Consider the following 63,574-nt stretch of genomic DNA (forward strand, 5'->3'; position numbering starts at 1 on the left):
GCGTTTTTCAATGTTTTGATTTCATGTGAAGTTTATTCTATATCCCAATATATTTGTACTTTAAAAAAATAATTTACGTTTATTGGATATTGCCTAATTATCCATCTATCTATCAATCCGACGGATGGATCGATTGTTTGCGTTGGTTGTTGGGAAATGTGGTTCTTTGCAGGAACATTTTAGATTCTAAAATGGCCGACGGTCAACTACATTTCCCAGGAATCAACGCGGTATGACATTGCGTCTGGTGTCGTCAGCCGAGTGCCGGCGGCGTGTGTTCCCCTTGTCAGAGCCAGACACTCTGCTGTTTCTTGAGACTGCAAACGACATTTATTCATTTAAATCCTCATTTTGCACCAACATGACGGTAGGTGGGCGATATGAACAGTGTCGACTAACCGGCAATTCAGGATCGCCACTGTTGATTCACTAAACTTGTAAAATGTGGAGTTGTGTTACATTAACTAACTAACTAGCTAGCTAACTAAGCCAGCATAGAAAATACACCCAAGTGACCTAAAAGAAACCGAAACTATCAATTTTATTGTAATTCGCAGTTAACTAGTCACAGGGAGTTTACTCGAAGTGTGTGATTTGTGTATGTTTTTTAAAATCCAGTTCAGCCCTCAGTTAACCATGCTCTAGACTAGACCAGTGGTTCCCAACGTGGGGATCGGTCCACAAGGGTCCCTTCATGATCGTTACATTTTAGTTGACGGTTAATTGTCATGCAAATAATTGCGATTGATAAGAAGATGTTTTTTTTTTTATTCGTCACACAGCACACACACACCACAACACATGCACTCATGTGGCGACGGCGACCAACACACACACACACACACACACACGCTACAAATGGTAGCCGGTGAAACTTGTTCTCTGCTTTTAACTCATCCCGGCTTGTCCTTCCTCGAGGGGGCAGCCAGGAGCAGTAGGCAGCATACAGTGACACGCCTGGGAAACAATTCCAAAGGTCCATGACTGGTCAGACGACGGTCTTTTGCGTCATTTTGATGGGGGTCCACATCAACGTTATATGGAGGAAACCCCATGTGAGCACGGGGATAACATGCAAACTCCACGCCGGGAGATAGACGGGAATGACACCCAGGACCTTCTTGCTGTGAAGCAGCAGTGCAAGCACTGTGCCTCCGTGCTTATATACCGTAACAATATATTTTTTTTCATCTCACACCAGCTATCATAGTATACGATTATAAGATGTTAATTTATACAGCCCTTAATCACAGTACAATAATAAATGGCTACCTATTGAAGAAAAGCCATTCATTGACATTGGACATCATGATAATTCAGATAGAAGTTTAATTTGTGCAACCAAATTGATGAGAACACATGGAACAACATTTGTTGTCGCAACATTTCTAACATTTGTTTAAAATGACTCCTACATTTGGATAAAAACATGATGTGGAATTTGACATGACCAAAATGATGATGATTAGCTCATAATTGCTATTAGGTGATTATGTAATAATTGTGACAGCTCTATTTTCAAGAAGTTAGCACCATTAGAGATTGTATATTTGCATGTTGTGTATGAAAGATGCAAATAAATCTTATTACATATCTAACAATAAAATTCTGGGGTTGGTTACCTAATGTGTTTCAAATTAAGGGTCCTTGGTATGAGAAATGTATGAAAACTATTCTAGGTTAGGTTTGCTATTAAAGCTTTTTTGTTTCTATTTTGTTTTGTCGTATTCAAGGAACGAAAAGGGACAGCAAAGTTGGACTATCTGAGGAAGATTGAGCAAGAAATCCAGCAGAAATGGGAAAAGGAGAGGGCCTTTGACTGTGATGCGCCAACGACAATTGGGGAAAGCACCAAGTAAGTGGCTGTCACTCTCGCCTTCATTTGTTATGATATAGACTTGACTGAAGTCATATCTTAACAATCCCATTCAATCTTTCTGGCCTGAAATTCCCTGGGGGGCAGGGGGATAGAGTTTTCTGTCTTATTTTCTCTCTGAGTCGCTCTCTCTCACTTTCATATTTATTTATGAAAGCATCGGTGCAGGCATTTAACATCAGTCCTCACAGCCGGCTGTCCAGTGTGTCCATGTGGCTCTAGGCCCGTATTTATCAAGCATCTCAGAGAAGGAAATCTGAACTAACTGGCCAAAATCTTTAGTGATGCAAATTTGGTCTTACTTTTAGGCGTAGGAGTGAAGTATTTTAGTATGAGGTGTAGTAGAAGTAAAAGTACTTTCCCAGCTAAGAAAACTACTCCTCTCTCCACAAGGATTTAGGAGAGCTTGACAGCTGTCCTTAACCTGTTAGAAGTTTCCAGGAGATGGCTTTCAAGCACAGTCACACACATACATTCTGGGCTAGGAGAGATGTGTTGGGAAGTGATGACACCATCTTCAATAAGATTCCTTTCTGAAGAGACAAAAGTTTGTGTAACTTTGCCAAAAATAGTTTACCAGGGATGGCCCTTTTTAAGGTCCTCCATTGGGTCTAGTTATATAGAAGGTGTATAACAGAAGGAAAAAAAAAAACCCTTGGGCGTCTCACATTCTATGCATTGTTCATTTTCTGTTCCAGCAAAAACAAGTACTTTGTCACCTTCCCCTACCCTTACATGAATGGAAGATTGCACCTTGGCCACACATTCAGTCTGTCAAAATGTGAGGTAAGGTTGCAAAGTCTACTTAACTTCACAACCACAATGAGCTGCCATGTAGACCAGAAAAATATGACAAACCTTGTCGACACAGTAAACAGCCATTCATGATTTAAGTTTAATCTCAGCGTTCCACACATACATAGACACACCAAAACCAGACAAAACAGAAATAACTACCCATATAGATACAAAAATTGTAATTATGTAAAAACTATCTACAGTATACTTTTTATTTGTTTGTTTTTAAATGTCAACTGTTTATACATTTACACTTTATTCTTTTACAGTTTGCTGTCGGGTACCAGCGGTTGAAGGGAAAGCAATGTCTTTTCCCATTTGGACTGCACTGCACAGGAATGCCCATCAAGGTGAGCCCTCATAGGGGTGTGATGTAAGCAATGTATGTTAAATTATGAAATGGTTAACTTCTAAGCAATCTATAGTATTTGCCATCCTTGCAGTAAATGTATAAAGTAAATTGAATCATTTATTTGCCATTCCTAACAAGATTACTTTATCAAATTAAAATGTCAAAATAATCCTAAAGGTACCAAATAATACATATTAATTATGAATGTGGAAATATGTATCATGAATATAAGATCAGAAGTCCTTTGATCAAACAGTTCATTGCTATCTGTTGGATATAATTGTATGTCAGTCAAACACATTTGAATCGTGTGAATTTCTTTTCAAAACAGGCGTGTGCAGACAAGTTGAAGAGAGAGATGGAGCTTTATGGGAATCCTCCGCAGTTCCCGGATGAAGAGGAGGAGGAAGAGGAGGAGAAGTCCAAAGTGTTGGATGAATTCATCATCAAGGACAAAGCAAAGGGCAAGAAGGTCAGACTCTGAGCAAAGAAGCTGATTGCTTGTGTGCGTGTTTGAGATAAAGGCTGAAAGTATACGGACACAGTACCTGAGAGCTGGGTTTGAATCCCAGCTCAGCTCCTTTGTGGAGGTTGCATCTTCTCTGTGAAGGTTTGCTCCAAAAGGTCACAGTGATTTAGCCCCCTTGACTTTCAGGCAGTCTGTGTATGTGTATGTGTGTGTGTCACCTGATCCAGTGGTTGAATATGCTTCTCAGCTCTAACATGTTTAGCCTTTGTGCATTTCACTTCTCAAAATTCTACCCTTGTCCACCTCTAGAGCAAAGCAGCAGCAAAGTCTGGCACCTCCAAATTCCAGTGGGACATCATGAGGTCTTTGGGTCTGAGTGACAGTGAGATTATCCTCTTTGCCAACGCTGAACACTGGCTGGAGTACTTTCCTCCCCTGGCAGTCAAGGACCTCAAGCTGATGGGAGTTAAGGTAAACAGAAAAACAACATTGCAATGGTCAGACTCATGGTAAAATAATCTTTCATTGTTTTGAGATTTTGTTTTATAGACCAGAACTATATATTATCTGTATTTTACACATTTGTTATTTTTGTATGTCGGAGTGATACGGTTAGCCTTAGGGTTTATTCAGGAGAGCCCAGAATTAAGCATTTTTTGGGCCCCTATCAATTAAATGCTACAGTTGTGCTACAGTGTTTTGCTTAATTGTGTCCTTCCTCCCCTCCCACTCAAACCGTGTTCTGCTGATGTATCTTCACAGGTCGATTGGAGGCGTTCATTCATTACAACAGATGTGAATCCCTTCTATGACTCCTTTGTCAAGTGGCAGTTTATCACTCTGAAGGAGAGGAAGAAGATCAAGTTTGGCAAAAGGTGAGGTTGTAACTAACAGGAGGGAAAAGCAATAAAATCTGTCATGTCATAATTGTAATTTCCATCTTTGAATGAAAATAATATTTAAAGATATTTTGTCTGCAAAGGGTATTACTGAACTTATAATCGGTGTTCCTGCTCCTATAAAATTGATTTACTGTAGTTTAGAACATGGCATTGGAGCTGTAGAACTTGTGATTTTAATTACATTATTTGGTAACTATCCTTGGATTGTTGCAGATACACCATCTACTCTCCCAAGGATGGACAGCCTTGCATGGACCACGACAGGCAGACGGGAGAGGTACAGATAGTTTCCTCAAACCTTGTATTCATTCAATGTAATCAGATTGTGTCATTTAACAATGACATAACGACAGCATTGTGTAGTCATTTTTCTCAGATATTGCCTTACCAGACAACTAACTGATATTTCCCCTCATTTCTAGGGAGTTGGACCCCAGGAATACACTCTCGTCAAGATGAAGATTGTGGAACCGTACCCAGCGAAGTTCAAGTCTAAAGTCTTCTATAGCAGGTTAAACATTTTTTTTTATATTGTGGGTAAATTACCAAACCATACCAAATTCAGTCACAACAAAACATGCATCCATATTGTTTTCATATTTTAACTACAACAAAGACCACTGAGTTGTTTTTAATAACATAAACAAAACCCAGGTGTCCTATATTGGTAGAGATCAAAGTCAGTCAATTGAACAAATGCTAACAGTTCAACAACAAACTCTTAAAGTGACTTTTCTGTGTTATCCCTCAGTGCCTTGAAGGGGAAGAACATCTTCCTGGTGGCAGCCACTCTGAGGCCCGAGACCATGTTTGGCCAGACTAACTGCTGGGTGAGACCGGACATGAAGTACATTGCATTCGACACAGCCAGCGGAGACATCTTCATCAGCACCAGGAGATCTGCCAGGAACATGTCTTTCCAGGGCTTTACCAAGGAGAACGGAATTGTACCTGTGGTGATGGAGATAATTGGACAGGTACTGCTTTATTGTGTGTGTTTGTGGGGGTGGAGGTGGGGGGAATACACTTGAGAATTGTGATTCTCTCTTCACCAATACTGATTTCAATATTTAATTTGGGGATGATGAACACAGTTGGGAAAGTTAGTCCTTTGCTTGGTTGTTAGACTAAACATTACTAAGTTTCATGTATCCTTCAGGATCATCATCCGTTAAGACCCATGACAAACTTAACTCAAAAGAAATTATTTGTACGTGTAGGTTTAAATCAGTTTATAGCAGCTCAGTCTTCCTGTAGTGGAAAGTTACTAATTGGATCATTGTCACTTCGTTTTTATTTCACAAGGCAAAGGCTAAATCAAGTTTGGTAATAATTAACAAAATCATCTATAAATGTAATTTTAATGTCCAAATTGGTTAGGGCAAATTAAGATGTACTTTAGAATTTTAGAAGGTGAGAAAGAGGGCTGTGGTGTGGGTAACTAATAATGCTTTCTCTCTCTCTTCCTCTCCTTCTCTTTCTCTCTCTAGGATATTCTAGGCTGTGCCTTGAGCGCCCCACTGACCTCCTACAAGACAATTTATGCTCTGCCCATGCTCACCATTAAGGAGGACAAAGGTACAAGTAAATCGTCTCGAAAAGACACTAAAATAATCGAAAGAAACTATGAGAAATAGTCACATGAAATTTGTTTGGAGTTTCTTTGCACTGTGGATGAGTCAGAACAAGAAGAATTAAAGAAAACTCCAATAATTAGGAAAATACATACTAAATAGTTAAAGACATTTGCAGTGACTTGTCTCCCAACTGAATATTATGTTATGTCTTTTATTTTACATGTTAATATTATTTGTTCAATTATCATGATCATAGTATCAAACTTGTACATTGGGAGCCCTTTTCAAAGTACTAGATCATGGTCTGTGTACAGTTTGAGGCTCAAATCTGAGAAGGACAGATATATCTTCTGATGTTGAACAGAAAGGATATGAACAGCGTGTGTACACGTGCACAGAACATGTTGGACACAACCCGTCTTTGCATCTTGGTCGCCTATCACAAAAAGCCATTTATAAGCCAATATGTTTTTGTTTAGAATTGTGTATTGTCCAAAAATGAGAATGCGTGGTCAAAATAAATCCATAATATATCAAATACATCTGTGCTTCTCATCATGAATGGAAATCTGAAGTTGCATGTTTTATTTTCCCCTCTCTCTTTCTTTGCTCTGCATTCCAGGTACTGGGGTGGTGACCAGTGTACCCTCTGATGCTCCTGATGACATTGCTGCTCTCAGGGACCTCAAGAAGAAACAGGTGAGCTTACTTCAGGGTGTTAAAACGGAAATAATTAAACTTTAAGGAGAAGTAGACAACTTTTCTGCTTTAACTTATCATTATGAACTTAATGTTAATTGCACAGTGTAATGGCTATAGAATAATGACACCATCTGCATTTAGTTTGCTTCTCTATAAGCCTCCATATCACTATCCATTCAGGCTGCCACTGGGTACAATCTCCCAGGAAAATGATCTATTTACGACAGTGCATCACAGGAAGTGTGTCAACCAATGCGCAACCATAAGCAGAAAAGGCAGCCGGTGGAGCAATCTACTCCAGGTATTAGATCATAACCCCTTGAGTATAAAAACGAGTCATTGTAATCAGTTGAGAAATATAAATGCTATCGTGCTTTTTATCCAGATAAATCGCAGCACCCCTGTTTACTTGTATTTGTTTACAGGCCAGTCTTGCCCGTTCCAATATGGCAGCAATGTTGACGTATCGCAGCAACGAGCCGAAGCAGTTATTGTGACATCTATGTATATATGTCTATGATTGCGCAACCAAAATAAATAAAATTAAACTAAAATTGTCCTCTTAGGAGCGCTCTGAGCGATGGTAAAAAGATCCGGTTGTTTTTGCGACAGTGGCGCAAAAGTTGTCTATTGCCCCTTTTAAAATGTATTAATAGTGAAGTAGAATTAAAATGCCCAGACAAATTCAACGTATACTTGACCATTTGTTTACTCAGAAACCTTCAACCTATTTACCTATGCAACATAATGCTCTTTTATTTTTTATTCTGTTTTATTCTGTTATTATTATTTCTGGCGATATTGGCGCCGCCGCTTGCGGTTGCCTACGACGGCGCTCCGGTCGACTTCGCACATTTTATCATTTTTTCAGTTTTTTCATCATAATGTCCGCCAAAAAAGCATCGGCAGTTATCTCTTACGGCAACGATGCACTCGTGGATACAAAAACTTCCCTAAAAGAACAACTTTGGGACTTTTTATCTTTGGAACTAGAGTGGCCGACAGGCGGCATTTGGGTCAGAATGAGGACGCAACCTTACCGTCCACCTCTGCCAAGCATCCTTCTTGCCAACGTCCAGTCTCTGGAGAACAAGATGGATGAACTTCGAGTGAGGATTAAATTCCAACGGGACAACAAGAAACTGTTGCGTCCTCTGCCTGAATGAGACATGGCTGAACCCAGTGGTGTCGTATGAAGCCATTCATCCAGCTGAGTCCTTCTCCGTGTTCCCCAACAACACTTAAGTCTCTCTCCTGCTCGCCGAACCTGGAACAGCTGACAATCTTATGCCGTCCATTTTATCTCCCCCGGGAATTCAGCACGGTCATCATTACAGCCGTTAATATTCCACCGCAAGCGGACACCGACACAGCACTGTCGGACCTGTATGATGTGTTGTGCGGATTTCAAAACAAACATCCCCACGCGGCTGTGGTGGTGACTGGAGACTTTAACAGGGGGAACCTTAAAAAAGTTCTGCCTTATTTCTACCAACACATCACGTGTGCCACCAGGGGAGATAGAACTTTGGACCATTGTTACACACTGACAAGAACGGGCACAAGACCGTCTCGCTCCCTGCTTTCGGGAAATAAGATCACGCCACGATTTAACTGGGTCCCGTTTACAGGCCTCTGATCGCACCAGAATTGGTGGTGACGAGGGAAGTGAAGCGGTGGACGGACCAATCAGGCTGCGCTTCAGGATGCTCTGACTGACGTCGACTGGGACATGTTCCAGTCAAGTTCAAGCGATGTCAGCGAGTTTACTGATGTAGCGGTGAGCTTTGTGGCTATGTTAGCGGACAGCATTGTTCCCACGGTGAAAGTTCGGATATTTGCAAACCAGAAACCGTGGGTCGATAAATCCATCCGCTTCGCTCTGAATGCTCGCACGGCCGCTTACAATGACGGTCTTGTATCCGGAAATATGGACAATTACAAAGAGGCGTCATACAATCTAGGGAGGGCGGTGAAGGACGCTAAATGGACGTACAGAGACTGTGGAGCTACAGATGGAGCAATGGGACACCAGACACTTGTGGCAGGGGCTGCAGACTATAACAAACTACAAGAGCAGCTTCTCCCCAGCCACGAGTGTGGACACCTCCCTCGCCAACGAACTGAACTCCTTTTATGCGTGGTTTGAGTCTGGCAACAGCACCGCTGGCTCGCCGGCTAATTGGAGTTACACCACTGGGGAAAAGCGCACACTCTCAGTGTCCGAGCATGACGTCATGAGGGCTCTGATGCGGGTGAGCACCAGGAAAGCTGCAGGCGCAGATGGCATATCTGGACGAGTACTGAAGACCTGTGCTAACCAGCTAGCCCCGTCTTCACTACAATATTCAACATCCCTCTGGCTGAATCAGTGGTCCCATCCTGCTTCAAGAGGTCCACCGTCATTCCTGTCCCGAAGATCGCCTCTCCAACCTGCCTGAATGACTACCTTCAGGTGAGGTGGCGCTCACCTCGGTGGTCATGAAGTGTTTCGAGAGGCTGATTAAGGATTATATCTGCGCCTCCCTCCCCCACACCTTGGACCCGTTGCAGTTTGCGTACCAGCACAACAGTTCTACGGATGACGTGGTCTCCCAGGTACTGCACACCACGCTCACGCACCTGGTTGGCCAGAAGGGGGCCTATGTGAGATTGCTGTTCATCGATTATAGTTCAGCTTTCAATACCATAGTCCCCTCCAGACTGGCTGTCAAGCTGAAGGAGCTTGGACTGAATACTCCACTGTGTGCCTGGATCCTGGACTTCCTCAGCCCAGCCCCAGGTGGTTAGGGTGGGGATGCACATGTCCAGCTCCCTAACTCTTAACACAGGATCCCCCCAGGGCTGCGTCCTCAGCCCCCTACTTTACTCCCTGTACACACATGACTGTGTGGCCAGGTCCAGCTCCAACACCATCATTAAGTTTGCTGACGACACCGTTGTCGTGGGCCTGATCACCAGCGACTATGAGAAGGCCTGCTGCGAAGAGGTGGCTGAACTGTCACTCTGGTGCCAGGACAACAGCCTACACCTGAAGGTCAGCAAAACTAAGGAGCTGATTATGGACTTTAGGCGTTGTTTACAACCGAGGACGGAGGCACCCTTGGTGATTAATGGGACTTCTGTCGACAGGGTGAGCAGCATCAAGTACCTGGGAGTCCACATCACAGAGGTTTTAACATGGACTTTACAAACAGACACTCTGGTGAGAGAGGCAAGGCAGCGTCTTTACCACCTCAGGCAGCTGAGGAAATTCCGGATCTCGGTGAGGATCCTCAAGTCCTTCTACTGTGGAGCAGTGGAGAGCATCCTGACAGGCAACATCACTGCCTGGTTTGGGAACTGTACTGCTCAGGACAGGCGGGCCCTGCAGAGAGTGGTGCGTTCAGCCGAACGTACTACTGGAACTACACTCCCCTCCCTGCAGGACTTATACACCAGAAGGTGTAGTAGCAGAGACCGCAGGATCATGAAGGATACTCATCACCCCAACAACAGCTGTTCCAGCTTCTGCGGTCAGGCAAGCGCCTCGGCAGTCACACAGCTAGAACAGAGAGACTGAGACTTGAGTTTTTTCCCCGCAAGCCATGAGAACTGTCAATGCTGACCTCACCAGGGGTTCTCACTGGGCCACACACATAGGCTCCACTACCTTACTGTACTCTATGTAGCATACTGTACTACATACTGTGTCAGTGTTCTGGGTTGTCCGGTATTACTGTATTGCTGCGCCGTACTGTTGTCTACTGTGCTGTATATCTCACAAACACTACCTCACTTTATTCACATGCCACTTTAATGCACATATCTGTATATACATAAATAGCCTATCCCATATACATAAGCCTATTCCCTTTATCTATTCTGTACCCCCACCCTGCATGACCCTTGAGTTCTTATTTTATTTTATTTTATTCTATATATTTTTATTTTATTCTATCTCATTCGACTTACTGCATTACGTTTTAGGAATCAGTTAGTTAGTCAAGTAGAAATTATTTTCTAGGTAGCTACTGTGGACATAGGACATTCTGTCAGTCAGGACATATTGTGTGTAAACACCGGGTGCGTTGCATTGACATTTCACTGCATATACATATGAAAGTATGTATCATGTGAAGAATAAACCTCTTGAATCTTATTGTCTTGATCTTGTCTTCAAAAGGCCCTGAGAGAAAAGTATGGAATCCAGGACATGATGGTGCTTCCGTTTGAGCCGGTAAGCTGATATCCTGAAGTTGTCTTGATTTTTAGTCTGGTTTTCAGTCCTGCTTGTGTTAATCCATTGTTTGTTATTTTTGATTTAAAGACACATCTATTTACACTCTTGAAATGCATTGACAAATAAGTTACATATTTGCATTTATTTCAATTTCAATTAACTGTGCAGCCAAACCTATGTTTATTTAAAATCCTTGTTTACTGAACCTGTTTGCTTTACTTCTTGCTCACAAATCATATTCGCTTATGAAAATAGACTTGAATATATGCATTCATCATTTAAAGTCTTCATATATGCAGACATTCATGGCGATCAAATCTGATTCTCATTCTGTCATCCAAAATTTAGATACTCAAGTGGAATTTGGAGCTTCAAACTGCATTGACATGTTTGTGTGTGTTGACGTTTACCCCAGGTTCCCATTATTGATATCCCAGGCTATGGGAACCTCTCTGCTCCACTGGTATGTGATGAGCTGAAAATCAACAGCCAGAACGATAGAGAGAAATTGGCTGAGGCCAAAGAGAAGGTCTACCTGAAGGGGTTCTATGAAGGGGTGAGTCACGACCCCTCCACTGTAGCTATTCTATACAGGGTTTCCCCCACAAAAGTTGTTTGCCCCGGTGGTGGTGGTGATGGTAAGAGAGTGATGCTTAGAGTGTCCCGGTTACGCACGGTACTTTTTTTGTTTTGTTCAATAAAGAAATTCAATAAAATACTTATAAAATAAAAACACCATATTTTATTTGCTTTATTATAGGAATGGGACACTCAAATTGCACATTGCGCCCTGATCGCTCCCTTTGTGTGTCCTCGACAAAGTGCCCAAAACGTACTTGTGTTTTTGATCAATAATATCATATTATTTTCGACGGCTTTAATGCATGATCGAAATGACAGATGAATAGACCGGGGCAATTTTTTTTATTATTCTTTTTATTTAAAAAAATAAAATAAATTTAGATCAGAGCTGTTTTGGAGGGGTTTTTTTTCTTAAGAACTAACCCCATTTGCCCTTCACACACACACACACACACACACACACACACACACACACACACACACACACACACACACACACACACACACACATATCGAACCCAGGAGACTGAGCATTTATACAGTCTTCTTGCAGAGGAGAAGCCGGGGAGCCGCTGGGATGGAGGTCAGCAGATGTCAAGACATCCCTGCATAGATCATGCTGAGATGACAGTTTCATTGATGGGGCAGTTTTCGTTGAGACTGACCATATGTTGATGTTTTCGTACTTTACTATCGAGACATGTTGCCTTCCTCCTCTTTACATTAAGACAAAGAAGTGATTAGTTTCTTTTTTTAAGATATGAACTCTTACTTAGCCTTGAGAAGAAGAACAGAGTACACATATATCGTACAAGAATGTAAGAGAAAAAAACAGCAATAAAATGAACTCTGCTTAGCCTACAGAAAGAGAGCAGAGGACATATACGTAACAAAGTTTTTGTGAAAGGCACAGTAATATATATAGAAATACAAAATTCTTATAACACAACCCAACGGGATTTTTAAAACATCCTGCGCAGGATCATGTTTTGATTCAGGGTGTGCACGGTCAATTTGAGAGAGAGTGAGAATAAATGTACTGTGGGCTTTAATGAAATAAGATTTTAACCATTTAAAAAAGTAAACAAAGTAAAAAATCAATATTTGGCGGTCAATTGTGATATTTTGATTAAAAATACATGAAAAAAAAAAAATATGCTGAGGCCTGGTGGGGGGGTCAACTCAAGCCCGGCGTGCAATACACTGGGGGAAACCCTGCTAGAGATTATTGATTGATTGTGGTTTATTTAACATATTTTGGTGGGGGAAAAAACATTATTAAAATGTTTTTGTTCAATATATAACGTTTGATAGTTTAAAATATGGGTGGAGATGGTCTTTAAAGTTCGCTGTATTAGCAGAGCAGTAAACTTTGAAGAAGGATCAGTGGATAATTAATTTGTGTTGTGTTTAATTTATCTAACAGGGTGGCTTCAGTATTTTGGCTTTAACAACAGTTTTCTTTGTCTTAACTAACCTGAACATTTTGAAGCTGGACTGAGACAACCTGATAAAATAAATCAAGTGGAACACAGATGGCGTGCCACCCATTGATGCTTTGTAGTACACTTCAAAGTCTGCTGTGTTTTGAGTTTGGGTGTCCCGGTTTGTGCAAGCCCTCGGTGCAAACCCATCATCGGTTCACTGACCTGCTGTTTTCAACTCGTCCAAATATCACACAGTTGTCTTATGGGTGATTGGCCTGGTGGCAGAGTTCCACTTTGTTTCCAGGTTAATTTTGTCCCTGTGTCATCATAAATACAGTGTTCATCCACCGGTTATATTTCATTGAATTCTTTCTTCTTTTTAACTATACTGCTGACTTAAGCTGTGCTCTGAACGTGTGTATCCAGATGGCTTATGTGTATATTCAATTTTACTCATTATGTTACTCTCTGTCAGATAATGCTGGTGGACGGCTTCAAAGGGCAAAAGGTCCAGGAGGTGAAGAAACCCATCCAGAAGATGATGGTTGAGAAGGTACACACCCATGCATTCAGTTCTGTTTTTCAAATTCTTTTTGAATAATCATCTTAAGAGTTGTGCTGTCTGCTTGTTACACATCATGTCCAGCTTAACATGATCTAAGTTGACTGTGTGATATATTATGGTTTAGTGAGTGTCGGTCCCTCATACAGGGTGAGGCCATGATCTACATGGAGCCAGAGAAGCAGGTGATGTCCCGCTCAGCCGACGAGTGTGTAGTGGCCCTCTGTGACCAATGGTAAGTGTAGCGTTAATCTCCCTGTGTTTTTGCGATGACGTGCATTTCTACAAATACTTCCAGTTATTTTGTGTGGAGGGTGCTGGTGGTGCTGGAGAGAACAAGCAATTTTTCTTAACATTTTTAGTCTTATTGCCAATCGTGGTCAACCGATACAGGTTTTTCAATGCCGATGTTGATATTTAGAGAACGGGGTGGACAACGGCGAATATATATATATATATATATATATATATATATATATATATATATATATATATATATATATATATATATATATATATATATATATATATATATATATATTTTGCATCTAATAAAATAAAACCTTTTAATAATAATAACAAATGACATCCAAAATTGCTGAACTTAAATGAACATTTATTTAACACTTATGTTATTGTCTTCATTCTCTGCATTGCACTTATTTGAAAAAATAAATAAAAATAAAAATAAATATATATATATATGACCTAAATAAATGTCCACAGGTAATCAAAAAATGAAACTTTGCGAAACAAAAACAAAAAAAAAAAAACTTAGAGAATGAAAAGTAATGAGTTTTTTAACGAGTTAAAAAAAAATAATGTAATGATAATTGATAATAATGATAAACGTCATCTTATTAAAGTCTGGTGGGGAATTGGTCTCCCCGTTACAGAAGTGCAAGATTTATTATTTACAAGTAGTGACAAGTTTATTTACTAGTATTATAGTGGGGTGCAACGGTTCGGATCGTATCACGGTTTTGTGTCACAGATCAGATCATTTTCGGATCAGCAAAAAAAAAAGGGGGGGAGACAAATATAACTTTACTTTCCTTGTATTCTGCAAAACACTTCAAGCAATGAACTTTTGCCCACAGGCTTAAATGAAAACAACATTCAAGAAGTCTTATGTTTAAACAAAATCTTAAAATATATAAAATACTCAATACTAAATTGTTAAATGAAAGTGAAATATGAGGCACGAATGATACCATCTTCCTTTAAACATGGTAGTGAGTGAAAAAGTATCATTAGAATCGCCCCCAGTAACTCAGTCTAATTCCAGTAACCAGTACTGTGGTCAATTTCTCATGTTTATAAAAGTGAACTTACATGAAAATCGATTCAGATTTAAGTGAACTACAGTCGTTGTTGTCGAGAAATCTGCGTCTCTCACTGCACTTTTTGATTTGATTTTTGATTAAAACTGATTTAAATGTATTTTTAATTATATTTTTTTCAGCACTATCTCTGTGTGTAACGCTTTCTTTCGATTTGTAAAGAAAACAGTAGTTACTCAATAAGTTAACTTTGAGTCCAGTAACATTAAATCATTATAAATAATGTTATTTGTTTGTAGTGGAATACATATAAACAAAATATTTCATACAAGAGCCAACTCTTTTCAGTGTGTCGGACGATCCGGCTCACTGAAAAGAGACAAACTTTTCAACACACTACAATAAGTATATTTGCTCCTCTCCCATCCGCGTCCGTGTCCACTCTGTACGTTCTTCTCTAATCTGACTTTTTCTCCTAATTCTATTCATCACAGCAGCAGCATCGAACCTGATTTTGATGTTCGAAATCGACCGCTCATTTCAATCGATTTTTGATTTTTAATCAGAATGGTGACACCCCCATGAACCAATCACTGTGCTTCAGAATAAAACACACAGCAGCATCTGTCTTTTAAATTTTGCAATTGATCAGCAGTTCACATGCGTGCTGAACAATGGGGGGCAACCAAATCCCTTTCGGTCAGAGATCAACTACGATCTGTTACACCACTAGTATTTACACAAAACATCCAGTTTTCACGGAATTAAGTCCCATAGCAACAGGAAGACGGTATGACGTGGAATAGGACACACAGGTTTTTGTTTGTAACGGGATGGAACTGGACAGTCCCTTAACTCAGTTGTATTTATAATTTTATATATATATATATATATATATATATATATACAATTGTTTTATACTATTTAGGAAACAACAAATAAAAAGCAACCAATAAATAGATCTGAAATAAAAACACAGGAAAACGCCATGGGAACGCGACAGCAGCGCTGTCCCACGGACAAAAGAAACTCCACTCCAATTCTCTGAGTTAGGTTTACAATTTGCCTCAAATGCCAAGTATTTCCAAACAGCACCCCTTCTGTTTTCTTTCAGAACCGGTTGCTGAGGCTCTGCCCTTGCCATCTTTAATGAGCAAATGAGATGAGTGGTGACTGCATGAGTGAGTGAGAGGAGGCAGGGCTATGTAGATGCTGCAGCAGTGTGAGTGTCAACTCACTGTCGGAGAAAAATGATAGTGAGGAAGCGTAGCTGCTACTGGTATATCGATAGTGCGGAAAGTTAGTATTGGAACCTTTTAAAATATTCTGAATCGATATGTAGATGCAGATTATCTCAAAGTGCGCAAATATCAGCCCAATTAATCGGTTGATCGATTGATCGGCCGTCCACTAATTGTCAATGTCTTGTTGCTAATAAGTGAGGTAATATGGGAAAAATGTACAGGGTTGAGAGAATAGGAGAGAAAGATTTATATTTTTGTATTTCCTTAAAAAAAAAATATCTTTTATAGTACATGCCTCACATTCACCCATTCACACACACATTCATAAATCGATGGTGGTGGCTGCTGTGCAAGGCACACACCTGCTCATCGAGAGTAGTAAGGGGTTCAGTGTGTTGCTCAAGTACACTTTGACATGCTGCCAGGAGGAGCCGATAAGCAAACGAGGAAACCCTGTGATTACTGGAGGACCCGCTCAACCTCCTGAGCCACCTTCGCCTGCAAAATATATGAGTAGCTTTATACTGCAGTGTAATGTTTGTTGTTAATGCATGCGGGACATCTCGGGGGAGATTTCTGTTGCAGCCTCTTCGATTTATACTTATTCTGCTCATCGATCAGGTATCTGGACTACGGAGATACAGAATGGAAGCGTCAGGCCAATGAAGTCCTCAGATCTTTGGAGACGTAAGACACTGCTACTTACCTCCTTCATCCCAGCCTGCTTTGTGTGTCTTCGTCTGCAGTCGTAAAAAAACTTCATCCAGTGTTATAATGGAGTCTTAAGATGTGATGAGTTGTATGTTGTTTTTTTGACTTGTTGAAGAGTTTCTTGCTACGTTAAACATGCAGTCTCTCTTCAGCATCCATCCTGCAGTGGTGCACCATCATCGTAGCAACACTAACTCATCTAGGGAAATTTTGTAATGAACAGATAACAGCATCATTTACAATACTAGTGCATGGCTGGTCAAAATTGAAGACTTTCTAAGACATTTGAATGGCACAGTTTAACAAAATGTCAATAATTCAGTCCTTTGCATGCCTGTCCAAAATGGAAGACTTTCTAATGCATGCCCTTTCAAAATGTAAGACATTTTAATGGCACAGTTGAACAAAATGTCAATAATTCAGTCCTGTGTTCCACAGTGGAAGATGAAACTGCTGATTTGAGACATACACCGTGGAATGACACTCTTTGTGACTGTCACAGAGCCCTGAAGCTTGCTCGCTGTTCGCTGTTTATTGAAAGTTTATTAATATTACGCGTGTCCAAATTCCACCAAATTCATCATTGTCCATGTTTGGGTCCCCAGCAATATACCCGCTAAGTGTGATGTATATCGGCTAAATGGTTGTTGAGATCATCGAAGGACATACAGACAGATTTCTCCCATTATAGTGGGATTAGATATTGTCATATACAGTGGGGCAAAAAAGTATTTAGTCAGCCACCAATTGTGCAAGTTCTCCCACTTAAAAAGATGAGAGAGGTCTGTTATTTGCATCATAGGTATACCTCAACTATGAGAGACAAAATGAGGAAAAAAATAATCCAGAAAATCACATTGTCTGATTTTTAAAGAATTTATTTGCAAATTATGGTGGTAAATAAGTATTTGGTCAATAACAAAAGTTAATCTCAATACTTTGTTATATACCCTTTGTTTGCAATGACAGAGGTCAAACGTTTTCTGTAAGTCTTCACAAGGTTTTCACACACTGTTGCTGGTATTTTGGCCCATTCCTCCATGCAGATCTCCTCTAGAGCAGTGATGTTTTGGGGCTGTCGCTGGGCAACACAGACTTTCAACTCCCTCCAAAGATTTTCTATGGGGTTGAGATCTGGAGACTGGCTAGGCCACTCCAGGACCTTGAAATGCTTCTTACGAAGCTACTCCTTCGTTGCCCGGGCGGTGTGTTTGGGATCATTGTCATGCTGAAAGACCCAGCCACGTTTCATCATCAATGACCTTGCTGATGGAAGGATGTTTCCACTCAAAATCTCACGATACATGGCCCCATTCGTTCTTTCCTTTACACGGATCAGTCGTCCTGGTCCCTTTGCAGAAAAAAGCATGACGTTTCCACCCCCATGCTTCACAGTAGGTATGGTGTTATTTGGATGCAACTCAGCTTTCTTTCTCCTCCAAACACGACAAGTTGAGTTTTTACCAAAAAGTTCTATTTTGGTTTCATCTGACCATTTGACATTCTCCCAATACTCTTCTGGATCATCCAAATGCTCTCTAGCAAACTTCAGACGGGCCTGGACATGTACTGGCAGCAGGAGGACACGTCTGGCACTGCAGGATTTGAGTCCCTGGCAGCGTAGTGTGTTACTGATGGTAGCCTTTGTTACTTTGGTCCCAGCTCTCTGCAGGTCATTCACTAGGTCCCCCCGTGTGGTTCTGGGATGTTTGCTCACCGTTCTTGTGATCATTTTGACCCCACGGGGTGAGATCTTGCGTGGAGCCCCAGATCGAGGGAGATTATCAGTGGTCTTGTATGTCTTCCATTTTCTAATAATTGCTCCCACAGTTGATTTCTTCACAACAAGCTGCTTACCTATTGCAGATTCAGTCTTTCCAGCCTGGTGCAGGTCTACAATTTTGTTTCTGGTGTCCTTTGACAGCTCTTTGGTCTTGGCCATAGTGGAGTTTGGAGTGTGACTGTTTGAGGTAGTGGACAGGTGTCTTTTATACTGATAACGAGTTCAAACAGGTGCCATTAATACAGGTACCGAGTGGAGGACAGAGGAGCCCCTTAAAGAAAAAGTTACAGGTCTGTGAAAGCCAGAAATCTAGCTTTTTGTAGGTGACCAAATACTTATTTTACCGAGGAATTTACCAATTAATTCATTAAAAATCCTACAATGTGATTTCCTGGATTCTTTCCCCCCATTCTGTCCCTCTCAGTCAAGTGTACCTATGATGAATTACAGGCCTCTCTCATCTTTGTAAGTGGGAGAACTTGCACAATTGGTGGCTGACTAAATACTTTTTTGCCCCACTGTAGCTGTACATTTCCCTTCTTTATTTAACACTGACTATACAGCAAATTGCCCCTCAGGGTTATTCACTACTATACTAGTCCTACACTATAATTAATTATAGTCCAATTTGCAAAGTGTGTGTAACTCTCTGTATGTGCCTGCACTGTGTGTTTGGATTGGATAGATTCTGCGAAGAGACAAGAAAGAACTTTGAAGCGACTCTGGCCTGGCTCCAGGAGCACGCCTGCTCCCGCACCTACGGCCTCGGTGAGTGAGCGCGTCTGATTTGAGCTTTTGAGTAGTAAAGTGCATATTAAGCATGCTCTCATCAGGGTGTGAACATGTGTGTGCATGATCACTTAACGACCCAGGGAAAACAGGTGATGCATGTTTCATGGAGTGAAGTTAGGGAGAGATTGGAGAGAGGTCACGTGGTATATCAATGGAATTCTTTATGTTCTCTTTCAGAGGGTGTTTTGTGTGCATTTTGAGCGAGTGATTTATAGTGTTTTAGTACAATGGAGTTGCTTAATTTAAGACCATTTTATAGTTGTATAGGATAATAGGTTATTTTTCCTGAAAGTAATGAGAGTTCAGTAGATAAAAATGGTTAAAAAATCCCGAGCATAATACAGATATACATAGGTCTGGAACTGCAAACATCCAGATGTTTGCAGTTCCAGACCTTAGAATTAACAATATGTGTGGCATGTTAAGTGCACATCCAGTTCTCCACATGATTGTTGTTCAAATTGTCCACCACCAACAATAAAAACAAATGAATAAATAAAATGTACCCCTTTTCCTCGAACTTGCAATGCAACAATATTGCACAGTCCAGATAATATAGTATACAATTATAATACCAACCAGTATGATTGATATTACCAATTTTGGTCGTAAAGGAAAACTCTTTTCTTTACCGTAGCCTTATTTTACGAATATTGGGAGTCAACCTGAGTAATCAGTCGTTACCATGTTTTTTGGCAAACACAATTGCCCCATTGTACTATATATTGCAGCTCGATAATTTAAAAGATTGTGTTGCCAATCACTAAGGTTGACTTCCAATGATCCAAAAAATAAGGTTTAGGTTTAAAATGAATCTCTGTGGTCTCTGTTTAAACAGAGATTGGTTTCACCACAACAGCATATGAATTGTACATTCAGCTCATTTCATGCTTGTGGTCTGTAGATGGAGACAGAGAACCAGTAATAGATCAGCTTCCAACTGTTTTTCTAAAATCAAATAGAAATAGACAGAAAAGCCTCTCAGGGATGAACATGTTCCCAGGCTGCGCTGAAACTCCATTTTCATTTATCGCAGTATATTTCTGCTGTTTGCTAGTGGCCATGTGAATGTCAAAGACAATAATGTGTAACCCATTGACAGAAAGGTCTGTATAGGCATTAAAACTTTATTGAAGGAAATAATTGGACTTTTTTGTATACAATGTTAGTTTTTATGAAATGTTAAATTCTTTAAAGGAATCCCAAAATACATACGTATAAATAAATTAATAGATAAAGTAAAGTCTCAGTTAGTGGAGTAAAAAAATCGATCCGCTAATTAAACATGCCTAGTTAGGTTTCACTGGCCACGGTGATGTAGCCAACTTGAAGTACAATCGACCCAAAAAAAAGATAAATCCCCTTCTTTAAAGCAGGATGACTAATTTATGTCTTGGTTCATGTTTACATTTTTATCATCTGAGGGTACATGTGTGTTCTATGTGAACCTGTTTGCCTCTCAGATTTTGTGTGTGTGTGCTGGTTGATAATGTTTGTGTTTTCGTGTGTGGCTGTGCCAATCACCGGGATGGTGTGTAAGTGTGCGCTTTTGCTGGTTGCTATAGGAACACGGCTGCCGTGGGACCAGCAGTGGCTGATTGAGTCGCTATCAGACTCTACCATCTACATGGCCTACTACACTGTAGCCCATCTCCTTCAGGGAGGCGTACTGAACGGCCAGGGAGCCTCACCGCTGGGCATCAAGTATGCACACACTCCACAGTCGAGTCACATTTATTTGTACAGGCCTTTATCCCACATTCAGTCTCAAAGGGCTTCACAGGCCTCCACTCAAAAGAACAGATTGACAGCAAAACTCTTAAAAATAAGTGATTAAAAAATAGGGATCCCTCCCCTTCCAGGATCACTAGAGTAATAGCTGGTAAGTCGGCAAATATGCATGTAAAAACTACAGGACATAGGGAGAGCCACCTTGAGTCATGAAATTCTACAAGGCATCTGCTGTTAAACTATTGTGTTGCCTCATAGCTCCCGGCAAAGTCAGAGTGATGATCTAGGAGCATGTGCACATGCTTGTGCACAGGCATAAGCACAAATGCATACACAGCATAGATGGGCATAAGTACAAACAATCATCCCCACCATCAGCACCCCACAGACCCGATGGACACTTGCCCATGGGAGAGAAAAGCTGGGGGGAAAAAAACAACCTATTCTCACAAGAACGTATACAAGACAGTCTCACTCCCTGCTTTCGGAAAATACGATCACGCTGCTATCTCATTGCTTCCTGTTTACAAGCCTAGCATCGTACGTGGAACATTAGTGACAGAGGACGTAAAGCGGTGGTCAGACCAATCAGAGGCCGGGATTCAGTCACTCATGCTCTGAGTGACGTCGACTGGGACATGTTCGAATCCAGTTCCAGTGACGTCAGTGAGTTTATGTAAGTAGTTATGAGCTTCGTAGCTACGTTAGCGGACAGCATCGTACCCACAGTGAAAGTTTGGATATTTCCGAACCAGAAACCGTGGGTCGATAAACCAATCCAGGCGCTCTGAATGCTCGCACGGCCGCTTACAACGAAAGGTCTTCTATCTGGAAATGTGGACAATTACAAAGTGCCGTCGTACAAAGTGCCGTGGTACAAACTGCGGAGGGCGGTGAAGGATACTAAACAAACAGGGACACAGTGGAGCTACAGAAGGAGCAATGGGACACCAGATGCTTGTGACAGGGACTGCCGGCTATGACTAAGTACAAGAGCAGCCCCTCCCCACCCACGAGTGTGGACGCCTCCCTAGCCAACGAACTGAACTATTTTATGCATGGTTTGAGGCTGGCACCAATGCCGCTAGCTCGCCAACTAATCTAAGTTACACTGCTGGAGATGTGCGCACATTCTGTGTCTGAGCATGACGTCAGGAGGGCTCTGATGCCTGTGAATACTAGGAAAGCTGCGGGTCCAGATGGCATATCTGGGCGAGTAATAAAGACCTGTGCTAGCCAGCTAGCCCCTGTGCTTACTAGGATATTCAATGCCTCCCTGGCAGAGTCGGTGGTCCCATCCTGCTTCAAGAGGTCCACCATCATCCCTGTGCCAAAGAACGCCTCTCCAGCCTGCTTGAATTACTACCCTCTGGTGGCCCTCACCTCAGTGGTCATGAAGTGCTTCGAGAGGCTGATTAAGGATAACATCTGCGCGTCCCTCTCCCGCGCCATTGACCCGCTGTAGTTTGTGCACCGGCTGACCAGATCAACAGATGACGCAGTCGCCCAGGTACTGCACACCACGCTCGCGCACCTTGTTGGCCAGAAGGGGGGCTATGTTAGATTGCTCTTCATTGACTACAGTTCAGCTTTCAATACCATACTCCCCACCAGACTGGCTGTCAAGCTGCGGGAGCTAGGACTGAACACTTTGCTGTGTGCCTGGATCCTAGACTTCCTTACAACCAGGGCCTAGGTGTTTAGGGTGGGGATGCACACGTCCAGCACCCTGAACACAGGGCTGTGTCCTCAGCCCCCTACTGTACTCCCATGACTGGCCAGGTCCAGTTCCAACACCATCATCAAGTTTGCTGACGACACTGTCATGGTGGGCCTGATAACAGATGACTACGAGAAGGCCTACCTTGAGGAGGTGGCTGACCTGTCATTCTGTTGCCAGGACAACAGCCTCCTCCTGAACGTCAGCAAAACTAAGGAACTTATTGTGGACTTTAGCAGAGGATTACAGCCAAGGATGCACGTGCCTTTGGTCATTAATGGGACTTCTGTCGACAGGGTGAGCAGCTTCAAGTACCTGGGTTCTAGTATCACGGAGGACTTAATAAGGACTATATATACACTCTAGTGAGAAAGATGAGGCAGCGTCTTTACCACTTCAGGCAGCTAAAGGAATTCAGGGTCCCAGTGAGGATCCTCAAGTCCTTCTACTCCGGAGCAGTGGAGAGCATCCTGACAGGCAACATGGTCTGCGACGTTCTTGGGAGCTGTCTGAATTGCAACTGCTCCCGTGATGATCCGGGTTTCTGCCGGGACATGCAACGCGGGGAATGCTCAAATTTGTGGGTCATTGTGTCCACAAAGGGCCAAAATAGGCCCGACACCTTTACCAGAGCGTTCAGGAGCATGTTTTTCTCCTTCTCAGATATCTGAGACAGGTTCAGCCAGAGGTGGCGCTGCATCACCACCCCATCACGCGCCCTGCATCTTGTGCTGCACCCATGGCAATCGTGAGGCAGAAGTCAGTGGCATTGCACAGTTCCACATACGTATCAGTGGTTATCTTCCCATCAAGCTTCCATAGGAGCCTGGTTTGGTAGCCTTGCAGCAGGCAGACGTTGTTCAGCAAAGCCGCAGCCTGCCGTGCTTCCTTGTAGGACTTCTCCACCAGATTCACCGTCAGCCTACACACCTTGGACGGCAGCTGAGGCTCTTTCAAGGTGAGGGGGTGGCACAGGTGGGCCGCTATCGATTCCTCCAGGGCGGTTAGCCCAATTCCGGCCCAGTGTCCAGCGTCGACCATTGGTTGAACGCCTGGATGGGGGAGCGAGTCTTCTGTGGAGCGCCCCATGACTACCTCACCTCCTTGGTAAAAACCTCCAGCACTAGAAGGGGACTCAGGTGTAGAGGCCAATCCCCAGTCTTGGTAAAGTATGCCCTGGCCAGCATGGAGGGAGCAACGGGTTTGGGATCTGCCCACGGGATCCCCAGCTTCGCCACAGCTCGCTCCAGGAGGCGCAGCAGCTCCTGGTGGAAAGGTCCCTGGGAGGGTTTGTGAGTCTCATATTGTACCTCCTCACCTGGCTACTCCTCACCTACTTCCCCCACCTTGGAGCCCCACTGGGCTGCGTGGAAGTTCCGCCACTCCTGGTGCATGGCCAACCCCTCCTGATCCACCTGGCACAGATGCTGGGGGAGCTCCAGAGAGATGGGGGAACTCCAGAGAGATGGGGGAGCGTGGCCTCGAAACAAGCCAAGCCATATATACATATCTATATATATATATATATATATATATATATATATATATATATATATATATATATATATATATATATATACTGGGGGCGGGCCTTATGATGGTTGCCGGAGTAGCCTTATCACAGCCTGTTAAGGCCAAGATGAGATTTGGTTGGTTTAAAGGGGCTTTCAGCTTTATTCAGTGGAGCTGTCTGGAGACCACTTAAGGCATAGTAACAACTCGAGTTTGACACCAAACCCTATGATCCAAGGTTCACACTATGGTGCTGCATCAAAATTGAACATTCCCGACTGTTTTAATGGAGATCAAGATCATGCTACAAAAGGAAGAAATTGCCCCAGGTCAAAAAGACTATGAAGCAATTCCGCCTAGTATTCTTGAAATTGCGAGAGAAGGTTTCACTTGGTCACTTGGAAAGAACCTGATACATTGGGCTTTGTCCCTAGATTTTGAAGACATGGAGGAACTAGCCCTGTAATATGTGCCAGTGGGTTCTCTGAATATGATCTCCATGTGAATGCTGTAGCATATAGAGCTGTTTGAGAACATATCAGCCAAACCTTGGGCTGCTTTATGGGAGAAAATGTCCCAAATTCCAGAAAATACAAGTACAAGTTCAAGTTCAAGAGATTATTTGTCACATACATACACATACGGCCGTACATATATGCAGTGAAATGTCATGACACCCGGTGATTACGCACAAGCTCTATAAGATCGAAAAATACTCAAATGTGCGTAATCGACATGCGGTGCTCACGCAGGCGGCCGCAAAGGGCGGCGCCACAATCGCGATTCTGGGCTCTATAATAGTATATTATACTATGTATGGGGCGACGGTGGTGCAGGAGCGGGTTGTCCAGTAATCAGAGGGTTCCTGGTTCGATCCCCTGTTCTTCCTGGCAGCACGTCGGAGTGTCCTTGAGCAAGACACTAAACCCTTAAGTGCTCTCGATGAGCTGGTTTGCACCTTGGGCGGTGTATATAGTATAGTATCAATAGTGTATATATATATAGTATATATAATATTTAAAGGGTCATGTGCGATGAAATGCTTGATGCTGAAGCGCACGCCGACTGGTCAAGTTCAAAAGATTATTTGTCAGAGATCTGGTTAAAGCTCTACTTAATCTGATCGAAAGAGTAAAGGTATATTTTTCGGGTATATTGATATTAAAATATTTTTCTGTAATTTTATATATATATATATATATATATATATATATATATATACACACACACACACACACACACACACACACACACACACACACTACTCACAAAACCTTAGGGATATATGAAATTTCAGGATGAACCGAAAATGCCCTATAACCTTTACAGGTGAAGTTAATTTGACCTTTAAACTTTTGAATGCACATGTCCAACTGTTCAATGTTTCAGTACTTTTTGCACAACTTTCTGTTCTCTAACAAGGAGCTGAACAGCAATATTCACAACAGGTGTTTGATCCATGAATCGACCAATACATTTCCTGGTTCAATTAGAATTGGTATTTAAACAGTCCTCTTCATCATGCTGTTCACATTTTGACATCATGAGACCAAGACGACGCCTAACAATTGATCAACAGTACCTCGCCATTGCGAGGCTTCAAACAGGATGTTCTCAGAGGGAAGTGGCCACTGAGCTTAGAGTGTCACAGAGTGTCATCAGCAGGTTGCAACAGAGATACGGAGAGACTGGAAGAGTCACAGAAAGGCATAGAAGTGGACGTCCTTTGGCCACATCCCACACTGATGACCGCTTCATTGTGAACAGTGCTCTGTGGAACCGGATGATGATGCCACTCAACTCCAGGCACATTTAAGGGGGGTGAGGGGCACCCAAGTGTCACGTCAGGCCATTCAAAACCGTTTACATCAGCGTGGTCTGCGTGCTAGGCAACCTGCAAGAGTACCTGACCACACCACCAGGCACAGACATCATTGTCTTGCATGGGCCAGGGAGCATTTACGCCGGACAAGGCACCAGTGGCCTCAGTGCTGTTCTCTGATGGAAGTCGATTCACGTTGAGCAGAAATGATGGCCACCAACGATGTTGGAGATGTCAAGGAGAGCCTTATGAATCAGCCACTGTTGTCACCAGACTAGCCTTTGGTGGTGGTGGTGGTGTTACAGTGTGGGCAGGTGTGTCTAGTCAATGCAGAACTGCCCTACACTTTGTGAATGGTACAGTCACAAGCCCATACTACCTGAATAACATCATTAATCCAGTCATTGTGCCCCTGCATGAACAACACAGGTCTAATTTCATCTTCATTACGACAATGTTCCAGCTCATCGAGGTCGCATTATTAGAGAACGGCAGCTGGAGACTGGGGTACCTCAAATGGAGTGGCCTGCACTTTCTCCAGACCTGAATCCCACAGAAAACTTATGGGATCAGCTGAGTACCAGCCTCTACTCAGCTGAGTAGAGGCTGGTAACTCTGTACCCGAGAACCTCAATGACCTGAGGGCCGCCCTTCAAGAAGAGTGGGGTGCCATGCCTCAGCAGACATAAGTCGACTTGTGAACAGCATGTGACGTCGTTGTCAAGCTGTAATTGATGCTCAAGGCCACATGACAAGTTATTGAGACATTGACATTTTTTGTTGTGGTATACCCACCACTGTTGTTGGCTTTTGTTTCAATAAATTGTTTGAGATGAGGAAATCACCATTGCCTGCTTCTACTTAAATACCCTACTTTCATGATATAATATCACTGTAGCGTGAACTTTTTACATTTTCCATAAATTTCACCCGAAAGCCAAATATCCCTAACTTTGTGTGTGTGTGTGTGTGTGTGTGTGTGTGTGTGTGTGTGTGTGTGTGTGTGTGTGTGTGTGTGTGTGTGTGTGTGTGTGTGTGTGTGTGTGTGTGTGTGTGTGTGTGTGTGTGTGTGTGTGTGATTACAGAAAAATATCTAAATATCAATATACCCAAAAAATATACCTTTACTCTTTCGATCAGATTAAGTAGAGCTTTAACCAGAGCTTCAAGAGCTTTATTTGTCACGTACGTAAACATAGGTTCATACATATGCAGTGAAATCTCTTAATGTCTTGTGTTATATATATATATATACTTTGTTTATTTATAATGTTATATATTGTTTCAAAACATATTTTTTCGATTTTTGCTTTGCTGTATTTATTGTTTTTGTCTTATTGTTTTATTATCAGCACTAATGCTTTGATTCAGATGTAATTTATTTGCACTGGGCTCAAATGCTGTAAAAATAAATAAATAACATTTAAAAAATCCCAAAGCACCGCTACTACAACTAGTCTAGGATTGTCACTTGTGCATGACTAACCTACAAATACCTCATCCTGCAGTTTAGATTCTATCTGAGCTCAAAAGTGTAAAAACTGAAATGGCCCCACTCAGATGAGATTGTGTTGGGTCCTGTAAAAAGTATAACCTTCCCAGGATTATCTCTGGATTCAATTACTTCTATACCCTACCTGTGTAGAGAGTGTCAGCTTACAGGGATTGGCTCTCATGTTCCAATGGAAAAATCTGTAATTTTTTTAAATAATAAGCGTGAGAGTGAGTGAGATCACCAGTTTTCACTGGCAAGAGTAGCCATTATTTTATTATTGTTTTTATTTTCATTCTATTATTATATATGAAATGCCTGAAGCCTCAACTCACCAAACTCTCCTCCTCTTTGTTTACCTTTTTGTTTGAGGCTCACCAGGAATTTCCTTAAGCGATATAGGAAATACCTACCCTAGCCAAAGTAAATTTGACAGTCAAATACTGATAGCAGCACCATTTCATGCAGGAGCTTATCAGTATTTTGCGTCTGATGAGTTTAAAGCTGGTGCCCACTGACACTGGTACTTGGTACCCATTCCTGTTAATAATAAGATAAGACAACACATTATTAATCCCCAGGGGGGAAATTCGGTATTAGAGCAGCAGAGGTTGACAGCACAGTGCAAGTCAAACTATGCATCTCCTCCTTTCTTTTCTTTATCATTTCACAGCATCCCTCTTACTGTGACTGTTTGTGTCAAGTTTATTTGTACATCCCTTTATCAGCGTTAGGTTCTCAAAGGGTTTTACAGCCACTCAGTTATAGGAAAGCTCACCCCACTACTTTCTCTTTCCCAGGCCAGCGCAGATGACCAGGGAAGTATGGGACTTCATCTTCTTCAAGACGTCTTCCTTCCCCAAGACTGACATCCCCAAGGAGCACCTCCAGAAGCTCAGGAGGGAGTTTGAGTACTGGTACCCTGTAGACGTCCGTGTCTCTGGCAAAGATCTGGTGCCCAACCACCTGTCATACTACCTGTACAACCATGTGGCCATGTGGCCCAATGACAAGTGAGTCCCTTTAAGCCAAGTCAGGTTAGTTTCTAGAATGGCCCATAACTTTGTACACATCGTAATGCATACCTGAGGAAATACATGGAAGCAGGAAACCAACCTGGTGTTCAGCATGTTTAATTGTACTCATGTGATTGTAAATGTAAGGAAACTGATGAAGTAAGGTTCATGAGGATGACTAGTGATTTTTCTCATAACTGTGTAGTTTGAAGTGGCCACAGGCAGTGCGGGCAAATGGACACCTGCTGCTGAACTCTGAAAAGGTACATTGACGTTTATCTATGCTCAGGATTCACAGTGTACATCTTTTCTAGATTCAAAGGTTACGCTCAACGTGACCATTCTCCTCTACTGACTTGGAAACGACTTTAACTGAAAACCTATCCCCTATCCCCCCAATCTCTCAGCGCCAAAACTAACTTTGAATTGTATTGTAAATTGTTCTGTTTTGATTCAAGCAATAACTATCAAAATAATACAACTTCAAATCTTTTCATTCTGTCAGTGCTAAATATCCGACTGATATTTGTATTTTTTTCCTATCCAATGCTTTATTGTGTGTGTGTGTGTGTGTGTGTGTGTGTGTGTGTGCGTGTGTGTGCGTGTGCGTGTGTGCGTGTGATCCTGCTTACATCTGTTTTTGCTTCCACCAGATGTCCAAATCCACTGGGAACTTCCTCACTCTCAGCCAAGCCATTGACAAATTCTCAGCAGATGGTAAAGCAATTTCCTACATCAGTGTCTACTCCTGACTGTACCTCCTGCAATATACAACTTTTTTTTCCCTCCCCAATTCTGTCCTGTGTATACAGACGGTCAAAAAACATAAATTATATGTACACCATTGGATGAAGAGTGAGTTGTGGAGTTTCAATGCCAAACCTATGATGCCGCCTTTAATATATATCAAATACCACTAAGAGTAACTAAGTCATTTAGCTGTCATTCAACAGCCAAAAAAAAGGTGCTGTCATGTCAATAAGGTTTTAATGTTAAATGATCCTCCTGTAGGATTATAAGGTTCCTATGCATGTTCTCACAGCAAGTGGGTTTTCTAGAAAGTCCAGACAGAGAAATCCTTGGAATATCATTCATATGTTCCCTGGGTGGGGGGGAATTAGGAAATTTTGATAGGTGATGCCTCAATAGCTCATATATGGCTGTTGCTTTTTTAATGGCCTAAATTGCTGAACTTGTAGATGAAGGATCTGTGCCAATTATTATTGTTGTACATCAAAATTATAGTTGAAAAGATAAATTTGATTTAGAAATAAAGAAGATGAATGGAAGTAATTGAGAGCAAGGCAGGGCCTTCTCATGGGAACTCATATGTCCCAGTGGATAGCGTGTAGGACGTTAGGCTTTCTGCTACCATAGCAAGGGATTTAAAGAACAGTGGAGCACTCCCCTTGTCAATCGCCTACTTCCTTCATCATCCGCATCTTGTATTAACTGTGATTTTCTTGAGTTATTTTGTTATATAGCAGACTTATTGTTTGTTGTTTTTTCCCTCGGTTAGCTAAATAATAGATCTGTAGTCGCTGTCCCACTGTGGGAGTAAAAATGTATGGAATGTGACAGGGTTAGATAAATCCTTTGTAGATAGCACCCTGTCTTTGTGTCCAGAGGGATGCACAGTTAATTTGGAGGATTTCTGCGCTTCTCAATTGTTTTTCATGCAGCTGTGAGTGTTTTGCATACATGCACTGGAATCATTGTTGTACAGTAAATACAACACAAAGCCAAGCCAAATAAATTTAAAGATACATTAAAAGATAAAGGGTGGATAGGAGAATTGAGAAATGACAGAAAACCATTAAAACATACAGGAGGCCTCATTTGCATGCTTTATACCCTTATGGCAGAGAAATTTAAACAATAAAACCACTTTTGCTTCACCACAGGTATGCGTCTGGCCCTAGCTGATGCTGGAGACACCGTGGAAGATGCCAACTTTGTGGAGACAATGGCCGACGCCGGCATTCTGCGTCTCTACACCTGGGTGGAATGGGTGAAGGAGATGATCGCCAACCAAAACAGCCTGAGGACCGGGCCCACCGACACCTTCAACGATAGAGTATTTGAAAGGTAGATGAATGCATAGCCATCAAAACTCCTCAGTGTACCAGTGAGATACGGATAGACGGGTGGATTTTTAGGTGTATTGGGAGGACGAGCACTTAATGTGAAGACTGACTTGACTGACCATGTCTTGTGCTTTGTCCAGTGAAATGAACGCAGGCATTTTGAAGACGGAGCAGCACTACAACAAGATGATGTACAAGGAGGCTCTGAAAAGTGGCTTCTTTGAGTTCCAGGTGAACAGCGTTGTAGTCATAAAACTCCTGTTGGGTAGGGGGAATTAATCTTTTTAAATATTTAATATAACGTTGTGATTAAGGGTGCTGAGGAGGGAGGAGCCTGCCATAATCCTAGATTGTAATATGTACACAATTACCCTGAAGCAAATCTACAGGTTGCTACTGGTGGTGTTCGCAACAATCGTTTTTTAGTCAATGTGTCTGATTTGTATCTGTGTGCATTCACAGGCTGCAAAAGACAAATATCGTGAGTTGGCCATTGAGGGCATGCACAGAGACTTGGTGTTCCACTTCATAGAGATGCAGACTCTGCTTCTCGCCCCCATCTGCCCACATCTGTGTGAATACACCTGGAGTCTGCTGGGCAAGGTAAAAAAAAAAAAAAAAGGTTCTTCATGAAGACTGTGGTTGTAGTCAGTTCCAATGGTTGAGCTAGTCCCCTGACGATATCTTTATAACTTGTTTTGATTCATTTTTTTATTTTTATTTTTATTTTTTTTAACCTGTGCTGTCAGCATGCTGGGCATACAACATAGAGTATTTGTATGCCACTGCATCTAGGACAGTCTTGATTCATTTTTAACCTAAAAGAACATTCCAAGGCATGTGACAAGGTGATAGGAAGTGTCCCTACAACTAGGACAGAAGTAGAGAAAAATATGTCTGTATATCCATTTATCACAGTTAGTGTCACAGGGCTTTACAGTCCTACATTCGAAGGGGAGACCGATGCCATCCCTTCACTCGGAGACATCGAGAGAGAGAGAGAGGTCGAGAGAGAGAGAGAGAGAGAGAGAGAGAGAGAGAGAGAGAGAGAGAGAGAGAGAGAGAGAGAGAGAGAGAGAGAGAGAGAGAGAGAGAGAGAGAGAGAGAGAGAGAGAGAGAGAGAGAGAGAGAGAGAGAGAGAGAGAGAGAGAGAGAGAGAGAGAGGGAATGAACAGGAATAGTCAAAAGCTGCGAGTTATTCATAGGACTGAAGTAGTAATGGGTGAGACTAGTGTAGAATTAAAGGACACAGCGAGAAACCTAAAGGTCACAGAGGTCCACTCTCCAGACCAAGGCCCTTTTGAAGAGTTCTCTTGCTTGATGAGGTTCTAATGATTACACTGTCTGTTTATCTCACCCCGCTCTCGCCAACAGCCCAGCTCGCTGATGAAGGCGGCTTGGCCTGTCGCAGGTCCAGTCGATGAAGTTCTGATCCGTTCTTCTCAATATCTGATGGAAACCGCCCACGACCTCCGACTACGACTCAAGGCTTACATGCAGCCACCCAAGAGCAAGGTATGAGGAGTGTGTATGTGTGCATGTACTACCCTGGACTTAAGTTAACTACAACTTTATTTCATTAAGTAATAAATATTGATCTTTGAATATATTGATTAATTTAGTATTTTTCTTTCATCAAAATAAGTTATTTAAATGCAGAATTTGTCATTGAAGCATCGATTAGGTTTTGTCAGGATTAAATTACAGCCAGTCTGAGCCCTGTGTCCCTCTGGGATTGAGTGTCAAGTTTGTTAATGTCTAAAATGGAGAAATTATTAATGTAGAAAACGATCATGAACAAAAATTGTCCTTTCAGGGGAGATATTGCAGGTAATACTCCTTATACTGCTGTTAGACGTTCTGTTACTGGTGTCCATGGATGATATGACTTTATTATCATATCATTTAGAATTTATAATAGTATAATAACTGCCAGGTCTGTTGAAGAGGTATCCTACCCGAACCCACAAAACATAGGAGATGTGAGCATTGAAGACCCTGAGGATATGGGACGCAATTCCGAAATGATCCGATGGGCCAGAGTGGAGAGAAATTGTTCAAACACTTTATATTTGCTGATGCGCTTCCTTTTCCCTGGTTGTTTCAAAGCCACGCCATACACTCGCTGTGCTGTAATTTTATTTTAATTGTCCTGCTTGAACAAATAAGGTCAATTTAGTCCCAACATCAATTTCAACTACGAGAGAAAGACAAAGACTGTAAGATCAGAAAATAACACAAACCAGAAAAGAAGCTCCACTGTAGAAGCACTTTGCCTACATGTCATCACCCCCTCCCCTTCTACACCTTGTCATGTCTGTCACACGCCACAGTGCACTCCCCAGGGCAAAAATAAAAACATTGTTAAAAAATAAAGATGCTGTTGCCAATCTGCAATCCCCACCCCCCCTCACCCATGCATTTCCATTGAATACATCAAAAATATATTTTGTTTTTGTTGGACAATGCTGTTGTCAGGTCGGCTTTGCATCTATTTTTCTGAGGTCAGGGTAGCACTGTTGCCAGGTTGGATGTCAACACTCTCCTAATGGGAAATGGATGGTTGACAGCCCTGAACCAAAGTAGCTACAAAACACCCACACAACGTTGTCTAGAGGTGCAGATTTATTGTTGATTAGCAGTCAGACCCTTCAGTATAGAGAACCATAATTGGACCACAATTTGCTCTGACTGTTTACGATGTACATTGGCGGATACATAGTTGACTTTGATATTTAACATGGGGTTTTGAATATTTTAGAACATAATGCATATATACATATATACTAGGGATGCAATGGTACAGTGGACTCATGGTTCGGTGTGTACGGTCATGGTTTTGGGGCCACAGTAATGGTACAGTTACGGTATCTTTATATTTAAGAAAATACATTTAAAAATAAAAAAAAGTTAAAAGGTCCAAAATGTTTTTATAGTTGTCTGCCACAAATAACTTATGCAATTCTGTGTGTATGACGGAGGGGGGAGACGGGGGTTGAAGTTCATTGGTGGGTTGTTAAAATTTGCGTAAGTTCATCTGATTGGAGGATGTGTCCAGGATATTGGATAATTCAAATATACCGGCCAAATATACCAGCCACTTTATTAGGTACACCTTGCTAGTACTGGGTTGGACCCCCTTTTGCCTTCAGAACTGCCTTAATTCTTCGTGGCATAGATTGTTCTAACAGACACCGCTTGGTGCAACTTAGACACATCATCAGTGATGTGACCTGGCATCATCGGGTGTTTCGGGTGTTTCAACATCATACACCCTCTCCCAGGCGACTCAGCTGGGGTGATCAGGTCCCGGCTTGTGTCTAAGTAGCATGTGCCCACAGATCACCCCGCTTGATCCACAGCCATCTGGACGACTTTTCTGCTACGTCTGTGATGTTTCTGATGACTCATCTGTTGTGCAGTCCTTTCACTCCCAGAATCTTCAGTGCTCTGATGAGTGACTGGCCGACGAAACCTCTGCACCCAACCTCGATGCGGTTGCACCAGGTCCGCCATCCCCTGCTTCAGCACTCGCCTGCCAGCTCCTCATACTTGGCCCTATTCCCCTCAAAGGCCTCTTCCATCTGGTCTTCCCAGGGGATGGTCAACTCCAGCAGGACCACTTGCCTTGTGGTTTCTGACACCAGGACCATGTCTGGCCTAAGTGTGGTTGCTGCAATGTTTCCCGGTAACTTGAGCTGTCTCCCTAGATCAACCTTCAGGATCCAGTCCCGTGCTGTTGCCAGCAGACCTCCTGCTTGGCTCGGGCACTGCTGCGGCTTCTCCCCAGCTTTAACAAAGGCGATGGACTGCCTAGCTGGTTACTGCTGCCTGCTGCACGAGATGTGCTGATGACCTCTGCAATGACCCTCAACACCTGGTCATGGCACCATTGATAGCTCCCCTCTCCAAGGGCTCTTGAGCAGCACCTCAAGATGTGCTCCAGCGATCCTTCTCTCTGGCAGAGCGGACACAGTGGAATATCTGCCAAGCCCCAACGGAAGAGGTTGGACAGGCTGGGGAAGACATCGTAGACCGACTGATCAGGGAACTTTATGCGGTGTGGCTCAGACTTCCAGAGGTCTGACCACGAGATCTTCCGGTCCGCTGCCTTCTCCCATCGGGTCCTCACCCCCTGCTGTCGCATCCTCACTGTCCTACTGCAGCGAGCTTCCTCCACCCCTGCTCGGACCTCCTCCTGGATCCTCCTCCATCTGCCGTCTCTCTTTCCCCTTGACCTTGTCGTATCGAGGTCTCGGGTTGCTGCTGAGCCCTGCCCGTCCGGATGCCACTGCTCCAACAAGCTGGTTGTGTTGCAGTCATGACTCAGCCTGGTCGACAGCCTGATGAGCCTTCCACTTCCTGCCGGTTCTCACTTCTATGACAGCTGAGGAGACTTTGCTGTCACTGGAAACTCTGTATAGCAGCACCCCTCTTGCCCGGGTCACCATAAACTCTTCTGCCAGACTACTGAAGGACAGTTTCAGCTTGTTCCTCCTCCAATACAAGAGGATGCTGCTGAGGCTTCGTGGTAGGCCCAACCACTTCTGCAGAAAACTGCTGACCTTTCTCTCGAAGTCCTCAGCGGTGGTCAGTGGCACATCATAGACCAGCAGTGGCTAGAGAAGTCGTGGCAAGATGCCGTGTTGGTAGATCCAGGCTTTGAACCTTCCTGACAAACCTGACTTGTTCACTGCCGTCAGCCAGCCGTCTGCTAAATGTAATGTGTAATGTTCACAACTGGTCGGTGGTTTCTCTGAGTGCCACGGTGTCCCTCAAGGTGCAGTCATAGATCTTGCCCAAGCTCTTAACTGCCTTCTCTCCGACCGATGGGATCTGGGTGTCTACTATGAAGAAGTGGAACCGGTCAGTGACCTTTCCCTTCCTCACAACCAGGAACCCGGACTTGGCTGCCTTGAAGTCCATCCGGCCCCAACTGATGAGACGCTCAAGCCCTTGGAGGATCCATCTACAGCCCGGGACAGATGTTGTGGTCATCGTCAGATTGTCCATGAATGCTCTGATGGGGGGATGCCGCATACCTGACTTGGTGATCTGCACTCCACCTCTGCTGACTTTACCAGCAGATTCAACAAGGTGTTGGAAACATTCCTCAGAGATTTTGGTCCATATTGACATGATAGCATCACGCAGTTTCTGCAGATTTGTCAGCTGCACATCCATGATGCCAATCTCCCGTTCCACCACATCCCAAAGGTGTTCTTCTGGACTGAGATCTGGTGACTGTGGAGGCCATTGGAGTACAGTGAACTCATTGTAATGTTCAAGAAACCAGTTTGAGATGATTTGAGCTTTGTGACATGGTGCATTATTCTGCTGGAAGTAGCCATCAGACGATGGGTACACTGTGCTCATAAAGGGATGGACATAATCAGCAACAATACTCAGGTATGCTGTGGCATATAAACCATGCTCAATTGGTACGAAGGGGCCCAAAGTGTGCCAAGAAAATATCCCCCACACCATTACACCACCACCACCACCACCACCAGCCTGAACCATTGATACGAGGCAGGATGGATCCATGCTTTCATGTTGTTTACGCCAAATTCTGACCCTACCATCTGAATGTCGCAGCTGAAATGGAGACTCATCAGACCAGGCAACGTTTTTCCAATCTTCTATTGTCCATTTTTGGTGAATTGTACAAATTGTAGCCTCAGTTTCCTGTTCTTAGCTGACAGGAGTGGCACCCGGTGTGGTCTTCTGCTGCTGTGGCCCATCTGCTTCGAGGTTCATTTCACAACGATTAAAATAAAACCATTATAGTTCGTTTTATTTATTATGAGTTAAATAACTTATTAAAAATAAAACCTCAGTCAGACCAGTGAGTGCCTTCACTTTGTGAACCTGACGTGACAGTGGGTACGTTCCTTTTCAGCCAGGGAGGAGCATAATCTATCTCTTACATGGAGGGGGAAACATTTTCCGGCGGCAGGAGACTTCGACTTAAACAAACAAACAAACACAACATTAAACTGTAACCTTGACAAAAAAAAAAAAGTATGGCTCATCAAACAGCAAGACTCGGTTCCCTTCATTCCTACAAAAGAGCCATTCCAAAGAATTGGATCGTTCGGGAGCGACATGGTGCGAGTTTCGAGAAGTTAATAATAAAGATGGACACGTAGGGGGGTACCAAACTGTTCGATAACATACCGTGTATTGTTGCATCCCAAATGTATACAGAATTCCTCTTGATTTTGGTGAGTTGTTCCGTATCACCCAGCCCCTCTCGAGTTTGTGTCTGCACAAAGTGGGAATGATAAAATTAGTATTGACAGACTCTGAGGTGATATACTCTGGCGGCTCAGCAGCTTTTCCCATTGATCGTTTTGTCGCTGTGGAGGCAGAGCTTTTGGGGGGGGTGGAAACCGGCTGAAGAAAAGTACAGGACAGTTTGTTTCAATGTTTACTTGTGTTAGTTGGTTGTACATATCGTATATTATTGTCACAGCTGGTAAAATTCTATATTGTTATTTGTCAAAGATGAACGAGTGAATGTGACATTTTGTTTTTGGGTTGTATTCTTATAAATCCCTCTTGCAATATTGAAAAGCAAAGAAATTCTCTCTGTAGAACTACATATAATTTTGAGAAGCAGCCAACCAAGGAGGCCTCGCAGAGTGGCACGGCGACGGTGGTTACAGAGGGAGAAGTCAAGGTTGAAGAGAAGATGTTAAAAAAAATAAAAAACATACTTTCCAGAAAAATATATCAAGTTTTTTTTCGTTTTTTTTTTCGTTGTTTCTCTGCAAGAGGAAGAGGATTTCAAGTTCAGGCCGACTGTTTATTAGATAACTATGCTGCTAATTCATGAAGGCCCAAAAAGTCTTTGTATTTGCGATATTGTGAGTGATTGCACCAGGGAGCTCTGTTCAGAAGTTGGAATACTCTGACAGACAGAAGAAGGGGAGTTGATCTTTAATTTATAATGGAATTCTCCTGCCACCAGCCCACCCCTTAACACTGTGCTGTAGACACACACACATGCACGCACGCACGCACACACACACACACACACACACATTTATGCATAACACTGCTCTTAAGTGTACCACACAGTGGGAGACTGGAACAAACCTGACAGCTGTCATTTGAAATGCGTTTACGGATGCCCGGATTCATATTAAAAGGATGACGCATGAATGTGCATGCATTCACACACACACACACACACACACACACACACACACACACACACACACACACACACACACACACACACACACACACACACACACACAGCAATCCAAACATACTGTAGAGCTCTTACTTACAAAAATGTGTTGGGATGACTGACAACTATGTCTCTAGGAAAAGGTCTGTTTGGCATTTCTAGCTTCTTTTTTATGCTAGTACACAATAACAACAACAATATCTTTAGAGAAATAGTTCCTATTCTCTTTTCGAAAAACAAATAAACAGAAGGATAATAGCCCAAAAAATGTTTTCTCAGCCCATGCCTTTTATTCACATTGCTAGTTATGTGTATATAATAACAACTTTGAAGTCCTTTCCTTAGAAATGTCTTTCAGAAGCCGAGTGATAACAGATAACAGCTAAGTGAATCACAGTTTAGACTCTATAGAGGCAGCTTGGTGGCCTTTTTATGGCGAAATAAGTAAAAAAAAAAAAAAGTCCACAAACAGTTGCCGTTCAAGAAAAATAGCTTTTACCTGACAATGAAGAAACAAGTCCGCACTGCTTGGTTTCACAATGAACTAATTTAATCATTTTAAATGCCCCTCTACCTTTTTTCAAAGTATACGTTGTGTATTATTTTCACTCGTACATTCTGGTTCGGTATTTTTATACCAAATTACCGCAGTGATTTCGGTAGTTTGGTATTATGTAGCACATTCCTGCTTTTCATTTATTAACACACTGTCATATCTGAGAGCCCTTCCTCATCACAGAATGGCTGCCATAAAGTTAATATTTCTTCTACTTCTTTCAGCTGCTCCCGTTAGGGGTCGCTTATTAAAAAATTAAAGAAAAGGCATCCTGCTTCGCATTTACGTGTGTTTGCAAAGCGCATTGTTAATGTTTGAAGCTTCTCATGTCAAATAGTGAACTAATATCACATCATAATATCAGTACTCAAAGTTCTATACCAAATATCCGGCCAACAGATCTGAAGATAAAATCACGACTACAGCTTGTTTTGTTTGGTTCGAGAGACACTGGAAAATATACATTGCTGCATCTAGTTTGTTTATTGTTTGCACTGCTTTAATATTTGGTCAGCTTCAATTTAAACCCTGAAAATACTGCAATTTGATGCAATACCCTTTCAGTTGAGTTCCCTAAGAAGTCAAGACTAAGCTAGTGTTTTAAACTTTTAAAAGAACGCCATTGTTTGAATAGAGACATTTTTATTACACAGATATTTTATAATGTTTAAATATTTTAAATAAAATGTTCACACTCTTTTATAAATGTTTATTCACGTAGCCTTAACAGTATTGCTTGCAGAAAGCTTAAAGGTTGGACTATTTCGAAACTTCGTCAAACACTGAGCCATGCTCAAGATGATTATTCAAAATCTTAAATCCAAATTTAATTATAAATATTATAAACGTCAATAATTAAAAATAATGCTAAAAAGAGAAGAAACTATTTGATAAAAATAAATAAATATACTACTACTATTACTGCGGTGCAGGTTTCCACTCCTCTGCAGGATCCAGCGCTCCTGTCCCCTCCCTCCCCTCTGTTCTGCGGCTCCGCTGCTCTGGCTGACATGGTTCTGTGTCTTCATCTCTTTCTCCCTCTGTCTCTCTCTTCTGTGCCCTCTCAGACTTGGTGTTGAATGGGAATTGACAGGACAAAATCAGTAACAAGGGCTGAGCGTCCATCCACCCCCCCCTACTCCCGCCGCCCCCTGGCGATTTGATCGCAAATCAGCATCTTGAGTAGTCGCAATTGGACAATTGGATATGAAAATAGATAAGATCGCCCAACCCTAGTCGAGACCCACGGGCGCGCCCCACAGTTACCTTGTGCAGGCCACAGTTTGAATGCCATTGCTCTCACCTGTTCATACTAATCAATGGCATGAACAACGTTCATACCATTTTGAATATGTTATGAGCAATGTCTAGTGAATCAAATGTAGTCTCATTGAAATTAATAACAATTTCCTTATGTCCTTCCACAATAGAAAGCAGACTCCAAGCCCCCAGCCAAGCCTTCCCACTGTAACATCTATGTGGCCAAAAGCTACCCATCATGGCAACACAGTGCCCTGTCCCTTCTTGGAAAGCACTACAAGGTGAACACACAGAGACATGCTTTTTCGTCTTTCTATTGTGCACAATGCCCTGTTTGGATTAATGTGTTTTCTATTTTGATGTATGTTTCTGTCCAGAGCAACAACAGAGTCCTCCCAGACAACAAGGTGATTGCAGCTGAACTGGGAGCCCTCCCTGAGCTGAAGAAGTACATGAAGAGGGTCATGCCTTTCGTAGCCATGATTAAGGTGAGGCTTTGTGTTTATAAGTGAATGCTCAGTTTGGATGGACGCCTCAGACCTCTCCCCCTCTACATCTCTCTTTTTTTACCCCTTCATTCTCTCTCTCATTGTTGAGGTTCTGTTCTCTTTGGTTCCATAGGAGAACCTGGAGAAGAACGGTCCCAGTGTCCTGGAGTTGGAGCTGGAGTTTGACGAGCGGGTGGTTCTGATGGAGAACCTGGTCTACCTTACCAACTCCCTGGAGGTTCGTTCCACTGCTCAATTCCATGCTCGATGCTAGAACCATCAAGTCTGGGAGCTACTATCATCTCAAAAGCAGTTGTTTCGATCACACGTCGTGCTCATTCGATCTAAATTCAGACAGGTCTTCTGATGAGGGAAAAGGTATAGGTGCTGAGGAGGAGCTGGCAGCAGGAGAGAGAGTTTCATGGGGAACCTGAAGGGGTGAAGAGGCAGTTTCCTCTCCCACGGACAAAAGGACCAAAATCCCTCAGGAATTTTTTCAGCATTTTGTAGATAAATCGGGCTGTTCTGGAGGCCAAAGGATCCCTACCCATTAGTAGAAAGATGTACCCAATAAAGTGGTCCCTGAGTGTAGATACAAAAGAAAAATATTAGTATGTGCACATACTAATATTGCATGTCTATGTGTGGGCGGCCTGACCGATTCAGCTCTTCCTATAGGCGAGATAGGCGGCTGCCTAAGATGCCATCCCACGAGGGGGGAAGCGATTGGGGCACATTTTGCAGTACCGAAGATGCACATGCTAGTGATGTGCCTGTGATCGGCGCACCAAAACAGTGTGTTTTTATTTTGGATGTCGATTATTTTAATCAGCTTATGGAATGAAACCATACGTAATTCCTGACATATGAAAATAAATGTATTAGTCCTTGTATTTATAATTCCCTGTTGAAATGTTAGTTTTTAAGCTTCTAAGTTTCTCTAGTTTGTAAGCTTCTCTCTGTTTTATCCTGTTATAATGAGCAGTGACTGACAAAAAAATGAAAAAAACGACTGCTCGACTTGAAGAATCTGTCGACTGACAGGTTTCCGACTGATGATTTGACTCGTTGACTCTCGGGGCAGCCCTAAGTCAAGTTTTACTTATTTTAATTTTTAGTTCCAAATGAACTTGTGGACTAAACATCAGCAATGGCTGTTTTTGAGATGAGACTTCCTGTATGAACTCGTTCCTTGATAGGTTGCAAAACTCGACAACTACCCTGCTGCTCCTACTCAACAGGGATGATGTGCTTCTTTACTAACCTGCTGTCTTTCTCGATATTCTGCGCCCCTCCAGTTGGACCAGATCGACATTTTGTTTGCGTCAGAAGCTGACGACAAAGTCAAGGAGGACTGCTGCCCAGGGAAACCTTTCAGTGTTTTCAGATCAGAGGTAGCGACTTAAGTCTATTCTTATGCCTGTTATCCAGGTTGCCTATTATCATCTCTAAAAACCGCTTTAATCAGTGTTGGTCCCTGTGCTCCCCTCTCCCTCCCCAGCCTGGTGTGCCCCTCTCCTTTGTCAACCATCAGCCCTCCAACGGTCTGTTCTCCACCAAGATGGACGTCAGACAGGGCGACAGTCGAGACAGTATAATCCGGAGGCTAGCCAAAGTCAACAGACTGATTAAAGGTCGGTAGCATAAAGTAACAATGTGTGTGTTTGGCCACTAATGGAAGCAGCAGTATTTCATAACCTAAACAAAACAACCGAGACTAGCAAGTCTGGATCCAACTTAAGAGCTCCCTTGTGAGTAGTATTGCAAACACAGAGCCTTGGAGTTTAGATCTGTGCTAAATGTGTGTAAATGCTAAATACTGCATACAAATTGACTACTATACATCGCTTACAAAGTCTATTTTCATTCCCCTCCTCCACGACTGGCAGATCTGTCCAAGGTGAAGCTGATGCGGTACGAGGATCCAGTGCTGGGGCCTCGCCGGGTCCCAGTGCTAGGGCGCCAGGAGCACGGCAAGCTGCACATCTCTGACAAGTCCGTGTTCAGCATCAGCCTGGAAGAGAAACGGGTCACCATAGCCGACAACGGCGTGTCTGTTGACATCGGGGACACTCTGATTTATCTGGTTCAATAGAGCGATGAGCAGAAACACACACACACACACACACACTGGCGGAGGTGCATTGAGCAGTGAGAACGGTGTCAAACATTCACATGCACTTTGAATGTTACATTTACTTGGCCATAAGTTAACTAATAAAACCTCTTACCTTCATATGTGTTCGAGCTGGGTCTCTTCATACCTGCTTGGTGGCTGTAGTGGCCCGCACCTCATATAAAGATAAATACAATTCCTCAATTTGAATATTTCATACCTTTTCACTGCTGAGTGAAGCAGCATTAGGGGATATTTGTAGAAATTGGGACCTAACGGCTTATTCCTTTAGAAAGTGCTTGCAGCTACAGATACTTCCAGACCTGGTTTGGTGTACACAGTTCTGTCATAAACTTCGGGAAGATCAGACTTTTATTAAATTTTTTTTGTTGGGGTTGGTGTTGCTGTCGCAGTGATTTCTAGAGTAATAGTGATCTGGGCTTTTTCAAGGATGGTGCCAAGTCAAAGAAATAAAACAAAAGACGAAAGTCCTCTAATACTTCCCTTTTAAGGGTTTCCTCCACATTTATTTTTTCCATCATGGTTAACATGTGAGGGGATCGAGCATCCAAAACCAGCAGTCTCTTCTGTCCATCCGTTGCCTGTTGTAATAATGTGCCATCTCAGTACAGCAGCTTGGTTATTCTGGTCTGTGGAATTTAATGTGCTCTTATGGAAGTGGAGCCCTGGTAATTGTCTCTCCACAGTTGTCATGGAGAAAATATACGAAAGCCGAACCAGGGAGCCATTATTCATTGTGTCACCGTGCATCATGATGTTGGCCAACCTCATGTTTATTTGTGTGCGTGCACAGGAAGAATGCTTCTGTGTTTCTTCAGAATGGTTTGTATTGTTGGTCATGTCTCTTATTCTAAGTAGTCAAATCTCCCCCCACTGTTTTGTTAGGATGGGCAACTTTGTCAGACAACTTTTCTATTTTCTAGCAGTGGATGGGAGTTATGTGACGTATGCTTTCCCAGTGAAATAAAAAAATATAAAATTCAGTCTGCTGCCGTCATCGCTCATTTTTTTTCATAGTGCCCCGTTTCCCCTTGTGAAGTAAATAAACAAGCTCTCCAAATAAGAGCTGCATTCAGAGCCTGTTGCGCTTTAAGAGAGCTCTTTTGATTTGGGGGATCTTGTAGCTTTACTGTGGTATCAATAGCATGGTGGGCAATCTTCTGACAAGGAAGACATTTCAAAACTGGCTGTTTGATATGCTTCATATTTGTATGTCTCTTGGAACCAGGATTCTGTTAAAAATCTGAAAAAACTCAAAGTTAATAAAACTCAAGTCATGATTCTTATCTCTCGGGTTCACTCCCAATTATTAAAAAATAATGTTTAGGTTAAAAAATACCATCGTTTTCCATGAAACCTGGTCCTAATCAATATGACTTCAAGAATAGATTAGCCTGAACTCCCTCATATATTTAACAAAAGTACACATCAATATTAAGTATATTTTCAGATTGCATGAGTAATTTGCAAGACCTTTTTCTTCAACACACTAATGTAAAGACAATCAAAATGATGTCTTTAATGTAGTCTGTATCCATTAGGTTGGAGTTGGGATATCAATTTAAGGAGTTGATGACATTGAGTTTTAATTATCCTTATTTACCGAAAACTGTTGCAGTGTCTTAAAGTTAAGTCCACATGTGTGTCAGAGACTTGAACCAATATCTTTTTTGATTTTTATAAAATAAATATGTTTTATTTTATTTTTTTATTAATTTCAATGGGCCTTACATTCCTGCCGCTCTGGGGCACGAAACACGAAAGGCTTGTTTCCGATCACACACAATGAAGACAAAAGGACCACGTCAACTTGGAAATATTAACAACTAATCAAAAATGTAAAAATAAATGGAATAGAATTTGTAGTTATTTCATAGACATTTAACAAAATATAAATACATTTTAATTTCCTGCGATGGATCTAAAAGCATTATTTTTCTGTTCATGCTATTAGAAACCCTAAACAAACCAAATACATACATTTATTTATTTTTGATCATTTCAGGTAGTTTAAGGCTGTCACTTTAAAAAGCAGATGTTGATTTGTTCTCGGTTTTCTTTCAGAGCAAGATTTGTTGTCCTCTCTCGTGCCCCCCCTTACAGAGTGTGCCTTTCCAAATCATGTCTGATCAGTATCATCATCAAGTTGTAGAAACAGCTCAAGGGTGATCAATGGAAACAGGATGCATCATGCACCTGAGCTCCAGTTGTCATGGCAAAAGGTCTAAGTAATTGTGGATGTGATATGAAATGTGATGACTTAAAAAAAAGAACTTCATCCATTTAATAATATTTGTATATACTGTATATTATATATACAAAAATAAATGAAATAAATATGTAATGTGCAACAAAAATATGTAAATAATATAATATAATATAAAATAATAGTTTTCTTTAATATAACAGTACAATATTAGATGAATCTTCTATGATATTATAATATGTCACCAAATAGCAACTAACACTGTGAGTTATTCCCTGGAAACAGGTTCTAGTCTCTTATAGAGCAGTTACCTTTGGCAGCAAATGCCATATACAGTTATGTAAGTCTCTCTCTATATAGATTTCTCTATTTGTCCATAATTTAAGCAATCAATAGGCAGTGGCCTTTGGTTTTTACAAAATCTTTCAGCCTGCTGTAGACAGAAGGACTCACCATGGGTTATGATGATGTTGCTTTTGCGAAGGTGTGTGTGCGTGCGTGCGTGTGTGTGTGTGTGTGCGTGCGTGTGTGTGTGTTGGGGTCCTCTCTCGTACACGTGAGGGTGTACACACTACACACAGACAAAAACGGTTTTGATTTGAACATGGCCTTGCACATTCAGACCTGTGTGTGTGTGGGTTTGTGTGTGTGTGTATGTGTGTGTGTGTGTGTCTCTACATAAGCATGGGTCCATGCCGTATTAGCACGGCCCCAGTAAAGTCTCACTCACAGTGGTTATCTCCGCAGAACAGACTGACTGAGCCGTCAGAGTGCCACTTTATCTGCACCGTCACACACTCTCTCGGTGGGAAGTTCTCTCCACACACACACCCCACACTCCCCACACCCACAGACTCCTCCACCCTTCCACCTCCGCCCCCTCGTCTTCTCTCACTCCTTCTGGCTCCCTGGTTCGCCCTGTCTCACCCGTCCTCCCCTCCACCCGCCTCAGACACTCTGAATGGCCCCTCTGCCAACCACACACAACCGCACACACACAGCCAAACACGCGACACACACTCGTCTCACACACACGGAGCACTGGCAGGCGGGAGGAAGGCGGCAGAGCTTCCAGGAATGGAGAAGAAGACAGAAGTAGTTCAGTAAGTGTGTTGCTGTGTCAGCGTCACACACAATGGATTCCATTCTTATTGGTCTTATTGTGTCCTTTGTTTATTTTCTTTTGTATATTTTTAGCACTTTACAATAGGTAATTTAACATGCAGCAAGATATAATAACCCAATATGTAATATTGCATTATTGTATATGATATATATGTATTTATATATATATATAATAATTAAGCAGATAATAATTTCAGCTGCTTAGAAGATGTTGTGGTGTGGTGTGTGGAGATGGGATGGTTTAAGCAGCCTCACCTGACCTGGTTCTAAGTGACTGGGTCAGGATGGCTGCATACCTGTTGCTCATTGGTTGGGCTAACGAGTAACAGGTTAAAAAACCCATCCTCACACACACTCAGGATAGGAGCCCTGTCATGACATGTTCCATCTGCTCCTGGCTCATTCCACCTAGTCTCCTCTCTACAATAAACTGGTGTCTACAACCCATTGTCGTCTGTGTCTCTGCACCAGAGGTCCCTGAAAACGCCACTTGGGTGGCGTGTGGTAAGAGAAACTGCCACAGATGTATAATTACATTAATGCTAAATGGTGAGAGCTGTGTTCCGTGTTGGTCTTGAAAAACCTTTTGGTGGACGACCACAAAATACAACAATTGTGTTGTTCCACATGAATAAAAAGGTGATTAAATTGGAACAAATGAAACTTGGAACTTCAACTTCAAACATCTAACACCATGATTATAGCCGAGACACTTTTATTTGATTAGGTTAGCGGTTGAATTGTGATCTGGAGAAAACAAGATTTTATATCCTAACACAACAATATAAAATTGTTATCCCGGGATAATGGGCATGAAAAATAAATATAACCACCTCAAATTTTGAACATTTGATTTCTTGTGATAACACATAACAGAGGGTAATTCAGTCTTGGGGGGCTTTTGTCCTTGACTCCTTCACCTGCTATTTCACCTCAGCATACCGTTGTGTTAGCTGCTGACAAGCTGTAAAGATACAACAAAAAAAAAGAAAGTTTGGGCATGTATTTGAAGCCCAGTCTCATTGCAGAGCAGAACCCAAACCCCCAGGACCCGAGTGTGAGGAGGAGGCGGAGGAGGAAGAGTGGGATTACACCGCAGGAAGTGATGACGACTGGAGGTACGGCTGGGAACTGATACATCTACCACAATATATGTTAATTTATTCAAAATCGCTTGATAAAGAATCCCACCGAGCTTAATCACAACTGTAAATATAAACATGAATGTGAGCTTTGAAAGAAAATGCAAATTTCATGTTGTGCTGGGAAATGTACAGCATTACGTATTGGGTGTGCCCAAAATCATTTCATAATAAAATGTAATGTAAATTATTGTATATTCTTAAACGTATGAAAACTGAATTTAAAATGACTTTAAAATTGACTTTAAAATGATCTTTATTTATTATGCATCGTTTGAGTTTGGCGTCTGGGGTCTACCGCTATAGTGAGCTAGAAAGATAGGAGTGATGAGGTGGATGAGATGAATCCCTAAATTGCATTGCGGTGTAGAGCCCACTAGGTGGATGGAGGGGAGGTGGAGGGAACGCAGCAAGGCAGGCAGCAAGGCAGGCAGCAAGGCAGGCAGCAAGGCAGGCAGCAAGGCAGGCAGCAGGGTAGGCAGCAGGGCAGGCAGCAGGGCAGGCAACAAGGCAGGCAGCAAGGCAGGCAGCAAGGCAAGAGGTAGGGCTAGAAGGACTGGCTCCTTAAATAGGCCGCCCTATAAGGGTGTGGAAGTGCTCAGTGCCGTCGAGTTGTCTGACAGAACTAGCTCCACAGGCTTCTGTTTTTTTTGCATTGAAAAATCTTAATACAGATTTTGTGTTTGTGTTTATATACACTCCAGCCTCCAGCCCTGTCAATTGGCAACTTCTGGGTCCTAGTGCCCCACTCTTCTTAATAAATCAAGCCTACTCTTTGCGGTTATTATTATGCACATTTCATGACGATGCACTGCAGCCAACAGATCATAATACAAAGAGTAACAGTGAATTGTTGCCTAGGTCTGACTGGAAGTCGGTGATGGACCCTGTGTTCACTCAGCCTGGCTTGGGCGTCACCACGACGACCGTGACGACCATCACCCAGACAGGAGGAGACTGGAGCACCGGCCTGTTCAACGTCTGTGAAGACAAGAGCACATGTGAGGGCTTGACACGCATGTACACACTCACATAGTTAACATTTAGGAGTTTCAGTATTAGGGGGCAGTTCATCTAGTAAGTAGAAGGTTGCTGGATCCCAGGCTCCTCCTGGTATCGTGCTGATGTGTCCTTGAGCAAGACACTTAACCCGCTAACTGCTCCCCAGGTGCCTCTACATGGCAGCCCACTGCTCCTAGATACGTAAGATACCAGGATGGGTAAATGCAAAGAAATTGCAAATTTCCCCGTTGTGGGACTGATAGGGGATTATAAATAAACAAAAATAAATAAATTACCAAATCAGGTTTCCTAACTGTATTTAGAACAAAATCCTATCCTAATCTTAAAATAAGATTAGGATTCCTATTCTGGCATAACGCTAGTCCTGAAGTCCAAAATAAAAAGAGATGGTTACCACATGGACCATGGACTACAATTACATTTAATATGTTAATCATAATTATTTGTATGACAACTTACCGCAATCTATTACTTCATGATTGTGACAGCTAACTTCAATTTAAAAACAATTCAAGCAGCCGTGGTGGAGGCTGCTTAAATAAAGAAAAGCACAGAAAAACAAGTTCAGACCACCATCAGTTTTTGTGTAGGCTACAACAGCCTTGTTGGAAATGTGGGCCTTGTTCTGCAACACGTCTGGCTTCCTCTTTATGACCCGAACCCTAACCCAACAAGGCTCCCGAGCCATAGTTTAGTGATGTGGTTGATCTTAGAAGTCTGCATTTGGCTATAAGCTATCCAGTGTCTGTGCTTGCAGGCGTCCTGGGGGCTGTAACGCCATGCTGCCTGGACCTGAGCTTAGCCCACCAGTTTGGAGAAGGCCTATGTCTCCCGCTGCTCCCCGCCTCCACCTTCGCTATGAGAGTCGGAATCAGGGAGAGGTACAAGATCCGGGTGAGTAAACTGTAAATTGCCAGAGAAATTGGTAGGTGTACTCCATAAATATTTGTGAACCCTCCACTAGCCCGCTGACTATTTGTTTGTGGCTGAGGGATTCTAATTCACAGACTGTGTTTTGTGAGAAATCTTACCAGATGCTAGTGCTGCAATCAAATGTATTTCCATAGGCCTTTCTCCACTGTCACAATCTCAAGTGGCTTCCCATATTCATAAAATACTTTGGCATCCATTAATCCTAACCGTAAACCCTCAGATGGACAATGAAAAACACTCAAAGAATGTGTTTTCTTCCTGAGAAATGGCCTTGAAAGAGGGGTCCCAGCTCACAATGGCTCGGAGAGCTGGGCAAACTGAAGTAAATCCAACAGAAATATTTTTGACTAACAATGTGACTAACATAATGAAGATCACTATTGGCACTGTCATAGAAAGATATTTGAAATGAAATGAAATTACCTTTAATTTAATTTTATTTGAATAAAAAATAATAAAATTAAAATGAAAAGAAAAAAAATACATCTAAGCAAGCAGATGCCGTCATTCATTGTTCACTTTACTCAGCTGGAGCAGTCTTCTGAATCATTTGACTGTATTGCAGCCTTCAACAGGAAAATACATAATTTAATCTATATCATAACATTACCATTCTATATGATGTATAAATTTGGGCTGGTCCAAATTCTTTGTAATTCTTTGTAAATTTATGAAAAAGCATATTCTGATATTCTGACATATTCCCTTGCCAAATGTGTGTGTTTACCCTAAAATCCCCCTCTTACTCTGTGTGCTTGGGTTCTCCACACACATGCGGCAGGGCAGTGTGTGTGAGGACTGGGCGACTGTGTGCTGCTGTTTCCCCTTGGCGCTGTGTCAGATGATCAGAGAGATGAAGAGGAGGATGAAGAGTCAGACGTACCAGGTGTCCACTGCCCTGCTGAGCTCCTGACGACACACACACACACACACACACACACACACACACACACACACACACACACACACACACCACACCAGCAGATAAATCAAGGCCACTCTTTGCCATAAAGGTCACCCAGACATGATGAATGCCATTATCATGTGAAACATACCTCGCTGTAAGGTGTAAGATATATTTTCTGAAGGTTTTGGATGCTAAATCAAACCCTATTCAAGTCAGTGAGGATTAGTAGGACGACTGTAACTTGATCAATATTTAATATGATCCATACGCAGAGTATTAAAAACAATATTATTGACCAGCCTTGGACTGTTTGTGACCACCTGTGAGAATTCCACATCCATTTAACCCACCGCCTGAGATCATGGATTAAGGAACATTAACCGCCGTCCTAGCTCTGGTTCTTGCTGTGGAAAACAAATGGAGTCTCATCTGAGAACGAGTCATTCTCTGGGGAACAACGGAGTGAACAGAATGATTTTCACAGAGGTTTCTTTGAGCTAATTTCCACCACGTTGAATTGATTTTTATGGATTTAATTATTTTTGAAAAGAAAGAAAGTGTCTCTTACACATCCAGGGCTGTTTAACATTCATCGTGTGGGGATGTGAGGCCCCCTGGGCACCGCCACAGCGGTGAAAGCGATGATCCTTTTGGAGCCGTAGACTATTTCTAAATCTGTTTGTCGTGCTGTTGTTTACCATAGCACCAATAACACTAAACTACATCTCTAGGGAACGCAGTTTAAAATTGAATACAGTTCAGCAGGAAAAACACATTCCATATCCGCCAATATATATATATATATATATATATATATATATATCAAGTGAGGCAGTATTTAAACCAAAACACTGACCCCGCTGTTTGCTTTCTGCGGTGCTTAATGCGCTGATCCAGGGTCAGGTTGGGAGTTTCAGTGCTGCTTGTGTGTGTGTGTGTGTGTGTGTGTGTGTGTGTGTGTGTGTGTGTGTGTGTGTGTGTGTGTGTGTGTGTGTGTGTGTGTCAGAATTTGACACAGAGGAGTTTAACCCAAATGGTCAAGGTCACCAGATAGAAATTGAGTCTCTTTTAGTTGCTGTTTCAGCTTTAACACGAGAGAAAAAACACACTCTTGGCAACAAGTTTCTTAATGTGTCAAGGTGTTAATGTGTCTCTGTTTGCCTGATTTCATTATTTGATTTTATTGTCTTTAATTGCATAGGAAACATTAATGCCGCTTCTATTGCAATGGTTTTAAATGCAGACCAGCTGTACATTGGTTATTATAAGACAGTGGTTCCCAACGTGGGGTCCCAGGCCCCCCAGGGGGTCCTTCAAGAGGTTCCACAGGTGTCGCCAGGAAAAGGAATAATAGTAACACCAATAATAACACCATTATTCAATTTACGAGACATTAGCACGGTTAAAGAATGTACAATAATGGCTGTTTTGATCCTAGTTTCTCTGATATCTCTGCAACAAATAATATGGACATTAAATCATATTTTACAATAAAAGCCTTCTTAAATTGAAGTTCCAGAGTCATAATCTATATGATAAGATGTCTAGACAAAGATGTCTATTAAGGAATCATTCCCCATATGACACCACGGTATATTCATATATATATATATTGATCAAGTTATTGAAGATATTGAAAAGCTGCATCAAACTCACGTTTTAACATTCCTGCAACCATAAAATGTCCTTTTTTTACTTCTCTTCTTTCCATACATACCGCTCCTTCTTTTGAACAGCTGCTGCTCAGTATATCTCCTCTCACTGCTTTCTTTCGTTTTCCATGTCCACTTTCCTCTCGGTCACTATCGCCGTTCTTCTTGTTGTTTTCCCGTCACCCACACCTTTGTGTCTCCTTTATGTGTCTTCTCTCGCCACCTTCCCTATTTATTCATTCCCTTGTTATCCCCCCATTTTTCACCTGACAGACTTCAGGTGGGCCAAATGACACAGCTATCAGTGGTGTTGTTGATGTGTTTTTTTGTGTTAAAAAATAAACAGAGAGAGGGGCAAGACAGTAGAAAGAGAGAGAGAGACATGTAGAGAGAGATTGTGTATAAGGAAAAGGTTGTTCCCTCTGTGATGTTCATCTTTCGAGAGCAATAAGCAGCGTCTGGGCTTTAATGTGCAGAAAAATAAATGTGGTGAAGCCACATTATTCTCCCTCTCCCACTCAAGTCACTGACTGTGACAATAGAAGCATTCTCTCCAAGCAAAGATGTCTAGAGTCCAGATAAAGAAGTATAACAGATGAACGCAGTGGTCATATTTCAAGCTGGACAGTCAAAGTAAAAGTCAATCAGCAATGGCCAGGGAGGCTTTTACTGTGAAGGACCAAAAAAAAGAAAGAAACATGAACTGTTTACCAAACAAAACTCAACCGCCAAGTGGCTTTTATTGTGAAGGACCCCCCCCCCCCCCCCCCCCCACAAATAAAGAAACATGAACTGCTTCCCAAACATAACCCAATGGCCAAGGGGGCTTTAATTGTGAAAGAAAATTGGACCCCCCCCCCAAAAAACAAAACAAAACATTAACAGCTTACCACAAAACAGCCTGTTTCATAAAATCAATCAATCAAAATTCAAAACACGTATATATATATATATATATATATATATAAACACACACACACACACACACACACACACACACACACACACACACACACACACACACAGTTGTGGTGTTTGGGTGGTGTGGTTTAAGCAGCCACACCTATCTTGGGTCTAGGCAATTGGGCACAGGACCAAGGTGGCTATATGCCTGTTGCTCAACAGAGCAATAAACTAGCAACAGGTAAATCACCCATTCCCCCCCACACACAGGGGGAGCCTCTGTCAATGACAAGTGTCCATCTGCTCCCGGCTTGTTCCGTCTTGCCTCTCTCTCCAATAAACTGGTGTGTTTGCAACATCTCTGCTTGTGTCTCTATGTTGGAGGTCCCTGAAAACGCCACTCGGGTGGCGTGTGGCAGACAGATTTGCCACAACAGCATATACTGCATATATCAATTTGATAATTTGAAAATTCCACATTATTATTATCATTACTGGTGTAATCAAAGGGAATTCATTTAAATTATTCTGTATCGCCCAGCTCTACTGCACTTGTACTGCATTATGGTGTGTTCTGTTTAATTTTAGTGTGTTGCAGTGTGTTGTGTGTTAATATATGTGATGATGGAGCGGCAGAATGTCTTGGCTCTGTTTTGCTACTCAGCCTTCTATGTTCCTGCCAAAGAAAGAGATGGAGGATGGAGGGGAGCATGTCTTTGCACATCCCTGCTTTAAAAAAAATAACCCAACCTTGTCAAACAGGGGATTGGATGGGAAAAGTCTAGTTTTGTGCTCACTGTGTGTGGGAGACTCTACCCACAGATATGGGTTATTTGAGGAACATAAGAGTCTTTCCAGCAGTAGGGCGCCGACATGACAAGAGTTCTGTTAACGATCATAAACAAAAATGCTTGCTAGCCAAAACGGGAACATAAAATAAAAGGAATAAACAATCAGCAAGACAAAACAACACATAAGAGAACTCTTCCAGCCAGGTCTGACCAACCTGGCTGATCAGGTGGACCGGTACAGGGCCTAGCCCAGCCAGCACTGTCACCTGCAGACCCTGGCTTAACCACGTCCCCTCGTCTGCCACAATCACCATGCTCTTCTTTTTTATCAACTTTTTAACTATCAACTCCAGACGCAAGTATGGAGTTGATAGTTATCCTCCTCCTGCTCATTACAATATCTCACTCTGCGTAAACGTATACACACCAACACTGGGCTTGATCGACTGCGGAGAAATGTGACTTACATTAATAGCAGAAAAGAATAGAAAAATGTCATCAACTAATCAACTAATATCAAAAAAAATGCAAGGCTAGATTTGAGTATGTTGGCATTGAAAAGCATATAAAAAACAATTATCAGTTAGGAATCAACCACAGAGGCTCCGATACATTGCAGTGCAGTTTAGCGTAGCATATTGGAATAGCTGTATTGAATTGTAGAATCAGAATCAGATTATTAATCAATGTCTTTATTGAACCAAACAATGGCGTAAGTTTTGTTTGGACATTGTGGGGGACACATTAAGCGGGGGTCTGGGCAGGGGAATAGGAATAGGTGGGACACCAGGTTTTTTTGTCTTTCAGGTATTACGGTAATAGAATGTTGGCGACAGTGGCGTCATTAGGGGTGGGCGTCCAGGGCTTCAGCCCTGAATGTTTTATGAATGGCCCCCGATCTAAAATAGCCCCGCAGGGCCAGCTCTGCACCCCAATTACGCCCTCTCTGATGCTACCGTCTGCCCCCACGGCACTGTATACCGTCTGTGCCCAAGGCACACCAGAATCAAAACACACTGTTTTGGCGCCCGTGATCGGTATGCCAAAACAGTGTGTTTTTATTTTATATGTAGGTTAGCTCCCCCCACTACATGGTACAATCCTGCGCCCGGAAATTTTGAGCCTCTTCATTTCCTGCATTATTTTCTTTAAATAAATGTAGTATACAAAAGAAAAATAATTAAAAAAAAGGCATTGTCAGTAAGGAAGCATGTATTGTCTAACCATGCCACCACCTGTTCCCTTGACCCAATCCCCTCTCCCCTTTTCCAAGACATCTCAATTCAAGAATCAAGATTCAAGATTCAACAGGTTTATTCGTCACATACATATACATACTTTCATACATATAAGCAGTGAAATGTCAATGCAACGCACCTGGTGATTACACACAATATGTCCTAGACTGAACACAGTAGCTAAGAATTTCTACTAGACCAACTAACTGATTCCTAAAGCGTAATGCAGTAAGTCGAATACTATACAATAAAATAAAAATATATAGAATAAAATAAAATTAAATTAAATTAAATAGAATAGATAAAGGGAATAGGCTTATGTATATGGGATAGGCTAATTATGTATATACAGATATGTGCATTAAAATGGCATGTGAATAAAGTGTGGTAGTGTTTGTGAGATACACAGCACAGTAGACAACAGTACGGCGCAGCAATACAGTAACACCGAACAACCCAGAACAGTGACACAGTATGCGGTACAGTATGCTACATAGAGTACAGTAAGGTAGTGGAGCCTATGTATGTGGCTCAGTGAGGACCCCTGGTGAGGTGACTGTCAGCATTGACAGTTCTTATGGCTTGCTGGAAAAAAACGTCTCAGTCTCTCTGTTCACTGCTCTCTCTGCTCACATGACATCTTGCCATTCCTCACCACCCTGATCAACTTCTCCCTCACTTCAGGCCTTTTTCCAACAGTTTTCAAGACTGCTACAATAAAGCCATTCCTAAAGAAACCCACCCTTAACCCAGTTGACATCAAAAACTACAGACCTGTATCTCTTCTTTCATTTCCTTCTAAAACCCTTGAATGCGCCATCTACAACCAACTGTCCTCCTATCTTTCTCAAAACAACCTCTTTGACCCCCATCAGTCAGGCTTTAGGACTGCACACTCCACTGAGATGGCCCTCCTCTCCCTGACTGAGTCCCTCCGCGTTGCCAGAGCATCGTCCCTCTCATCGGTCCCCATTCCCCTCGACCTGTCTGCTGCGTTCGACACAGTTAACCACCAAATTCTCCTCTCCACTCTCGCTGTACTCTCGCTGGCATTGCTGACTCTGCTCTATCCTGGTTCTCATCCTACCTGACAAACCGCACCTACCAGATAACTTGGAACGGCTCCCTATCCAAACCCTGTTCTCTTGACACTGGTGTCCACCAAGGCTCAGTATTAGGACCACTTCTGTTCTCTCTACACTAGATCACTAGGCTCGGTTAACACCTCACACGGTTTCTCTTACCATTGTTACGCAGATGACACCCAACTGTCTCTTTTACCCCATCCTCCAACATCCACACTGCAACCCGCATCTCGGCGTGTCTGGCAGACATCTCCACTTGGACAACTGGACATCACCTCAAGCTGAACCTAGAGAAGACCAAACTACTCTTCATCCTAGGGAAAGACTGCCCTCACATGGACCTGTCAGTCACTGTCGAGGACATCACAGTATCACCTTCATCGATCGCAAAGGAACCTGAGCGTGATCCTCGACAACCAACTATCCTGCTCCCCCTCGCCCGATACTGTAGATATGCGCTCTACTACATCTGCAGGGTCCGCTCTTTCCTCACACAGGAAGCAACACAGCTCTTGGTCCAAGCACTTGTCATCTCCTGCCTGGACAACTGCAACTCCCTCCTGCCTGGACTCCCTGCCTCTGCAATCAAACCTTTGCAGCATATCCAGAATGCCACAGCACGCCTCGTGTTCAACTTACCAAAGTTCTCCCATGTAACCCCCCTCCTCTGTGACCTTCACTGGCTCCCCATTGCAGCTTGCATCAGATACAAAACAATGGTACTGGCCTTCAAGGCTGTCAATAAAACTGCACCCATCTACCTCCAAACTGGTCGGACCACACGCCCCAGCGCGATCACACCGCTTCAGCTGGCCGGCTGGTACCGCCATTGCTAAGAGCAAACAATGCTCGCTCAGCGACGTCACGACTCTTCTCTGTTCTGGCTCCTCAGTGGTGGAACGAGTTCCCGGCCAACGTCAGAACAGCAGAGTCTGCTGTTTCAGCAAGAGACTCAAGACCCAACTATTCAAACTTCACCTTGACTCCGCATAGCCTGACCCTAACCCCTTCCATCCCTCACACACATCCACACTTACACACACATACACACTCACAAAACAAAACATGCATGCACTTGTATGTTTACTAGCACTTATATTGTAGTACTTACTATGCACTTGTCCTTGCTATGTAGCAGCCACTATGCTCAATTTTTATTCAATCTTTCCTACCATAGTGACTATGATATGTTGTGGTTTCTCTTTCTCAAGTCTAATGTACCTATTGTAATTCAATTTGGACAAAAGCATCTGCTAAATGCTCTAAATAAATAAATAAATAAATAAATGTATCAACTGGGTATAAATATGAATATAGCTGATAATTCTGTACATTAAGAATAAAATAAAAAATAAAAGAAAATTATAATAATAATATGTATAACAATATGGACACGGCTGATCAGAATCAGAATCAGAAATACTTTAATAATCCCGGGGGGAAATTACTAATAATAATGATAATGATAATGGATAGGTTAGTGATGGGAATTTTATTAATTACTTTGCTATGTTGTATAACCATGACCATATAAACGTGTGTGTGTAACAATATATCTAAATCTATGTAATCACAGAAACATTTATGCACACACAGAATGAAGAACATAGAAGAACACATGTCCTTGTAAATCTTTGTAATCACATATCAGCACACAGTGTAACTTCCCACAGACAGTCCAAACACAGCTCAGCTCAGTGTTTAGGCCTCACCGCGATGCAGCTGCGGAGAGCGAGAACAACACACAATGCACCCTTTCAACCGTCGCAGAGTTTACGAATCTGTGACGCCATATATTGTTTCTGACTTCCCAAAATAAACTGTTGATCCCAGAGAGCTGCCTTAAGCACATCTCTGATCCACATCTCTTGTACAAGATAATAAATTCACTTTGAGACCAAAACCTTTTTCCTCTTCATTGTTTATTAGAAAACAGAGCATTCAGCAAAATAATTTTTCTAACAATAATTTAATTTTAAATAATAAATCTAATTTTTCAACCTTATAACAGTTTTATTACAGAATATTGAATGGTATAAATACGAATATAGTGGATATTTGTCTATATGATGAATATAAATAAAAATAATAATATGTATACAGCAATGTATACAATGTTTACATCAGTACAGATACGGCTAATAATGGAATAGTCTAACTTATTACAGTATAAGAGACTATTGCACAGTTTATTACACATTATTGCACAGAAGTGGAGTGTGGCTGTGGAACAACACAGCGCAGTAACCCCACCCTACCAATCACACAACCTTGCCACTGTGTCCCCGGAGGCTGGAGTGCTCCTTCTCCATGTGATTTACTGCTGACTGTCGCGAATATCAGAAGACACGGTGGTCATCGCTGGCAGATAGATGTCTCGCTCCCAACTAGGCCATGTGTTCGGTGTCCCACACAACCTCTTTCCTCAACAAACACTACATTAGGCCTGCATTCGCGAAGGCCAGCGGCAAGTCAGCAAGTCCGTGCCTGTGGAGGTGTTGTGTACAAAATAATATATTATTGTTGTCTGGTCAGAAAGAAAAAAAAAATATATATAATAATAATAATAATCATGTCCACCTCCATGAATTTCAAAACATTGATTCCACAGCATTTTAAAGCCACAGAGTAGGCATTGGAATTTGTTTTAGGTCTCTTTTTTAAGTCTATTGCAGTGTTTCCTATTCTTCCTTTCCTTTTTTCTGCCCAGTGCACTTTTTCCAATGAAATAATCCAGAGCACATACAACTATCATATACACACATACACACAACTATCCTGTTAACCACCTTTTTTTTATTTAATGGTCTGCTTTGAGCTTGTTCTGAGGAGCACAGAGCTGCTATTCTGGCTGGAACTGAAGAATTAGTACATCTGAGCAATTTATTATTAATAATAATAATAATAATAATAATAATAATAATAATAATAATAATAATAATAATAATAATAATACTCATATGTGATTTATCATGTTAACTTACACAATGAATAATTTAATTTGTTGTACATTTCAATCAAACTAGTGAAGGACATGGTTTCGGGAACTTTGAACATTTATATTAAAAAAAAACATAAATAACTATAATTTTCATAGAAAATCATATGCATTATTTCATATAAATGAAACTCAAAAAAGCGCTGTGGCAGTTTCGCCTACCACACATGTGAGAGAAAAAATTATCAATGTTAATGAATGATATAATTCTACCACCAAGTGACGTCTAAATGCTGAGGCATATAGTCTGTTTGGTGATGGCCCACTCTTTCCAAGGAGATCTCACATATTACATTCTATGTCTGTTCTATGTCTTTATTTTAGGATTGTTTTCTTTGTTCTCTGCTCTGCTTCTCTGGGGTGGGGTGGGGGGGTAGGCTTCGGGTCAGGTAGTCTCCCTCGTCTCAGTTTGGTGTTGAGGGTATGTGGTGTGGGGATGGTGTGGTGAGCAGCCACACCTGACCTCGATCTAGGTGATTGGGATCAGGGTGGCTGCATACCTGTTGCTTGTTGGTTGGTCTAACGAGCAACAGGTTAAAACCCCCATTCCCACACACACTCGGGATGAGAGCCTGTGTCATGACATGTTTTATCTGCTCCTGGATAAATTCCAGCTAGCCCACTCTCTACAAATAAATTGTTGTTTACAACTCCCTGTCTTCTGCGTATATGTTCCGGAGGGCCCTGAAAACGCCACTTGGGTGGCGTATGGTGGCGAAACTGCCACACCAACAAATGTCCAAAGAAAATGAACTGGTCCCCTTCCAGGGGACCTGGTTCCCAGAACAGCACAGCCCACCGGCTTCCTTCCCCCTGTGCAACGACAGACTGCCCCCTTATCCCTTCCAGAGCGTGGGGCCTCGGGCTGCTGTGCTGGCTGGTGAAGGCGTGGCCGGACTTGGCTGTTGTGGGGGCTGCTTGGAGGGGTGGCCTGGCTGCTGGGCTGCTGGATAGTCCTGGCAGTGGCTGCTGGGCGGAGTAGCTAGCCACCTGCGGTTACCTGTGGTGGTTGCTGCAGCTGCTTTTCCCCTGGTTCTCCGCTGGACCCCCTGGTTGCTGCTGCTGCCAGTTGGGAGAGGGTTGGTGTTGGGGCCACCCATTGATCCGCTGGTGGCTCCAGGGCGTCTTCGGGTGGCCCCTCTGTGTCTCGCCCCTCTGTGTCTCTTCCCTCTGCTGGAGAGTTCCTGTTCAGGTGCCAGTGTTGCAGTTTTGCCTACCACATGCCATCCAAGTGGCAATGTCAGGGACCTCTGGCACAGAGACACAGACGAAGGGGTTGAAAGACACAATAGTTTATTGTAGAGAGCCCAGGAGCAGATGGAGATGTGTAATGACAAGGGCTTCTCTCCTGAGAGTGTGTGGGGATGGGGATTTTACGTGTTGCTCGTTAGACCAACAAACGAACAACAGGGATGCAGCAACTCTGATCCTGGGCCCCCAATTACCTAGATCCAGGTCAGGTGTGGCTGCTCAAACCACACCATCCCCACAGCACAAGCACTGATTAGTTAAATTGTGTCGCTAAATCCTTGATCCTAGGGTGTGACACAATATTGTTATTTAAAAGGGCACATGCGGTCAAAATAGGGTACGTTTTTATCCCCGAATTATCTGTTTTTGTCACTTTTCTGCCACAACCGCCGGAGGGGGCTATTTTTGTCATCCTTTGGAGTGAGAACCTCAAAAGGGTGGTAGAAAAAGTTACATCTTATGAAACATTATATTACATAAAAGCATGTGAACATTCCAAGATGAGCTCTAAGGAAATGCTTGGTCATTACAACCAAGCCTAAAAATGACCATTAGGTTAAAACAAAACAGTATTATCTTATTGTACACACAAATACATTTTTTTCCTTTTTAAATAGAAATAATTACAATTATGGGGGCTTGTAATACCTTTTCAATTGAAGTACAATACCTGGGGAGTTTCTGAAAGAATTACCATTTATATGGAAATAGATTTTACTGCTTTTACTTTCATGTCACACTGGGGGACACATTTTGCGGTAATTGTAAGCTGAAAACGCCACATACATTTTTCAGTAGTTTGGCATGCAACCCATATGACTTTCATGAAGGAAAAATAAACCTAGAACCACCACATATGTCAACTACCAAAAGATTATAACATGTTTGATATGGCTTTCTTACACTAAGCACAAGACAAGGCCATGTATATAAAGAAAAGCTACTTTTGTTGCCAGAACATTGCATCGCCAAAAACGTTGCATTTTTACTCAGAAATTGGTCTCTTGTCTCGAGCCCTATCGAGTTATATGTATGAAGATGCAGTAGAGAGAACATTTCAGACTCCAGTCCTGCAGGCTCGTCTGTACTTTCTTTCTTTCATTCTCTCTCTCTCCCTGAAAATGTCAGAACAGCAGAAGAAAAGTGCTAATGATGAGGGAGATTCAAGTGTCCCCCCTGTCCTAGTGGAGTCTACATTGAGCGCCATCATTCTGACTCAGTGAAACATTAGCCATTTACAATACTTTTAATTAGGCCACGTCAAAGCCTCTCACTCGTCTTCAGTGTGCCCAGTGTTGAATTTTAGGAAGGATTTGGATATTGATAGAATTTTTTTAGTAACTCTAACATCAGACGTCTCAGCCCCTCTGCCTCTGGAGCGATGTGCTCTAATGCGCTTTGAAAAGGCTGTGTCGGTTTTCTTTTTCCAAATTGGAATCACACGTACTCACACAAATATTTATATAATGACATGTCACATCACAGCGTGACGTGATCTTAGACACTGTTTTCTGTACGTGCGAGCAGAATAGCATGAATGAACATGAAATAAATGAAGGATCCCTGATTTAGACGATGGTAGTTGTTTATATTTTACAGATCAATGTCGTCCAAAAGCACGGAAACCCAATACTTTTTTTCAACATGGTGTCTGTGTGAGTGTGTGTGTGTGTGTGTGTGTGTTCGTGTGTGAGGGGGGAGCGGGCAAAGTGAGGGTGGATGGACATGAGAGCCAATGTGACATAGAGGGTAATTATGGGATGGATGGCGTATGTTGCATAAGGCTTTTATCTCTTAGACACACAAGCTTCCAGAGTCCTGCCACTGATGCAGGTGTTCTTTTATCTGTCAGCGCTGGGACTGTAATTGTGTGTGTGTGTGTGTGTGTGTGTGTGTTTGTGTGCGTGCGTGCGTGCGTGCGTGTGTGTGTGTGTGTGTGTGTGTGTGTGTGTGCATGCGTGCGTGTGTGCATGTGTATCTTGCTCTACATATTTGTGATTACTACATCTCAGAGTGGCTACAGTGTGACCGAGGGTGAAGAGATGTGTGTGTAGGTGTGTTTTGAAAAAGAGCCCATGAAAGAGGAAGATAGAGACGTTTATGCAAAATGCAATCCATTTGTTCCTCTCAAACCTATCCGTCTCCTCCCTTCTCTTCCTGTCTCTTTCCCCGCATTCTCCTGCTTTTCTCCCAACCTGCTAGGCTTGATTTATGGTTGGACCGCCTGACATTCTTACCAAATTAACACATTATGTCAAATATCTTCTCTGAATTGAATCTCAAAAAGTCTTTCAACTGAATAGACATATGTGAATTTTGTTTATTCACGTATGTCGTTATTTACAAATTATGTTAATTAAACAAACAAACAAACTAAACAAATTATGTTTTACAAAATAAAAATCTATAAATGCCTGTATCTCAATGTTCTTTTTTACTCCCCTTTAAAAACCTTATTTGTCAGTAACCCTTAAACACTGTAGATTGTAGTAATAATTTAGTAAGTTCAAAGTAACAAATTATACTTTATATGCAATACCTGTTTTTATAGTTCATTCTGTATAGTTTTATATATTTAGCTATTTCTCAATATTTGGCTTTTTTAAATTATGTTTAGTTTTATTTCTTTATTTTAATTTTTTCAGGCTATTTTTTTTGTCTGTTTTGAGTTCTGAAGCTGACGCTTTTTTCTTAATTGTCTGAATCCCTTTACATTAAAAATGTACTGCTTCTGCTTCTGATTCTGATGTTTCCCTCAGATGGAGGTTATTAGTCTGGTCCAATGAGGATTTGAGGACCCTGGGGCTGTGCGGCCCGCATTGTGGGCCACATTGCTAACAATTATTAAAGTTGCTTGCTAAAATAAAGTGCATACCCTCTGAAGTTCCACTTGAGTTCCCCATATTTCCTGTAAACAAGTAGTTTGATGGTCAAATCAAATCGAAAAACATGTTGACCAGGAGCCGTCCATCCCCCTCACTATGACTATTATTGGATTTTATGCTTTTGATATTATATTATGATGATTCTAGGATAACTGGTTGTATATGGGTATTTCATACCTTTAGAGACCAATTCTATGCCTGGCCATCCTGAGAGAGGGGTCTCGGTCTCTCTTTCCAGTCCTTTCTCAAGGGATCTTCCTTTTAAAACCAGAATCCGAATAAGTTTTATTCCGCCATGTACATTTACATATACTAGGAATTTGTTCTGGTGAGGTTTCGTGCCTTTCTCTATAGACAATTAGCATAACAATAAAAGAAAGAGCTTAACAGCCCGAAGAAAGATGTAGAATACAATTTATAATACAATTATATAGTATCAAAAGTGAAGTAAAAAAATAATACAAAAACGTCAAATAAACAAAAAGGCAAAAAATACAAAATTTAATTGAAAACAGAAAATAGTCAGATATATAAAAAATATATAGAATATACAAAATGCGATACGAGGGGAAGTTTGTGCGAAGTTTTTCCATCCATCCAGGAGGCTTGCACTGGCAATGTTGTGAAATTATTAGATTAAGGCATCTAAGACTGTAACTTTGATGAAGAACTACATACTACAGTATGAACAAACACAATGTGACTTGAGTCAACTTTCAGCATGACTAGAAGATAGATATCATATGTGTTCAGTTTGGACATGAAAAGAAACACACACTCTTCTTTGATCACACATAGTTCTCTGACGGTAAATAATGCACACAATTCACAACCATGCATTGTTTTGTCAACATTCAACGTAACTGGGTATACTAGGGCTGTGAACTTATTGTCCAAAATATTATTTTGCACCGGCTCTGTATTTAGCCTTTCAAAAAGGACATCGTGGCAGTTTCACCTACCATATCAGGGACCTCCGGCACAGAGACACAGATGATAGGGTTAAGAAAACACTGTTTATTGTGGAGAGGGGGCTTGATAGAACAAGCCCCAGAGCAGACACGTGTCATGACAGGGCTCCTCTCCTGAGTGTGTGTGGGGAAGGGGGTTTTACCTGTTGCATGCAGCCAC

General features: G+C 42.2%; 2 protein-coding genes across 2 annotated transcripts; both read left to right on the forward strand.

Moving 5' to 3' along the window:
* The first annotated feature begins 283 nt into the window (after window positions 1-283).
* On the forward strand, window positions 284-43,259 carry lars1b (leucyl-tRNA synthetase 1b). The gene is made up of 32 exons (XM_080014320.1): window positions 284-367; window positions 1,734-1,855; window positions 2,575-2,662; window positions 2,944-3,024; window positions 3,358-3,498; window positions 3,805-3,966; window positions 4,258-4,370; window positions 4,611-4,674; window positions 4,820-4,908; window positions 5,149-5,374; window positions 5,888-5,975; window positions 6,597-6,673; window positions 10,842-10,895; window positions 11,314-11,454; window positions 13,383-13,460; window positions 13,619-13,704; window positions 16,618-16,683; window positions 19,176-19,258; window positions 20,848-20,986; window positions 28,360-28,572; window positions 28,781-28,838; window positions 29,229-29,292; window positions 30,480-30,663; window positions 30,803-30,893; window positions 31,125-31,265; window positions 32,037-32,177; window positions 39,850-39,960; window positions 40,057-40,167; window positions 40,301-40,405; window positions 41,466-41,561; window positions 41,669-41,801; window positions 42,057-43,259. Exons 1-32 carry the CDS (start codon window positions 362-364, stop codon window positions 42,260-42,262), a joined length of 3,558 nt encoding a protein of 1,185 aa, XP_079870446.1. The 5' UTR covers window positions 284-361; the 3' UTR covers window positions 42,263-43,259.
* A 3,478-nt stretch (window positions 43,260-46,737) lies between these two features.
* Window positions 46,738-49,646, forward strand: plac8l1 (PLAC8 like 1; the record flags this gene model as incomplete). The annotated part of the gene is made up of 4 exons (XM_080014129.1): window positions 46,738-46,753; window positions 47,639-47,778; window positions 48,558-48,694; window positions 49,515-49,646. The coding sequence occupies exons 2-4, from the start codon at window positions 47,658-47,660 to the stop codon at window positions 49,644-49,646; spliced, it is 390 nt and encodes a 129-aa protein (XP_079870255.1). The 5' UTR covers window positions 46,738-46,753; window positions 47,639-47,657.
* Window positions 49,647-63,574: the final 13,928 nt, after the last annotated feature.

The sequence above is a fragment of the Zeus faber genome (genome assembly GCF_960531495.2).
Source record: "Zeus faber genome assembly, chromosome: 14".
Lineage (NCBI taxonomy): Eukaryota > Metazoa > Chordata > Actinopteri > Zeiformes > Zeidae > Zeus > Zeus faber.

What these genes read in the sequence shown, in the direction of transcription:
- lars1b (XM_080014320.1), top strand. An exon ending in ACGACAGGCAGACGGGAGAG is followed by an intron (nt 4,675 to 4,819) that starts GTACAGATAGTT and finishes CCTCATTTCTAG; the next exon opens with GGAGTTGGACCCCAGGAATA. An exon ending in TGATGGAGATAATTGGACAG is followed by an intron (nt 5,375 to 5,887) that starts GTACTGCTTTAT and finishes TTCTCTCTCTAG; the next exon opens with GATATTCTAGGCTGTGCCTT.